Source organism: Stegostoma tigrinum, chromosome 22, assembly GCF_030684315.1.
Source record: "Stegostoma tigrinum isolate sSteTig4 chromosome 22, sSteTig4.hap1, whole genome shotgun sequence".
NCBI lineage: Eukaryota > Metazoa > Chordata > Chondrichthyes > Orectolobiformes > Stegostomatidae > Stegostoma > Stegostoma tigrinum.
In genome coordinates, this window is record NC_081375.1 from 2774548 (window position 1) to 2846636 (window position 72089).

General features: G+C 46.4%; 2 protein-coding genes across 6 annotated transcripts in view; both read left to right on the forward strand.

Annotated features, from left to right (window-relative positions):
* The first annotated feature begins 3592 nt into the window (after positions 1-3592).
* Positions 3593-38929, forward strand: LOC125463801 (phosphoribosyl pyrophosphate synthase-associated protein 1). 2 transcript variants are annotated; one of them, XM_048555523.1, is made up of 12 exons: positions 3593-3699; positions 5054-5155; positions 10703-10755; positions 12700-12766; positions 15666-15838; positions 17677-17792; positions 23243-23298; positions 25862-26007; positions 27146-27190; positions 31111-31181; positions 37643-37789; positions 38448-38929. In XM_048555523.1, exons 2-12 carry the CDS (start codon positions 5073-5075, stop codon positions 38604-38606), a joined length of 1116 nt encoding a protein of 371 aa, XP_048411480.1. In that variant the 5' UTR covers positions 3593-3699; positions 5054-5072; the 3' UTR covers positions 38607-38929. The 2 variants fall into 2 exon arrangements, with proteins under 2 accessions (XP_048411480.1, XP_048411481.1); XM_048555524.1 differs by lacking the exon at positions 27146-27190.
* Positions 38930-49107: 10178 nt separating this feature from the next.
* Positions 49108-72089, forward strand: part of LOC125463854 (glutamine-rich protein 2-like) — a 136680-nt gene continuing 113698 nt past the window's right edge. For all 4 annotated transcript variants that reach the window (XR_009447059.1, XM_059653566.1, XM_059653565.1 and 1 more), the window contains exon 1: positions 49108-49661. Coding sequence is in view for 3 of the 4 variants with exons in the window: in XM_059653566.1 (XP_059509549.1) it covers positions 49221-49661 (441 nt within the window). In the remaining variant the exon portion in view is untranslated. The remainder of the gene's footprint in view (positions 49662-72089) is intronic.

Genomic DNA, 72089 nt, shown 5'->3' on the forward strand with positions numbered 1-72089 from the left:
TGTAGACAGGTTATGGAAAGTTGTAGGAGCAACAGGGTGGTGGCGATGGGAGATTTTAATTTTCCAAACATTGACTGGGATTCACTTAGTGTTAAGGGTCAAGATGGAGCAGAATTTGTAAGGAGCATCCAGGATGGTTTTCTAGAGCAGTATGTATGTAGTCCAACTCGGGAAGGGGCCAAACTGGACCTGGTGTTGGGGAATGAGCCCGGCCAGATGGTTGAAATTAGACTAGGGGACTACTATGGAAATAGTGACCACAATCCACAATACGTTTTACAATACTCACGGACAAAGATGAGAGTAGTCCTAAAGGAAGAGTTCTAAACTGGGGGAAGGCCAACTATACCAAAATTCAGCAGGATCTGGGGAATGTAGATTGGGAGAAACTGTTTGAAGGTAAATCCACATTTGATATGTGGGAGGCTTTTAAGGAGAGGTTGATTAGTGTGCAGGAGAGACATGTTCCTGTGAAAATGAGGAATAGAAATGGCAAGATTAGGGAGCCATGGATGACAGGTGACATTGTGAGACTAGCCAAGAGGAAAAAGGAAGCATACATAAGGTCTAGGCGACTGAAGACAGATGAAGCTTTGGAAGAATATCAGGAATGTAGGACGAATCTGAAACCAGGAATTAAGAGGGTTAAAAGGGGACATGAAATATGTTTAGTAAACACAGTTAAGGAAAATCCCAAAGCCTTTTATTCATATATGAAGAGCAAGAGGGTAACTAGAGAAAGGATTGGCCCACTTAAGGACAAAGAAGGAAAGTTATGCATTGAGTCAGAGAAAATAGGTGACATTCTTAATGAGTATTTTGCATCGGTATTCACCAAGGAGAGGGACATGACAGATGTTGAGGTGAGGGATAGATGTTTTCTTACTCGAGGTCAAGTTGGCATAAGGAAGGAGGAAGTGTTAGGTATCCTAAAAGGCATTAAGGTGGACAAGTCCCCAGGTCCAGATGGGATTATCCCAGGTTATTGAGAGAAGCGAGAGAGGAAATAGCTGGGGCCTTAACAGATATCTTTGCAGCATCCTTAGACATGGGTGAGGTCCCAGAGGACTGGAGAATTGCTAATGTTGTCCCCTTGTTTAAGGGTAGCAGGGATAATCCAGGTAATTATCCACCGGTGAGCCTGACGTCAGTGGTAGAGAAGCTGCTGGAAAAGATACTGACGGATAGGATCTATTCCCATTTGGAAGAAAATGGGCTTATCAGTGATAGGCAACATGGTTTTGTACAGGGAAGGTCATGTCTTAACAACTTAATAGAATTCTTTCAGGACATGACAAAGTTGATTGAAGAGGGAAAGGCTGTAGATGTCATATACATGGACTTCAGTAAGGCGTTTGATAAGGTTCCCCATGGCAGGCTGATGGAGAAAGTGAATTCACATGGGGTCCAGGGTGTGCTAGCTAGATGGATAAAAAACTGGCTGGGCAACAGGAGATAGAGGGTGGTAGTAGATGGGGGTTTCTCAAATTGGAGACCTGTAACCAGTGGTGTTCCACAGGGATCTGTGCTGGGACCAGTGTTGTTTATGATATGTGTAAATGATCTGGAGGAAGGTGTAGGTGGTCTGATCAGCAAGTTTGCAGATGACACTAAGATTGGTGGAGTAGCAGATAGTGAAGGGGACTGTCAGAGATTACAGCAGAATGTAGATAGACTGGAGAGTTGGGCAGATAAATGGCAGATGGAGTTCAATCTGGGCAAATGTGAGGTGATGTACTTTGGAAGATCAAATTCAAGGGCGAACTCTACAGTATATGGAAAAGTCCTAGGGAAAATTGATGAACAGAGAGATCTGGGTGTTCAGGTCCATTGTTCCCTGAAGGTGGCAACACAGGTCAGTAGAGTGGTCAAGAAGGCATACGGCATCCTTTCCTTCATTGGACGGGGTATTGAGTACAAGAATTGGCAGGTCATGTTGCATTTGTATAGGACTTTGGTTCGGCCACATTTGGAGTACTGTGTACAGTTCTGGGTGCCACATTACCAAAAGGATGTGGATGCTTTGGAGAGGGTACAGAGGAGGTTCACCAGGATGTTGCCTGGTATGGAGGGTGCTAGCTATGAAGAGAGGTTGAGTAGATTGAGATTATTTTCATTAGAAAGACGGAGATTGAGGGGGGACCTGATTGAGGTCTACAAAATCATGAGGGGTATAGACAGGGTGGATAGCAAAAAGCTTTTTCCCAGAGTGGGGGACTCAATTACTAGGGGTCATGAGTTCAAAGTGAGAGGAGGAAAGTTAATGGGAGATATGCATGGAAAGTTCTTTACACAGAGGGTGGTGGGTGCCTGGAACACATTGCCCGCGAAGGTGGTAGACTCAGACACAATAGTGTCTTTTAAGATATTTCTGGACAGGTACATGGATGGGCAGGGAGCAAAGGGATATGGACCCTTAGAAAATAGGTGACAGGTTTGACAGAGGATCTTGATCGGCGCAGGCTTGGAGGGCCGAAGGGCCTGTTCCTGTGCTGTAATTTTCTTTGTTCTTTATAACACAGTGTAGGGTTGGATGAGCACAGCAGACCAGGCAGCTTCAGAGAAGCAGGAAAGTTGATGTTTTTGGTCATTTCAGATTATCTGTAGAAGGGTCCCGACCCAAAATGTCGACTTTCCTACTCCTCTGATGCTGCCTGGTCTGCTGTGTTCCTCCAGCTCCACACTGTGTTATCTATGGTACAGTGATGTACTGCTTCCGTGTTGTGCAATGAGAAAGTTTTATTATTCGTGTTACACGAATACTATTTTCTTATTCGTGTTGCAGAGTTCACTGTTTTACTGTTCCATGATGGCAGACTGGTGCATTTTTCACAACTGCAACAATGCACTGTGATGCATGTGTGTCCCTGTTGTATAGTTGCAGAGTGATGCATTATGACAGTTGGTGAGTGAAATGTGTGCAATATGATCCATTCCCTGCTGCATGACTGCAGATCGAAGCATGCTCTTTGCTTATATTTCCCTTTCTTTTTCACGGGATGATGATGTTGCTGGCCAGGCAGCATTTATTGTCCCAGAGGGCAATTCAGAGTCAACCACATTGCTGTGGATCTTGAGTCACATGTCGGCCAGACCAGGTAAGGATGGCAGTTTCCTTCCCTAAAGGACATTAGTGAACCAGATGGGTTTTTCTAACAATCGGCAACACATCCATGGTCATTGTTAGACTCTTAATCCCAGATAATTTTTATTGAATTCATATGCACCACCTCAAACTTCCACTCCTCCACCAACGATACACTGTTGCGGCAGTATCTGCCAAGGTGGGATTTGAACCCAGGTCCCCACAACATTGTGTGGGTGTCCAGGTTAAGAGTCTAGTGATAATGCCACTAGACATTCGCCTACCCATACGTTGGGGAATGAATGCTTTATTTGTAACTGATGCATTCCCCTACTGCATATTTGCAAGCTGTTGCATTCTCCTGTTGCACAGCAGCAAATGGGTCCATGGATCTGCTGCATGGCTGCACACTGATGCATTCTGCTGCTGAAAATGCAGTTGCAGGAACCAAAGCGGAAGTCCCGCCCTTTATACCGGCGCTGATTGGTCAGAACGGCTGTTCACTAGGAGCTGGGCGAAAGGTCGATACACGAGAAGAGACTTCCGGCGGGGACGGAGAGAGGCGCCGGAGCAGGAGCGGGATCTATACCAGGCCGACGTATACATTCTATAGGGTGAGGGGGATGTATATTGGGGGGGGGGGGTGGAATGCGGGGCGTGTTATTGGGTGAGAGGCTGATTTACAGAAATGTACAGAGACGAGGGGAGGGAGGCTGTGGGAAAGGGACATGTCCCCCCCTCACCACCCCCCCCCCTACACCACCCCCCCCCCTACACCACCCCCCCTACACCACCACCCCCCCTACACCACCACCCCAGCCTACCCCCCCTCACCACCCCACCCCCCCTACACCGCCACCCCAGCCTACCCCCCCTCACCACCCCACCCCCCCTACACCACCACCCCACCCCCCCTACACCACCACCCCCCCTACACCGCCACCCCACCCCCCCTACACCACCACCCCCCCTACACCGCCACCCCAGCCTACCCCCCCTCACCACCCCACCCCCCCTACACCACCACCCCCCCTACACCGCCACCCCAGCCTACCCCCCCTCACCACCCCACCTCCACCCCAGCCCACCACCCTCTTCCACCCCACACCTCCACCCCACCCCACCCCCCTCACCACCCCACCCCCCCCTTCCACCCTACACCGCCACCCCAGCCCACCCTCCTTCCACCCCACCCTACACCTTCACCCCCCCTCACCACCGTCCACCCCACCCCACCCCACCCTACACCTCCACTCCACCCCACCTCCCTCCTTCCACCCCACCCTACACCTTCACCCCCCCACCACTGTCCACCCCACCCCCCTACCCCATCTACACCCAACCCCCCCACCTCCACCACACCCCTGCCCTGCACCCCCCACACCCTCCAACACACACCGCTCCCACCACCCCCTCACCTGCCTCCACCACATGCCATCCCCCCCAAAACCCTGACCACCACCACCACCCTTCCCTCCCTGACCCTCTGCATCATTGACCCTGGTGTCTCCCTGCTCCTCTCCAAACCCTGAACCCCCACCTTCCCGACTCCACCGCTTCCCCAATGATCCCCAACCCTGATTTCCCCCCCCCCCGATCCCTTTCCCACTTTGCGCCACTGATCTTACCACCTTCCTGACCTTCTGCCCACCATCGCACCCTGTGCCTGACTCCCCTGCCCCTGCCTGTTGCCCTCTCTGCTCCCATGACACCATGTCCCTTGTCTCTGGTCATTTGAGCTTCAAGCTTTGGGCTTCCTGGCCCTTTGCCCCCTGCCTCCCTTTGTCTGTTCTCTCTCTCACTCCCCCATCCCTCTCCAGCTCTCCTGCTCTGCTGTGGTATTGTGCCATTCGTTGACATGTACTGAGATCAGGATTACAGTCAGTCAGTGTGGAATTTATTTCTGTTTTGCTTTTGTCGTCTTTGCTATCCCTGTCCCTGTCCCTGTCCCTGTCCCTGTCCCGGCAGGATTCTGGAATTCTCAAAGATGAATGTGGCCAAGGGTGGATATCGTGTATTCTCGGCTAATTCCAACGTAGCCTGCACAGAACTCGCCAAACGCATCACAGAGTAAGTGGAACACCTATGTTTTGTAATCAATAGTGTGTGGAATAATTTACTGCAGCCAAAGGGAGCTAGGCTTTCACTTGCCCTACATTTCAATTGTCAAGAATCTTTTGAGAATCTGTGGAGGTGATCACTTGCCAACTCTTCCACTGCAATCCATGTTCTCATTTTCCCACTCCTGAGAATATCCCTAGTCGATTTAATTATAAATATTCCCTTGACAATGCCTGTACTCTTTGGGAGATCTTAAATATGTCACCCTGACATATTTACTGGACTCTGACCAGTTAAGTTCTGATAGGTTGCTCAAGTAATCAGCTCTCCTAACTTTTCTTCCAACTAGACAGCCCTTATTTCTGTTGCTTATGAATAAGTCTTTCTTTCCTAAGTCATTTAATCTCAGCTAGATACCACTCGTGGTCTATTACCTTATTGAATGAAGGGTTTGAAACTAGTCAGTGGAATTTCAGTGTAGCTTTATGGAGGGCAATTTATGTTCCGGTGAAAAATCTCCTTGGCAAAATTTGAAGTTTGTATGTTTGTTTGACTCTTGAACAATATCCTGAGAGAGCTTCAATAATTATTGCAGGTTGAAGCAGTCTGTCTAGACTAGTGAATGTTAGCATGATGAGCCTCGCATTTACTCCTTCAAGAAGGTCATGTGAGCTGGCACCTTGACCTCTATTCTGTATGGTGTGAGTTTGGGATTTTGACCCAGGAACAGCGAAAGAATAATGAAAGCTTGGCAATTAGTACTGTCCCTCTTGTGAATCGTTGATGCTGCTACAACCGTATAGCAGTGGTGGAGGAATGGAAGTTTTGAGGTGGTGAAAGCGATGCTGACAAAGCTGTCACCCAGACAAGTAGGGAATATTCCATTCAGGTATATTTCAAGGGATTGCAAGGTAAGTCACTCACCATAGAATCTGATCTGTTCTTGTAGCTGCTGCATTTCTGTGGCAGCTCCAGCTCCGTTTCTGGGCAATAGTAATCTTTAGGATGTTGATTTGGAGATTTCAGTCCGAAGGAGATGGTTAGGTTGTGTTTTGTTGATGGCCATTGCCTGGCAAGGATATTATTTGCCACTTGTCAGCCTAAACCTGGACATTGTTGAGATCTTGTTGCATGTGAACATGGATTGCTTCAGTATCTGAGGAGTTGTGAATGGTGCTGAATATTGTGTAATCGTCAGTGAACATCCCCACATCAGACCTTTATGATGAAGGAAAGGTCATTGATGAAGCAGCTGAAGATGGTTGGGCCGAGGATACTACTCTGAGGAACTCTTGCAGAGATGTGCTGGAGCTGAAACGACTGAACTCCAACAACTACGAACATCTTCCTGCGTGCCAGGTATATAGCACAAGTGGAGAGATTTCCCCTAAACTTCCAACAGCCAAACTGTCGGTGAATTTGAGTTTTTCTCATCAAATTTGAAAAATGCTAGGCCAGCATTTATTGCCTATTCCTAGTTGCCCTCATGGTGCTGATCAGCTAGCTGCTTTCTAGCTGTTGCAGGTCTTGGTGGGGGCGGGGGAGGGTGTAGATAGCCTGACTTAACTTTCTGGCCATCCTCCAGGATGCTGATCACAGGGTGGGGCTGAATTCAGTGACGGTAGTACTGTCGACGCAGAAGCATTTGTGAAGAGACAATAAACTGTAGATGCTGGAATCCAAGGTAGACAAACTGGAGGCTGGAAAAACACAGCAAGCCAGGCAGCATTTGGAGGAAAGGAGAAATCAGCACTTTGGGAATTATCCTTCTTCAGGACTGAAGCATCTGTGAAGATGACAGCCATCCTAAGCATCTCTGACAGGCCCAGTTGGGGGCGAACACAAACAGTGGAACCAAATGCACCGACTGCACCCCACCCCCACCAGGGGCCTCTTCAGGTGGGCCCTGCAACACGGAGCCAGCATTAGACTTTTACTCATTTTAATCATGCTGGAACCCACGCTTCAGCATGGAATAAAGTCGTCATCAGTATTGAGAGTTTGTCTGAAAGGTAGTGCTTTGTTGTAGATGACTCTTGATGGCTATTGAGGAACACAATAAAAGCTCCCTCATCCTTTAGAACTGAAAGTAATTCTCCTCTGCATTGTCCTTGGAGTATTTGATGAGAACAGCAGGGGGTTAGATGTACAGTAAAGCTTCCTCTGCTCTCCCTAAAATGAAAATAAAACTCTCTCTACTCTTTTAAACCAAATTTAAATTTCCATCAACGCTGTTCCTGTCAAACACAGTCAGGATAAGTATAACATGGGGTTAGATACAGAATAAAGTTCCATCAATCTGAGGAATCCTCTGAAGTTACTATTTGACCAGGTAACGCCCTGAGTTAATAAATGTTTCCAAGTGGCTCCATGACCTTTATTCTTTGGGTGTAATTATACCCTGGTTGTTTTGTGATGCATAGAAAATGCATTAATCAGTTATTAGTTTCTCACTGATAGTAAACTGACAGTGCAATCTGTGCTTTCATTTTCACTGCTGATTTCATCATTTGTATTCCACAGCTGTTTTTAATGATTGTTACTAGGCTAGTAATTTAGTGGGATAACAAGTTGTAGAGCTTGATGAACGTAGGCCAAGCAGCATCAGAGGATCAGGAAAGCTGACGTTTTGGGCCTAGACCCTTTTTCCCTCGCCCGTTTCTGAAGAAGGCCCTAGGCCTGAAATGTCAGCCTTCCTGCTCCTCTAATGCTGCTTGGCCTGTTGTGTTCACCCAGCTCAACACCTTGTTATCCCAGATTCTCCAGCATCAGCAGTTCCTACTATCTTTAGTAATGTAGTGGCCTGGGTGAATCATCTAAAGAGATGAAATCTGACCTCACCATGCATTTCATGAGCTGGACTTTAATTAAAATAAGAAGGTAGTGCTGGAGAAACTCACTACTTTTTTTTGGGAATGGTTGTACCGGACTCTTTCAACTCTACCCCTCTTCACAGATGCTGTCAGACCTGTTGAGTTTCTCCAACACTTTTCTGTTTTTATTTCAGAATTCTAACACCTACAATACCTTATTTTTCTTTGAAGTTTAATTAAACTTGCAATGAAAATCTGGTGTCAGAAATCGTCACCATGCAACTGCCAAGTTGTTGTAGAAAGCAAGATAATACAATGTGAGGCTGGATGAACACAGCAGGCCAAGCAGCATCTCAGGAGCACAAAAGTTGACGTTTCGGGCCTAGACCCTTCATCAAAGAGGGGGATGGGGAGAGGGAACTGGAATAAATAAGGAGAGGGGGGGAGGCGGACCGAAGATGGAGAGTAAAGAAGATAGGTGGAGAGAGTGTAGGTGGGGAGGTAGGGAGGGGATAGGTCAGTCCAGGGAAGACGGACAGGTCAAGGAGGTGGGATGAGGTTAGTAGGTAGCTGGGGGTGCGGCTTGGGGTGGGAGGAAGGGATGGGTGAGAGGAAGAACCGGTTAGGGAGGCAGAGACAGGTTGGACTGGTTTTGGGATGCAGTGGGTGGGGGGGAAGAGCTGGGCTGGTTGTGTGGTGCAGTGGGGGGAGGGGACGAACTGGGCTGGTTTAGGGAGTTCGTCCCCTCCCCCCACTGCAAGCCCAGTTCGCCCCCTCCCCCCACTGCATCCCTAAACCAGCCCAGTTCGTCCCCTCCCCCCACTGCAAGCCCAGTTCGCCCCCTCCCCCCACTGCATCCCTAAACCAGCCCAGTTCGTCCCCCCCCCCCCAACCCACCCACTGCATCCCAAAACCAGTCCAACCTGTCTCTGCCTCCCTAACCGGTTCTTCCTCTCACCCATCCCTTCCTCCCACCCCAAGCCGCACCCCCAGCTACTTACTAACCTCATCCCACCTCCTTGACCTGTCCGTCTTCCCTGGACTGACCTATCCCCTCCCTACCTCCCCACCTACACCCTCTCCACCTATCTTCTTTACTCTCCATCTTCGGTCCGCCTCCCCCTCTCTCCCTATTTATTCCAGTTCCCTCTCCCCATCCCCCTCTCTGATGAAGGGTCTAGGCCCGAAACGTCAGCTTTTGTGCTCCTGAGATGCTGCTTGGCCTGCTGTGTTCATCCAGCCTCACATTTTATTATCTTGGAATTCTCCAGCATCTGCAGTTCCCATTATCTCTGTTGTAGAAAGCAGCCTGATTCATTGGTGTCCTTAAGCAAACTAATGTTTGTGTAACTCAAGACAGCAATGAGATTGACTTTAATGATGCTGTTGAAATGGCCCAGCACGCAACTTTGCTGTATTCCAGACAATTGTCCTCTGCCACTTTGTTAAAGGCAGTTATTGCAATAAATGTTGACCTTGCCACAATGGCAGTGTCTGTATCTGGTGAGTGTCACAGTTCACTGTAGTCATGAGGAAAATCATATTCTGTTATCCCCAGAGTCGCCTCAAAAGCTAAGAATTTTATGAAAGTACAGGGACTTCCCTAATTTGCCTGACCTCAATCGAGATATCACTGAAATTGTCCATTTCTACCTCCATTAAATTGATCAACTTCATCTTGTTTCAGATCACTGCCACTGAGACACTCATGTCATCATTAACTGTAAACGTTGTTTCATTAGTTCTGTTCCAATGCATTACTGGCTGGTCTCTCACGCTTTACCTTTGGTAAACTAGAGGGTGTCCAGAATTTTGTCTGTTTCATAACTCAGAGCAAGTTCTGTCTCCCTGTCACCCCTATGCATGCTGTGCTGGTGTCTTGTTCAAGCAGTGTCTTCAGTTTAAAGTGCCTATTCTTGCTTTCAAATCTCTCCATGCCTCTCCAAGTCTGTTATCTTAAATGCCCTGAATTATTCGTTGTACTCTAATTCTGTTCATCCCTAATTTTAATTGCTCCAATGTTGTGTCTTGAACTCTAGAATTCACTCCCTGCATCTGCCTGTCTTGCTACTTTGCTTCCCCCCCCCCACCCCCTACCAAGTCCCTCTTTCTAAACTCTCTGATCAAGCTTTTGATCATCTGTCCTCGTCTCCAAACATGGCTCAATATTCCACTTATTTCTGTAATGCTTCTGTGAAGCCTCATGGCATCATTTATTACTTTAAAGGCTGTTTCTAAGTACTGGTTGTTGAGAGATCCATTTACAATCTGTCCTTTCAAATTCTGCAGTGATACAGAATTACAGGATGTTGAATAAATGTTTTAAATTGCCCCTTTTAATTAGATACCAATTAATTGGTGTGTGTCTAGCTTCAAACAGCTAAAACTTTCAAAAGGAATATTGAGCTAACGGAAACTTCACACTTGTATGTCATAGTTTTTCCTGTGATTTTTATTGAACTTAGAACTGGTTCCGCACTTCTTTGAAGTCGAAGTTGTGCAGCTTGATCTTTTGTAGACCTGTGAATACTTAACTTTTGGTTAATAGTGGATTAACTTCTTAATTTGAAAGAAATCGGCAGCAGTTTCACAGGCTTGAGATCTTCAAACGTGTGGTACCAAGTACCACAGCTGTTAGTTGCTAGGAGCCACGGATGCAATTTGAAACTATGATGTTGTTCACCATTGAGCAGCACTAAAATTACAGTTATAAATCTTTAACCTCCTCTCTGTTTTTCTTTAGACGTCTTGGAGTTGAACTTGGCAAAGCTGTGGTTTACCAGGAGCCAAACCGGGGTAAGGGGCTGTGTTCCCTACTGTACACGGTGAAGTGAGGATATCTGTTCTGCTGTAGTGTTCAGTAAATATACATGACATCTGTAGATGTACCCTCCATATTATTTAGCTTCCTTGTTTCTCCTCTGCAGTCCCCACACCTCAAGCCTGTGAGAAATGGTTATTCATAGAATTCCTACGGTGTGGAAACAGGTACTTTGGCCCAGCAAGTCCACACCTACCTTCAGAGGATCCCACCCAGACCGATTCCCCAAACCTACCTAATCTAAACATTCCTGAACAGTACGGGCAATTTAGCCCGGCCAATCCACCTAACACGCACAACTTTGGACTGTGGGAGGAAACCGGAGACACCTGGAGGAATCCACACAGACCCGGGGAGAATGTGCAAACTCCACACAGACAGTTGCCTGAGGGTGGAATCGAACCCGGGTCCCTGGCGCTGTGAGGCAGCAGTGCCAACCACTGAGCCACTGTGCCGCCCCAAATTCTTTGAAAATAGTTTCCTCATTTTGTGACAGTCTGCAGGGGCCATTTTAACTAGGATTTTCCTACTGAAATTGTGGCCTACCTATGATGTACGAGATCTGCGGGGGCCGATGGAATCATTGTGAATCAAAATGGCTTTTAAAAAAAAAGTGTGGGAATACAAAGTTCAAAAGTTCAGAATGAGAATAAACATGTCTGTAAAGTATTCAAGTTATAGTCCTTTTCCGACAAGTGCCCCTGCCCGACGAGCATCAAACCTTGAGGCCATGCTGCCTCCACGCGTTGGCCTTTGTCCGTGCCTCACTCTGTTCCCCAGCCCGTGCTCGCCACCTGTTCCTTCCACCTCTGTTATCCAGGTATGAGAGGGTAGTTTTAAAAAGTTGGGGTGGGTGGGTGGGTGCTGTGGTTTTGGTTGCAGGGGGTTTGTGGAAGAACTACTGCTGCAAAGAGGGGAAAAAGGACAAGGAATCGGCAAGCAGAGGAGCTCCAACTAGAGCGTCTTAGTCTGCCCCCATCTTGCAACTTGCAATAAATGTTGCCCAGCCAGTGATGCCCATATCCCATGAGTGAATGAAAACTTATCAGTACAGAGGGAGAACAAAACTGAAATACTGAAAATAATGGAAATGTGAAATAACAAACTGCTGGAATGCAATTCTGGTGTCACTGATTGAAGGAGAGCCCTGGACTTGAAATATTAAACAGGCAAAGGCCATTCAGCCCAATGTGCTTGTGAAGGCTCTTTTAGAAGAACTCTCCAAAAGGGTGCTTGTTCCAAATTATAAATCTCATCTTCAAAAAGAAACGACTTCTCCTGTCACCTTTGGTTTTTATTTTGAGCACCTTCCGTCCAAGAAGCAATCCCCTGTTGGTTCGCAGACCAAACATTTTATGATTTTAAAATATGCATCGAGCCTACACATCGGGAAGCACAGACAGTAACAAAGAGCAAACCAGAATGCCACAAACTCAATTTGAGGCAAAAAAGAGGACGGTACATCATCTTCAAATTCTGCATGTAACTGAAATCCCTTCCCTCTGTATGTTACTCGTAAATCTCCTCTGAACTGACGTGAAGTTCCGAACTGAAAATTATTGAGGTTTTAAGTGGGGTTTTCCAAAGTTTTCCTGCAGACTCCTTGCTTTGTACACGAAGCTTCTATTAATAAAGCTCACTACCTCTCATACATTTTCACAACCTTCCTTCGAAGATTTCTCTATATATACCACCAGATCTTTCTTTCTTTCTACGTTCCCTGAAGTGTTAACCATTGGAGGCAGTGGAATGATTTGTGCAATTAGTGCTCAGACACATTATACCAAGTGTGAGGATGGAGAGAATGCTGCAGCTGAGTTATATTCATGTATTTTGTATGTAGACTGACACAGCATTGAACTTCAGTTCCAGGTGAACCAAAGTTTTTCTTATTTCTCTGTGTGTTGCATTACCTTCAGAAACCCGTGTGGAGATAAAAGAATCGGTTCGTGGGCAGGATATTTTCATCATACAGACCATCTCCAGGTTAGTGTCGGCTGCCTGAGTGATCAGCACTGTTCTGTGATGGAGACTGTCACTGGAGGGGGACTGGGTGGGCAGCCAGTGGACAATGCAATCCTCCTGTTGTATTTCAAAATGTGACCGATTTGCACCGGGTGGTTGGATACACATTGGTGCCTGGGCTACATGTTAACATGAGGAAAACAGGAGCCCTATATCACTTGCAGCTCTGTATGATATAGAAGCAAGCAGGCTTTGGCAACTCAACATTCCCGTATTCTGAGATAATGGGAATTGCAGATGCTGGAGATTCCAAGATAATAAAATGTGAGGCTGGATGAACACAGCAGGCCAAGCAGCATCTCAGGAGCACACTCCTGAGATGCTGCTTGGCCTGCTGTGTTCATCCAGCCTCACATATTCTGTATTCCATTGGAATTGCTTGTTCTGTCTGCTTCCTCGTTTTGTAAATTACTCAGGACATTTGAGTGCATTTGGGTTAGTAGGGTCAGTAATGGTAAGTTTCTCCAGAGGGCACCACTGTGAGTAGTGGCTGGAGTGAGGAAGTGATCGAGGAATAGCTTAGTGTCACTATCAAATGGGCATAGAGTACAAGAGCAAAGAAGTGATGTTGAACTTGTACAAGACATTTGTTAGACCACGGCTGGAGTACTGTGCACAGCTGTTGGGGGGGACACCACGTTACAGGAAAGAAGTGAAAATGTTAGAAAGCGTGCAGATTCACAATAGTGGCTCGAGATGAGAAACTTCAGATATGAGGACAGATCGAAGAAGTTGGGACGGTTCTCTTTGGAGAGAGGAATGATGAGCGGAGATCTAGTAGAGGTTTTCAAAAACATGAATGAGCTGAGCAGAGTCAATCCAGAGAAGCTGTTCCTGCTCTCAAAAGAATTTTTTAAAAATGAGGGGGGCATGGATTTGAAGTGATAGAATTATAAAAAATAGGAGCAGGAGTAGGCCATTTGGCTGTTAGAGCCTGCTTCACCATTCAGTATGATCATGGCTGATCATCAAACTCAGTATCCAAATCCAAACCCCAACCTCCAGACCTCTACATGAATCCCTCGCCAGCCCCTGCCCCCCAATGTCACTAGCTCTCTTTAGCTAAAATAGCTATATCTACCTCCTCAAACACTTTCTGTGGGAGTGAATTCCACAGGCTCAGCACTCTCCCGGTGGAAAAAAATGCTCCTAATCTCAGTTCTAAAAGATTTGCATCTTATCCTTTTAAACTATCACCCCTGGTTGTGACCTCCCGAGCGTCAGCAAGGTGGTTAAGAACGCAAATAACACACTTGCCTTCATTACCCAGTCCTTTGAGTTTAAGCTTTGGGACATTATATTGAGACGGTGGTTGGTGAGGCCTCTTCTGTAGTAGCTGGAGAGGGTTCAGAAGAGTTTTCCCAGGATGTTGCTAGAAATGGTGGATTTAAGTTATGAGGAGAAGCTGGAACTTTTTTTCTCCAGCGCATAAAAGGTTGAGAGGTGACTCAGTCTTAAATTGGTGCCCCTTTATTCTGAGACTATGCCATCTGGTCTTACACTGTTTCAACTGTTTCTGTGTTGTATGATTCTTAATTTATTAAGATTATTCCAAGGAAGTCTCACCCAGAGTGGATATGAGGGAACCAGTAGTTGTGTTGTATTTGGACTTCCAGAAGGCATTCTCCAAGGTACCCCTCAACAGATTAAGTTACAAGATGAGAGTCCATGGTGTTTGAGGTAGCACATTGGCATAACTAGAGAACTGGCCAATGGACAGGAAACAGAGTAGGGAAAAGGAATTCTTTTTCAGTTTGGCAACCTGTGACCACTGGGGTTCCTTGGGTTCAGTGCTGGGACTACAGCTGTTTACAAAATATATAAATAACTTGGAGAAGGAGGTCAGTGTACTGTAGCCAGATTTGCAGATGATGTAAAAGCAGGTCGAAAGTCAGCTTTTAGATGGATACAAACAGTTTATAGACAGTTATTGATAAGTTAAATGGTCAAAAAGTTAACACTGAAGTGTAATATGGGGAAGATGTGAAGGCCTTCATTTTGGAAGGAAGAACAAAAACAGTAAATGGAAGAAAGCTGCAGAAAGCTGTTCCACAAAGGCACTTGGACTGGTGCACAGAATACAGAAAGCTAGGACATGGGCAGCAGGCAATCAGGAAGGTTAACGAGTTGTTGGCCCTTATTTCAGGTGGTTGGGGCATAAGAGAAGGAAGCCTACCCCAACTGTACAAGGTGATGGTGAGACCACATCTGGAGTACTGTGAGCAGTTTTGGTCCTGTTATTTAAGGAAAGATATTATCTCATTGGAGGCAGTTCAAACAGTGTTCACCAGGATGTTCCCTAGTATGGAGGGATTGTCTTATGACAAAGGCTAATTAGGCTGACTGTATTTGAAGTTTAGAACAATGAGCAGTGATCTCATTGAGGCATATAAGATTCTCAAAAGGCTTGATAGGGTGAATGCCGAGAGGATGTTTCCATTCAGGGGACTGTGTAGGACCAGACGGCATAGTCTCAGAATAAAAGGGCACCAATTTAAGACTGAGGTAAAGATCAGTTTCTTCTCTGAGTGTTAAGTCTTTGGAATTCCTTGCTGCAGAGAGCTGTAGGGGCAGAGTGCTTTTGTATATTTAAGTCTCTGAAATGATTCTCCAACTGACCAAGAATCTGAGGGTTACAAGCAAGTAGAAGGAAAGTGGACATGAGGAATGTCAGATCCTTTTGGTGGAACAGGCTCGAGGGGCTGAATAACCTTCTTTCTACTTATGGTCTTACCTGCGTGTACGTTTGCCTTTTGGAAATGGTTAAATGTGATTATAACATGGGCTGGGCTGTTAGCTGAGTGAACTTAGTATGATTGCTGAAAGAAGGTGAGCAGGCTAATGGTCCATTCTTTTGCAGAGATGTTAATACGGCTGTAATGGAACTACTGATCATGGCCTATGCCTGCAAAACCTCATGTGCTCGGAACATCATTGGTGTTATTCCGTACTTCCCCTACAGCAAGCAATGCAAGATGAGGAAAAGGGGCTCGATTGTGTGCAAACTGCTTGCGTGTATGCTTGCTAAAGCAGGTGAGCAGTGTAGGGGAGGGGCAGAATTTGTGGGGCTCTTGGTATGTTACTACTTGTGGCCAACTTTGTAGTTTACTCAGCAAAGTAATAAATTCTTTAAAGTGATGATAACAAAAGAGATGGGACTGATAGTAACTGCTGGGAATATTTGCCAATCCCTTTCTCGTCTTTTTCCATTAAATGTAGTTGTGTTTATCTCCTCATTGAGCACAAGGGAAAGCCAATGCCAGGTCAAAGGGCCTGCCTGATTAACCCCAAGCCTTGGACTATGTTGAAGCGGGTTCAGTTTTCCTGAATTTTTTTTCAGGAAGGCTGGAGAACCTCCAAAGGTATGACAGCACTGTAGTGTGAAAAACAGAGTTAATATTTTGAGTCGAGTGATCCTTTGTCAGAACTCAAAATGAAGAGTCACTGAACTCGACATTAATTCTGCTGAATTAGTTGAAGTTGTTTTCGTTTCAGACTTCCAACATTCACAATTATTTTCTTTAATTTCAGTGTTTAAGGCTGTTAATTTGTTGGCAGCTTTAGACAGAGTGAGCATGGATTTAGGAAAGGGAAGTCATGCATGGCAAAAGTACGGGCATTTTTTTGAGGATTAGCTAACAGTTGATAAGGCAGAACCAGTGGATATGGTTAATTTGGATTTCAGAGGGCTTTCAACAGTCTCAAGTTGGAGATTAACGTGTTAAATTAAAGCACATGGAAGATAGAGAGAAATCTGGCTGACAGACCAAAAAAAATTAGCAAAGTAAAAGGGCTTTTTCCAAATGGCAGGCACCAATTAATGCTCTGTCCTCAGCTAATCACAGTTATATATTACTGATATCAATGGCGGATCTAAATGTAATATCTCCAAATTTGCAGATGACGCAAAGCTGAGTACGGGGGTGGGGTGAGCTGTGAGGAGGATGCAGAGATGCTTCAGTATGATTTGGACGGACTGAGTGAGTGCGCAAATGCATGACAGATGCAATATAATGTGGATAAATGTGAGGTTATCCACTTTGGGAGCAAACGCAGCAAAGCAGTTTATTACTTGACTTTAAATTACAAAAGGGGAGTGAGCAATGAGACTTGGGTATCCTCGTGCACCAGTTACTGAAGGTCAGTGTACAGGTGCAGCAGGTAGTGAAGAATGTAAATGGGATGTTGGCCTTCATAGTGAGAGGTTTCGTGTACAGGAGTGATTACACAGGGCCTTAGTGAGACCATACCTGGAATATTGTGTACAGTTTTGATCCCCTTATCTGAGGAAGAATGTTCTTGCTGGAGAGAGTGCAGCAAAGGTTTACCAGACTGATCCCTCAGAAGGCAGGGCTGACATATGAGCAGAGACTGGATCAGTTAGGATTATGTTCACTGGAGTTTAGAAGAATGAAAAGGGATTTCATTGAAACCTATAAAATTGTAACAGGACTAGACAAGGTTGATGCAGGAAGGATGTTTCCAATGAGTGGAGAGTCCAGAGCCAGGGGTCACAGTATAGGGATATAGGGTAGGCCATTTAGGACTGAGATGAGAAGAAATCTTCACCCAGAGAGTGGTCAACCTCTGAAGTTTGCTACTACAGTAAATAGTCAAGACCAAAACATTGTATGATTTCAAGAAGGAGTTGGATGTAAATCTTGGGCTGAAGGGATCAACGGTTACGGGGTGGGGGCGTGGGGGGCGGTGCGGGGGAAGCAGGGGACTGATTTGGATGATCAACCATGATTGTAATGAATGCGGAGCAGGCTCTAAGAGCCGAATAGCCGCCTCATCCTATATGCCCCTGTTTCTGGCCTTGGTTTGGAATTAGCTTTGAGCCTTTGATGAAACATGTGCTGTGTCCTCAGGTTTGACCCACATCATCACAATGGACTTGCATCAGAAGGAGATCCAGGGCTTCTTCAATATTCCTGTTGATAATCTTCGAGCATCACCGTTTCTGCTGCAGTACATCCAGGACGAGGTGAGGATGTGAAACTGTGCCACCCAGTGGGCTTCATGGGGGATGTTCTCTAGATTCATAGCTGCTAATGAACTGTTTCAGTCTTGATTAAACATGAAATAATTTGGTATTTGCAGTGTCACCATTTTCCTAATTGTGTCTTCATCTTTACTAGGAAAATTCAGACCCTAATCCAAGTGTCCCACTGTTTGTCATTGCTTTGATACAATAATTCACTCTGTTTTAATTTTAAAATTTCAGAAATCACACAACACCAGGTAATGGCCCAGCAGGTTTATTTGGAATCCTGCAAGCTTTCAGAGCGCAGCCCCTTCGTCAGGTGCAGTGAGAGAGCAGGGCACACAGTCACATGGTTTATAGGCAGAGACATCAAGGGCCGATAGATCAAAAGATCATACAGTTGGTGTGAGTGACGTCAGATGATAAGTCTCTGTAGGTGACCAAGAGCATTAGAGACGGTGTGTAAAGTGTTTGTGAAGGAAAAGTCAGTGACAATCAGGCAGAGCAATAGGAATATACAAAGGGCGACATCTGAGATCAGACACTGAATTGTAGGTGTGAGGCTTTGTTCAGAATCTGTCTGAGTTTTAACCTGGAGTCGGGCTGGTTTTATTATGAAAGAAGGAATTTATCAGATGCCACGCTGACTGTGACTACAAATTGTGGATTTATTGAACAGATTAGAATGTATCTGCAAATAAGCAAACATCTTGGATGAAATGATGCACCCTATTTGGCGTGATGGTGTGTGTATAGAGACTAATCAAAACTGTACAAACTAAGCTAGAAAGTTCATAACAATTTACAAGGTGATGCTGTCAAAATGGGACAGTGAGGAAGATTTTACAGATACAGAAGTGTGTGGTGGGGGTCATAATGGAGCACAAACCCAAGATCATTGTTGAGGCCACCTTCATGTGTATTTTTAAAAGATTCAGCATTATCTTTCAACCACTTTGCAAAAACATAGAAACGTAACTTTCTTTCAAACTTACATTTTAGATAATTTATCATTAATATGTGCTCTCTGTTGATACCCCAACCAGAAAAAAATTGATTTTTCCCTATTTCAGACTACAAAACAATCACTTTCTTAAAACCTGTGCTAAATTTCCCATTTGCTTTCTTTGCTCAAATGCACAATTGTCTTAGTTCATAACTTTAATTCACCATGAGGTGATTAGAATGTGAAATTAATTTTCTTGGGATGTCTCTTTCGAAATGAGGCACCCAGAACACTGGCTAACCTCTGCCTTGTACAAGGTGTAGAGCTGGATGAACGTAGCAGGCTGAGCAGGACAGCTGATGTTTCAGGCTTAGACCCTTCTTCAGAAATGGGAGGGGAACGGGGTTCTGAAATAAATAGGGAGAGAGGGGGAGGCGGATAGAAGATGGATAGAGGAGACAGACCAGACAAAGAGGTAGGGGTGGAGCCAGTAAAGGTGAGTGTAAGTGAGGAGGTACGGAGGGGAGAGGTCAGTCCAGGGAGGACAGACAGGTCAAGGGGGCAAAATGAGGTTAGTAGGTAGGAGATGGGGGTGGGGCTGAGGTGGGAGGAGGGGATAGGTGACAGGAAGAACAGGTTAGGGAGGCAGGGACAAGCTGGGCTAGTTTTTGGATGCAGTTACGGGAGGCGAGATTTTGAAGCTTGTGAAATCCGCATTAATACCATTGGACTGCAGGGTTCCCAAGTGGAGTATGAGTTGCTGTTCCTGCAACCTTCCGATATCATCATTGTGGCACTGCAGGAGGCCCGGGAGGGGGAGTTGAAATGGTTCGCGACTGGGAGTTGGTGCAAACCGAGCGTAGGTGTTCTGCAAAGTGGTCCCCAAGCCTCTGCTTCGTTTTCCCCGATGTAGAGGGGGCCACAATGGAAACAGCAGATGCAGTATACCGCATTAACAGATGTGCAGGTGAACATCTGCTTGATGTGGAAAGTCTTCTCCCGCCCCCTTGACCTGTCCGTTCTCCCTGGACTGATCTTTCCCCTCCCTACCTCCCCACCTACACTCACCTTTACTGGCTCCATCCCTGCTTCTTTGACCTGTCTGTCTCCTCTCCATCTATCTTCACCTCTATCCATCTTCTATCTGCCTCCCCCTCTCTCCCTATTTATTTCTAAGCCCACGCCCCGTCCCCCATTTCTGAAGAAGGGTCGAAGCCTGTAACGTCAGCTTTCCTGCCCCTCTGATGCTGCTCGGCCTGCTGTGTTCATCCAGCTCTACACCTTGTTACCTCAGATTCTCCAGCTTCTGCAGTTTCTACTATCACTGCCTTGTACAGATTGATCATGATTTAATTACCACTGTATCCTGGTCTCTGTCAAAACTAATCTGTACGCTTGATCATGGAATATAAATCAGCCTACCTTCCCTGCTTTTGGTGCCAAAAATTATGTCTAGGTGTGTACTCGAAGTCTAAATTGACCACTGCTCTTTTGCTCCAGGGGAAAAAAATTACCATTTAAAGAGAGATCTCGTGGAGCATAATGTGGGAAAATGTGAAGCTGTTTGTTTCCAGAGGGAGAGCAAAGAACAGGTTATTTAAATGGAGAGGAAGCGGCAGCACAAAGGGACATGTGCACAGAAAGCTAGCACACAGGTAACAGGCCATCAGGAAGGGCAATGGAATGTTAGCCCTTATTTCAAGGGGATTGGAGTATGAGGGCAAGGAGGACTTACTACAGCTCTACAAGGTGCTGGAAACACCACATCTGGAATACCACGAGCAGTTTTGATTCTTTTGTTTAAGAAAATATAACATTTCATTGGAGGCTGTTCAGAGAAGGTTCACCCAGGGTGATCCCTGGTATGGAGCGATTAGCCTTTCCTCCATAAGCCAAACAAGTTGAGGCTCTACTCACTGGAGTTTAGAAGCGTGTGAGGCCATTTCATTGAAACACATGTAATTCTTAAGGGGCTTGACAGAATAAATGCTTAGAGGAAGTTTCCCCTCATGAGAGAGTTTCTTACCAGAGGTCACAGTCTCAGAATAAAGGGTTGCTCATTTAAGATTGCGATGAGGAATTCCTTGCCACAGAGAGCTGTGTGGTGGAGTCCTTGTCTATATTTAAAGTTGAGATTCTTGATCAGTAAAGGAATAGAGGATCATGGAGAAGAGGCAGGAAAATCAACGTGAGAAATGTTGCATCAGCTATGAGCCTATTGAATGTCACAGCAAGCTGAAAGGGCTGAATGGCCACCTCCTTTTCCTACCTCTTATGGATTTTACAACGCTGGTTTCTAGCTAAAATCGTACCATCTGCTAACTTGTCGAATGATTGCTGTGTTGGCGGGCCTCAGTTTTAGTGAAAATTCATATCAAACTGGAAGATGATGGAATCAGCTCTGAAGAAGATTCCTGAAAGACGAAATGCAACCAGGCCGAACCACCCAGTGCCTGGCTGATGGAGTAGAAGGGTTCAAAATATTCTGGTGGAAACCATGGTATGAGAGGGTAAGATTGATGTACTGGGCTGCAATTCCAAACAAACACAATTAAATCCCATGCCAATTCTCAAATATAAAATACAAAACTGGCTGAGTAATAGGAAGCACTGTAACAACAATGATATTTTCATGCTCAGTGAAGTTTTGTATTTCCCCAGGTGACACTATTGGAACGCTTGCTTTTCCTGATGTACATCAAGGTCCAGATCATTAATATATAAGGGACAATTTCAAAGTTTGCAGGTGACGTGAAACTTGACAGAATTGTAAGCTATGAGGAGAACAGTCGAGGTTGGTTGGCTCACCGAGCTGGTTTGTTGTTCCGCAGACGTTTCGTTACCATGCTTGTTAACATCCTCAGTGCAGCCTCCAATGAAGTGTTGGTGTGTTTTCCCACCTGGTTTTTAAACTCTCTGGGGTCCATTGAGATGAATTGCCTCACTTCCAGTTTTCTTTTGTAGTGGAATAGTTCCATGTATTTATTAATAGCACGCTTCGTAGAGTGCCAGGCTTCTAGAAATTCTCATGCCTGTCTCTGCCTAGCCTGTCCCAGGATCTTGGTGTTGTCCCAGTCGAGGTGATGGTTCTCCTTGTCCATGAGGATTGAGATGAGTGAGAATTGGTCGTGTCTTTTTGTAGCCAGTTGGTGTTCATGTTCTCTTGTTGTTAGTTTCCTTCTTGTTTGTCTGATGTCGTGTTTCCTGCAGTCTCTGCAGCAGGTCTTGTAGATGACATTGGTCCTGTCCATGGCGGGAAGTGGCCTTTAGCTCGGGTGAGAAGTTGTCATAGGGTTGACATGGGCTTGTGTGCCACACTGCCCAGTGGTCGTAGGAGTCTTGTGGTGAATTCTGACGTGTTCCTGATGTAGGGTAGTGTGATGAGTGCGTTGTACCGAACATATTGAACTTGACCCCGTATACATTCCGGTCTTTACCCCAGGGTGGGGGAGTCCAAAACTAGAGGGTGTAGGTTTAATACGAGGGTAAAGATGTAAAGGGACCGAAGGAGCAACATTTTCATGCAAAGGGTGGTGCGTGTATGGAACGAGTTGCCAGAGGAAGTGGTGGAGGCTGGCACAACTACAACATTTAGAAGGCATCTGGATGGGGACATGGATAAGAAGGGTTTAAAGTGGTATGGTCCAAATGCTGGCAAATGGGACTGGATTAATTTAGGATACCCGGTTGGCATAGACAATTTGGACCGAAGAGTCTGCATTTGTGTTATATATCTCTATGACAATAACTCTATATAATAGGGGCAGACAGCGCAAGGGCAAGGATGTGATGTTGGACCCTGCGCAAGGCACCTGTCAGACCTCTGGAGTTTTGTGAACAGTTCTGGGCAACACATCAGAGGAAAAATTTGAATGTATTGGAGAGTGTGCGGGAGCAGTTTAGAGGAATGGTCCCAGGGATGAAAAAGTTAAGCTATGAGAGAATGAAATGGCCAGTTGAGACAGCAATGTATAATTTAGAACAAATGCAAGTATATCCTGTTCTTGCTCATTGTTTGATTATAATTAATATTTCTTGTGTAAAATTGGACTATTGCAAGAATATAAAGTTTTCTAGTTTTCTCTGGGTTAATGAAGAATCTTTAGAGCACTGAAGGAGGCCACTCAACCCATTCAGTCCAGCATCTCTGGTCCTTGTGATTTTTTTTTATATATTCACCCTTTAACCGTCTTTCCCAACAGGCACTTATTTACTTTGATCTAACAAGTGTAGTGATCTTGCTGTTTAACTACATTTCTGGGGTAAAATAAGACTCCTACTGCTATTTCTGGTGGCAGGATTTAGGCTTTTATGAGCTACTGTTTTAACTAGAAATATTATGAGAGATCCAGTATTTTAAGTCCAAGCCTGATCTCTCCAATCTGTCACGGCTTTTAATACTGGTTGGAAACAATCTTTAAAACTGGCCCAGATAGATGATGAAGCAAGTTTAATAATTCTCTCAAACTCCAGAATTTTCAAAGTTTGTTTGTTTCTTTCACAGATCCACGATTACAGAAATGCAATTATTGTTGCCAAGTCACCAGCAGCTGCCAAGAGGTAAAAATGGTTCATTCTAAAGAAGGGTCTCAGCCTGAAACGTCAGCTTTCCTGCTCCTGAGATGCTGCTTGGTCTGCTGTGTTCATCCAGCTCCACACTTTGTTATCTCTTATTTTGTTGTATGCTGGTTTAAATTGTAAAATCACAGAATACTCACCATTCTCCTCAGATTATCTTCCCTATTTCTAGAAGTGTCTTAATTTGCAGCTCTCCTGAGATTTTTGATCTTTTGATCATCTCCTTATGTAGCTCAGAGTCAAAGTTTGTTGATAACATTCCTGCAAGATACCTTAGAACATTTCGAACCTTCACATTCCCACGAGGTCTAATCCATGTCAGTAGGCAGAATCAAATGTCACTTGTTGTGGAATAATCTGTGCTTGACTGTTACAAGTTGTTGGCTAATGCAGCACAAATTAATGTTAAAAATTGATTTTCGGCAATAACAACTTGCAGAATGTTGGTGAGAGAATGAGGTAGTGATTCCATTGGACATCTGGGATAGTTGGTCATCACCTAGTATTTTGGTGCTGAGTCTGTCATTTGACACTTAGCAACCAGTGTTGTGATCTAACCAGAACACTTTACAAGTTTGATTTATCATTGATTCTTGTTTTTATTGCTTAAGAAATCAATTGTTCTTCTGTCCCTTTGGGATTATTACTTTCCAAGGTGCACATGGTCTCCTCATTATTGTTGCCAAAATGTATGTGAATTTCCATTGACTAAACAGGTCACTTGACAAGACTTCATATTTTAACTTTTTGACTATAATGAACAACCTCAGCAACATTCTCTGAAGATGAGAGCATAAATTGTCTGCAAACTAAACTACAGAAAAGAGGCTGCCCATTTAACTTCTAGCATGATTGAAGATCTCCTGCTATAGTTATACTTTATTAATACTATCCCTTGAGTAGATATCTTTAGCCTTAATCCTGCTGGCTTGCTTTCTATTTCCTTCACCAACTAGGTAACTTTGTAATCTCAGAACTGGTTTTCATTGAGGTTTACGCAAGAAATTCATCTCCTTAGCCCAAGTTCAGTGAATCTTCCAAGTTGTTTTTAAATACTTACAAACTCAGTTTCTTCAAATTTGACCCCAAGTCCCTGCCCACATTCTTCCTGGTGAAGAATAGAGGTCAATGTTTTCTCTGTCAGGAACAAGATGAGCTTTTTGTCCCTTCCTCTGTGCCTTAAATGACTGCAGACTGATTTGTGTGTGAGTTTCAGGGATATCTTAAAATCCCATAAAATCCAAGGCTAATGCCTTGGACTTTTCCTTTCTCAAAACTCGTCTCTGTGGAAATGTGAATCACATGAATCCTTTATCCAGATAGAACTGTTGATTTGCTGCCATTTTCTTCATACCAAACTTCATTCTGCCTTGAAATTGCAGACCATTCAAAGTAAACAATTTATGAATTTGATATTACTGAAATCTCTGTCTGAACAGAAAGTGATGGAGAAACCCAGCATTTTTGTTTTAAGATTTCCAGCATCCTCGGTGTTTTGTTTTTGGGACTAACCATTTGCCCAATCAGCACAGCTGCTTTCACTGTTGCCAACGGCTGTGAATAACTTGCACCTTCTCAGTCGGACTTCTGGCTTTGGTCCGCATAACGTCAAGCTACATGTGCTTGTTGTCAGGTCGAATGCAGAGGAGGTCACCAGTCCCCTTCGTTCCTCCTTTTTTTTTGCCTTACGTTTAGAGACCATTTCAAAATATAATAATCTTGCACATTTTTTAGCTATAATTTTTGGTGATTATAGATTATAATTAAAATTGGCATCTTGGTAATTATACAGCCATTCTACAAGTTTATTGGTGGTTTCCGGTATTTTGTTGAACGCCCATGCACGCGCACAAACACCCCATTTGTGGTTGCTGTAAGATTTGAAATTGGTGTTCTGATTCATGAGTTCCAATTGTTAGGGTGAAGTAAGTAGTGAAGAGCCTTAGCCCCTACACTGTATCATGTGGGACACCGTGCTTCCCCACATTTACCCCTCTGACTATCCATGAACCTTTCTCTTTTCTGTCTTACCACATAGTCTCCGCTCTATTACATGACCTTGATTCCATATAGTTCCATTTTGACCAGTTGGTCTTGATGGCTTAGATTCTGAAATGGCCATTTCCAGCAGATATTGAGTAAATGGATTTGTAGCAGAACTCGTGAAGTGTCCAATCATCCTGATAGGAACTGACTTGGTGCACCTTGGCAGCCTGATTATTGTGTTCCTCAGTTATGTTTAAAGGACTTGATTGCATTTTGTGGGATGATGCCAGGATTAGAGATAATAGAGTGGCTGCATCTTGGATGCTACTGATTCTTCACACACCCCTCAGCTATTGGCTTTGTCAGCAGATTGTTATAAAATATACCACCCTACTTGTAACATCATCGCTTAATCAATTCTCAACTTAGCCCCTGCACCAGTTCAGAGTGGCTTCCATTATTAAAGTCAGAAGGGATGCGCCTGAAGCCATATACATCTTGCAGAAGAGAAGTGTGCTTATTGTTTAACATACTGCTGTCTGACACCCTTGTCTTTCAGAGCACAGTCTTATGCAGAGCGATTACGATTGGGACTGGCAGTAATACATGGAGAAGCTCAGTATGCAGAATACGATATGGTGGATGGTCGTCACTCACCTCCAGCTGTGAAGAACACGACAATACATTCTGGCTTAGAGTTACCATGTAAGAAATATACTGGATGCAATTTCTCAAGGTTGTTGCTGTTTCAAATTCTGATACAACTTCAAACATGCTGAGTACAAAGACTGAATCTAACCCCTTGGTAGTTGTATTCACGCTGTGGGTGATAATGGGAGCTGTGCATATTGATAGCCTGCGCTTACATTCAAAATGCAATCATTTGATTTTCTTCATTGACGTTGGTGATATTGCTTGGAAACTTTGGCACAGAAAATTACATTTCCAATCTCTGCATAATCTTTCATAACAGGCAGGGATGCATTGACTAACCATTGTTGCTGTTTTATTGCTCTTACAAAAATTAATTCGAGAAAATTTGTTTTTACTATCTCTCAGCTGTTGTCAAATATGGTTCAATACACAACTTCTTTCCTCTTGTTCCAACCATTTTCCCCCCAAAAGGATTTTGATTCTTCTGCTTCCTGAATGTCCTACCTCTCATGCTCTTTGTATTATATGTTTGTGCAAGAGAACCAGCACAGGCTCACACCCTTAACACTCTGCACGCTCTCTCAACCACTCACTCACTCTCTCAGCACAAACACACAGCACTGCCTTGTATATGTTTGCAGCTTCCATTTATCTTCCTGGGCTAGGTTTCTAAATGGCTTGAATCTAAGGAAGAATATAGTTGTCATGCTGTAATTGCTGCCCTGCCTCCTCCCCTTTAACCTTAAAAATCCAAAGAAGAGTGAACTGGAGTCTTCCAGGACTTTTAAGACTTTAAGCCATTAGAGAGACTCATGTATTGGTGACTCCAATAATTTATGATGCCCTGAAGCTGATTTGTTGGTTGTTTGTGGCAATTGGCAGCTGACATTGACTGCTGCTGACTTCACATTCACCAAAGTCATCGTTTACATTCCAGGAGATTAGCAGAAAATTTGGTCTCCATCAACAGACGCATGTGAACCTGCCGGGTTTTAATCTCAGTTTGTTTGGTTGAAATTACAAAGTGTTATTGGGAGTGGAATTTAATAGCACTCTCATCATCTGGCATATGGCAGGTTTCTGTCTGTTTGAGATCATTGCTTTTAGTGCGTCAGGTTATGTTGTACTGTAACTTTTTCTGTTTTGTTTTATTAATTTATGTTCTGCCTTTGTGCATTTGTGCTTTTAGCTATACATAGGCTGCAAGTTCCGTTTCCTGGCATTGAGCTTCCAAGTACGAGAGTATAATTCTTCCGTTTTACTTTTTGGCGAGGCCTGAATCTGAGATACACAGGGCTGTTTGTGATTTCCAGCTTATTAACTGCATGTGTGAATGGGCAAGCGACTTGTGAAGAGGCCTTAAGTGTCAGACTGGACAACAAGTGAAGCAGAATTTATGTACTTTTTCTAAATGTATGGAAGGACCATAGCGTTGAGTGTCCTGTTATTCAAATAAGGAATCTTATTTTTTTAATTCAAAAACTCACTACCCTTACAGCAGTGTCGACATACACAAGTTTTTGTAAGTGCAACTACAGAATATTTGAAAATTGAAAATGTTGGGAACGTGCAATAGTTGTGAGCATAAGTGGGGAGTGTAGGTGGGGCAGAGTGATGAAATAAACATTTCTGTTTTGGGGCATTAGTGTCAGACTGGTGACAGACTACCTATCTGAAAGGAACTAGGCATGAGGCTTGCGCTTTGCAAGTGGATGAAGAACATCTTGCCCCTTAAGGCCCTGCATCTTTGATTTGTACAGCCATTCGGCTCCTGCTCATTGCTGCAGTGATTGTAGCCAGCTTTACAATCCCATGTTAAGTTGCTTGCATATTCTTTTAGCCTTTGGACAAACTACCTTTTCAAGAGGTATTGATTGTTCCCAATAGGATGGGGTCAAAGGTTTTTGGAAAATATTTCAAACTTGTTGGAATTTGTATCCTTTTACAGAAATGTAAAGGTTGAAAACCCTGGCTGTAGTAACAGCTTAGCCAGAGCATTGCGTTCATTTTGTTATTGCAGTTTAACATTCAGTGCCTGGCAGTAAACCTGCTTGATCCATGGCAGTGCATTTGAAACTGCAGCGTGGGGACTCTAATACTTGAATTTCCATACACAGGGGACACTATGAGGTTGTCAGATTTTGTCTTGTTTTTTTGATTCGCTGGAATGATGTTTCTGGTGATGAATGATCTGAAGCTAATCTACCAATAGCAGCTTTCTTTCCTTTGGGCAGCTCAGGTCTATTGACAGGCCAGATGGGGAAGTGGTGGTTGGGTGGGGATGTTAGGTGTGTGCCAGTGGCTTTGAAATAGGAGCATTTGAAACCTCTGAAGTAATGGATGAGTGTTTGCTCTGCTCTGTGGTCTTTTACACACATTTTGTTCTGCTTTCCTGCTATTGTGATTAGCCATCTATTGCATGTTTCAAATACTGTGCAGGACTGGACCATTCTACTTCCACAGCTGTGAAACTTCACCTGTAGTACCTGAGAAGGAAAATTTATGAAGGACACAGGGATTCAGCTTTGGAAAAGGATGGGGAGTAGTTCAGGCACCGATGCCTGTCGAACTTTTTCCCATGCTGCACAGTTTCAAAACTCATTATTACAAACCTGGTGTGAGCTTTGATCTGCCAGTTGTGTGTGGGTTTGTAGCAATGAGGCTTGACCATTGCATATGCCACACCCAGCAAACACTGGAGCAGTCCCTGAGAGTGATTTGCCGAGTGTTGTATGTTTGGCTTTTGTTAGGCGGTGAGAGCTTTTGGGAAATTGGATTTGGTTTCTTTGAATTTGTGCTGGATAAACAATGAATGAGGTGGCTGGGGAATAATCGGGGACGACCCAAACATTCACTTATCATTGTTTTGAAATTACCTTCCAGCTTCTCTCCATTCTCATTCTCATTGGGTGGTATTAGATTGAAGGAATCTTAACTCTTCCACTTGTTTAATGCATGCAGTGGATTAGCTCTGTCGTCATACCAGAGTTAAACAAAATGCACATTCTACAACAGGGCTCATTGTGGCACCATCTGGATCTTGCATTCGAGTCTTGAGCCATTTCTGTTGATGTAAAGGAAGTGGAGCTCTGTTACTGTGTACTTTTCCTTTCTGAAATTGAATGTTCTTTTGCTGCATAAAGCAGTGTTATAATAAAAACAGACCGAGTAGACTGTAGTATGTAGAAGAGGTCACACATCAAGGTGGTGATTCAGTTCTGTTTGCTGCAGTTTAACAAAGATGTGGAGGTGTTATTGATGCCCAAATCTAAAAGGAAAACTAGGGAAACAGTAGGACCTCTTTAGGATCATAATGATAATTTATACATGGAGCCAGAGGGCGTAAGTAGGATTCTAAATGAATATTGTATGTCAGTATTCAATAGGGAGGAGGATAATGTGGCTGTAGAAATCAGGGAGAAGGAATGTGATAAACAGAGGGGAGGTTCTGTGTGATCTCAGGCTTAAAAGTAGGTGACTCTCCAGGGCTGGATGGAGCATATTGCAGACTGTTGAGGGAGGAGGGGGGACCTAACAGAAGCATGGGCAATAATTCTCAGTTCCTCTCTGGCCACAGGAGGGGTGCCAGAAAACTGGAGGACAGCCAGTGGGGGACCATTATTCAAGAAGGGAGGGAGCAGAAAATTACAGGTCCGGCCGTATAACCTCAGTAACGGAGAAACTACTGGGAGCAACTGTCAGGGCAGAGTTACATCTGCATTTGGAGGGACAAGGATTAATTATGAACCTTCAGTCTGTTTTTGAGGGGAAGTCATGTCTGACCAACTTGAATAAATTTCTCGAAGAGATGACCAGGTGTGTAGATTTTTTTAAAAATTCATTCACTGAAAGAGGACATCACTGGCCAGGCCAGCATTTATTGCCCATGCCTAATTGCCCAGAGGGCAGTTCAGCATCAACCATATTGCTTTGGGTCTGGAGTCACACGTAGGCCAGACCAGTAAGGATGGCAGTTTCCGTCTCTAAAGGACATCAGCGAACCGGATGAGTTTTTCTGACAACTGACAAAGGTTTCACGGTGGTCACGAGACCTTAGTTCTAGTTTTATTTAAAATTGAATTCAAATTCCACCATCTGCCGTGGACCGCATAGTCCCCAGTCCCTTAAAGTAGCAGGACAGGCAGGTAAAGTGGTTAAGGAGGCATTATGGGCTACTTGCCTTTATTAGCTAAGGTACAGAGTTTAAGAGCAGGGAGGTGATGATGGAACTGTATTAACAGGCTGGTTAGACCACAGCAAAAGTATTGTGTGCAGTTCTGGAATCCACACCATAGGAGGGATGTGATTGAACTGGGGATGGTTCAAAGGTAATTTCCCCGGATGTTGCCTGGGCTGAAGGGTTTGAGTTGTGAAGAGAAATTGGACAGGCTGGAGCTCTTGAACTTAGAGCAGAGGGGATTGAGAGGGGACATTGAAAGAATCTTTCTACCTAAGAAACTTTGTCTCATGGTGGAGAGATCCATGATGGGGTTATAGATTTGAAGTAAGAGGCAGGTAGTTTAGAGATGATGCTAGGGAAAATTTTTGTCTCCCTGATGGTGGTGGGAATCTAGAACGATTTAAGTATTTAAACGTGCCCTTGCAGTGCCAAGAAATACAAGACAATGGGCCAAGTGCTGGAAAATGGGATTAGAATGGTTAGGTTATCTCAGATTCTCCAGCATCGGCAGTTTCTACTATCCCTTGGAGTGGTTAGTTGTTTGCTTTTGACCAGAAAGGACTTGATGGCCTGAAGGTCCATTTTTCTGTGCTGTGTAACCCCGTGACTGAGATTTGAACTGCATGGGGAGGTTTTAGGGCTTGGAGTTGTTTACAGTAAAGGGAAACTTGGTAGTTGTCCAGTGTTCATGAGTATTAAGTGAATTGAGACAGGAGCCTCTGATGTGCTCAGGATTAGGGTTATGCATAGTTGCAAAGCATCCCACCTTCCTTTACTAATGTGTGGTTCCGTTACATGTCACAGCCTTGCCTATATACCACATTGTGCATTAACTTCTGAGAGAAATGATGAAATGGTGTCTGAAAGATGCTACTTCTGTGGAATGTGCCTTTTGTTTCACTCCTGAATTAAATGGGAGCTGGTTTTGTCTAAAACTACCTGATGTAAATATCCTGTCTCTTTGCATTGTGTAGTGATGATGCCAAAAGAAAAGCCGCCCATCACAGTGGTTGGAGACGTTGGTGGAAGAATAGCCATCATTGTGGTAAGAATAGACTTGTACGAGTTTCTTGTTTGTCATTGGCATTTAGGGACAGATCTGATTTGACTGGTGGGCCTCTGATTGTGAACCAAGTTGGTAGTTTCTCCATTAAACTGTTTAAGATGCCTTTTCACGCTCATCTCTACAAGATACAAGATTCCGAGCAATCTCTGGACAAATTCTTGCCTGTATGTTTCTGCAGAATGAGTGTTGCTGGCTAGGCCAGCCTATGTTGTCCATCTCTGACAAAGAGTGTGTTGGTGTGTTGTTGCTGCAGTCTTTGAGGATTGTTGTTTGGAAGAGATTCAACTCCAGGATTTTGGACCAGCAACACTGCAGGAATGGTGATATATTTCCAAGTCAGGATGGTGTGCAGCAAGGAGTTGAACTTACCAGTAGTGGTGTTCCCATGCATCTGCTACCCTTATCCTTCTAAGTATAATGATCATTGGTTTCACAGGTTCTGTCTAAGGAGCCTTGGTGAGTTGTCAATCCATTTTATAGCTGATACACACTGCTGCCACTGTGGTCCCAGTGTTGGAGGAGAGTACATGTTGCTTTTGCTTTTTGAAACTTCACCAAATTGGTAGCTCAGTTGTGAGTACTGCTAGTGGCCTCCAGGCTTAAAGATTAAATACTTGGAAGTAAGATTGCTCGCTGAGCTGAAATTTGGTTTTCAGACGTTTCATCACTTTTTTTATTTGAAAAAATATTCTTTATTCATAGAATGTACAAAAAATAAAGCATTCATACACCTACCCAGTCATGCAAGCTGTTCTGGGTTACCCAGTGGGTACGTACACCAACTAAAGGAAAAACAAAACAAAGGCGGGAAAAAAAACAAAGCAAAGAAAACACCCCGGCAGTCTCCCCGCACAGTCCCAGTTGGCCCCCGACCAGTTGGGGAAGGCGCCAGCTGGGCCCAGTTACCAGTTAGGGCCCTTTTTTCTATTCTTGTCGAGGTTGTTTATACGGTAGTCTTTCCCCACCGTGCCTTGGCAGCAGCTGCCCCAAGCTTTAGCGCGTCCCTCAGCAAGTAGTCCTGGACCTTGGAGTGCGCCAGTCTGCAACATTCAGTCAGGGTCAGTTCTTTCAGCTGGCAGACCAGCAAGTTGCGGGCAGACCAAAGAGCATCTTTCACAGCATTGATGGTCTTCCAGGTACAGTTGATGTTGGTCTTGGTGTGTGCCCTGGGAAACAGCCCATAGAGCATGGAGTCCTGGTGTCACAGAACTGCTTGGGATGAACCTCCACAAATGCCACTGCATCCTCCTCCAGACCTCCTGCGCACAGGCACACTCCAGAAGGAGGTGATCGACAGTCTCATCCCCCCCCGCAGCCGCCTCGAGGGCAGCGTGCGGTGGTGCAGAGATTCCGGGCATACATAAAGGATCTCACTGGCAGAGCCCCTCTCACCGCCAGCCAAGCAATGTCCTTGTGCTTGTTTGAAAGTTCTGGCGATGAGGCATTCTGCCAAACTACTTTGGCAGTCTGTGTGGGGAACCACGTGATGGGATCCACCCTCTCCTTTTCCCGAAGGGTCTCGAGGATACTACGTGCTGACCACTGCCTGACGGCCTTGTGGTCAAAGGTGTTTCCCTTCAAAAATTTCTCCACGAAGGACAGGTGGTACGGAACGGTCCAACTACTCGGAGCGGTCTGTGGCAACGAGGCCAGGCCCAGCCTTCGCGACACCAGGGACAGGATTGAACCTCAGTAAAGTAGTGACACTTGCTGTTTGCATATACTGAGGATCTACGCACAGCTTGATGCAGCTGCACACAAAGGTAGCCGTCAGGGCGAGGGTGGCGTTCGGTACGCCCTTTCCCCCATTTTCCAGGTCTTTGTACACGGTGTCCCTGCGGACCCGGTCCGCCCTCGACCCCCAAATGAAGTGGAAGATGGCCCAGGTGACTGCAGCGGCGCAGGTCCAGGGAATAGGCCAGGCCTGCGCCACATATAACAGTACCGAAAGCCCCTCGCACCTGACAACCAGGTTCTTACCCGTGATGGAGAGGGACCGGAGCGTCCACCTGCCCAGCTTCTGCTTCAGTTTGGTGATACGCTCCTCCCAAGTCATAAGGCTTGCCCCGGCTCCACCGAACCAAACACCCAGCACCTTCAGGTAGTCTGTCCTGATGGTGAAGGGGACGAAGGAGCGGTCGTCCCAGGTCCCGAAGAACATGGCCATGCTCTTACCCCTATTGACTTTGGCACCCGAGGCCAGTTCAAACTGGCCACAGATGTCCAACAGCCTACTCGCCGACCGATCGGTGCAGAAGACGGTGACGTCGTCCATGTAGAGAGAGGTCTTGACCTGCAGGCGTCTGTTGCCTGGCATAGTCACGCCCTTCAGGCTCACGTTCTTCCTGATGGATGCGGCGAAGGGCTCCATACAGCACATGAACAAGGCAGGAGACAGCAGGCAGCCCTGCCTGATTCCAGATCTGACGGGAAAACTGTCCGATTCCCACCCGTTGATTGAGACTGCGCTAATGATGTTGGTGTAGAGCAGCCGGATCCAATTGCAGATGCCCTCCCCGAACCCCAGTTTGGAGAGGACGTCCCTCATGTAAGCATGAGGGTCCCTGTCGAAGGCCTTCTCCTGGTCCAGGCTGACGAGGCAGGTGTCCACCCGCCTGTCCTGTACGTAGGCGATCGTATCCCTGATGAGCGCGAGGCTCTCTGCGATCTTTGTGCCCGCCACAGCACAAGTTTGGTCAGGGTGAATCACCGACTCCAGGACAGACCTGACCCGGTTGGCTATGACCTTGTCCAGGATTTTGTAGTCCACGTTCAATAATGAAATGGGACGCCAATTCTTAATTTCTTCCCTCTCCCCCTTCCTCTTGTAAATGAGGGTGATGATGCCCTTCCTTATGGACTTGCGCATTTCCCCTGCCCGAAGCACACTGTCATACACCTCCAGCAGGTCCTGGCCGACCAGGTTCCACAGAGCGGAATACAACTCGACTGGTAAGCCATCGCTCCCAGGAGCCTTATTCCTCTCCAAGGACTTGAGAGCTCTGGTCAGCTCGTCCAGGGATATCGGCCGGTCCAGCCGCTCCCTTGTGCCGTGTTCTAAGACCTCCATGATAGACGACAGGAACGACTCGGATCTGCTGATCCTCAAAATGTCGGGCCAAGACGACGTCACCAAGCCATTGTCCTCCTTCAGCCGGCTAAGCATGGTGCTCTCTTTGTGCACCTTCTGAAAGAAAAAACGCGAGCACATCTCATCCTGCTCCACGGAGCGGACCCTGGACTGGAAGATTATCCTGGAGGCCTCCGTGGCGAAGAGTGAGGCTTGCTGGCCCCTCATCTCGCGGAGGTCCTCCGTGACATCAACCCCCATCGACTGCAGAAGGACCAGGTTCTGCATTCTTTTCTGGAATCGCGACAGCTTTCCCCACCTCTTGATGTTCTCCTTCACTGTCTCCCACCAGTCACCCGGAGACTCAGAGGGGTTTCACGGTTCTCCAACCAGCATACTCCCTCTTAAGCTCCTCGACATTTTCTGGGGTCAACAGAGTCGTGTTGAGCTTCCACGTCCCTTTGCCGGCCGGCTGGTCATCCTGTAAGTGACAGTCGGCCAACAGGAGGCAGTGGTCAGAGAAGAACACTGGCTTGACGCCAGTGGACCTGACCGAGAACGCCCGTGACACAAACAGGAAGTTTATCCTTGAGCGGATAGAGCCGTCTGGCCATGACCAGGTGTATCTCCGCTGTGCTCCGTCTGCAGGGGTGCCGAAGACGTCAAGCAGCTTGGCGGCCTTCGCCGTGCCCATCAGGAATCTGGACGTGACATCCAGTTTACTCCCCCCACCCGCTGTCCTCACGCCGGATCTTCCATCTGCGTCAATGATGCAGTTGAAGCCTCCGCCTAGGATGACCGGCCTGGACGCAGACAGCAGGGGTGGAAGCCGCTGCAGGACGGCCAGCCGCTCATTCTGTACCGCTGGGGCGTACACGTTGATCGGCCTCGGGAGCGTTCCTATAGGTGATGTCAGCCACTAGGAGGTGCCACCCCCACCCCACCCAAAACTTGAGAGATGGTGAAGTTGCGGCCCCGCAGCAGAATAGCCAGGCCCGAGGAGCGACAATAGTTACCCCCCAACCAGATCGAATGCCCACAGGTCCAGGCGCCCAACCATTTCCCATACCTTCTGAGGTGTGGTATCCCGCACTCCTGCAGAAACAGGAGGCCTTGATGGTGGTCAGGTAGGCCAACGTGGACGCACATCTTGCGGTGGACTTGATGCTGTGCACATTAATGCTCGCAACTTGTACCCCCATTGTGGGCAGTGACCGCAGTACCCTCCCCGAGTCCAAGGTCCAGCCCCTCCATCTGACCTTTCATGTCCATTGCCCGGGCGAACTGCTGTACACTCTCCGTGCTCAGGAAACCGTCCGTGCTGCCTTCCGGGGGTACAGAGGCAGGAGAGTCTGGCTCTGGGTCAGGCTGGGGACATGCTGTTTCCTGTTTCCCACCTGAAGGTTCTGGGGGGGGCCCTCCAGGGCCCCAGCGGCGCATGGCTGGGTGTCGGAGGGAGCGTCAGGACGCCTCCCGTCACCTGGAAGTGGGGTGCTGCTTTCCTTCTCCCTTGAGATCTTTAGCTTCTGCTTTGGGCAGCCCTCCTCCGAATCCCCCTCGTCAGAAGAGCTCTTATAGCCACCCTGTAGCAGCCTCTTCCCACCTGATGGTTGTGGTGCTGTGGCCCGCCGGCACGCCTTCCTCCTCGCCTTCCACCTCGCCTTCCATACAGTCGTCCACTCCCCTGGGTCACTTGTCGCCTCCTCCATCGACTCCGGGTTGTCGGGGGTGGGGGGGTGGTGGGGGAGCGGAGCCTGCAGGGGCGCTTTGCTGGCCTTGGGTCCCTCCTGCACGACATGGCCCTCCTGCACGTTAGAGAGGATCCTTGCAGGGGCTTGATGCCTTCCTGTCCTCCGGGGGGGGCTTACCCCACATTGCCCCTGCCAGCAACCTGGGCGTAGGTGGTCCCCTGCTGCGGACATGCCCTATAGAGGTGGCCTGCTTCCCCGCAAGGGTTGCAGCTTTTTTTCTTTTGGGCAATCCTTTGCAAGGTGTTCCTTCTCCCTGCAGTTCCTGCAGATGGTGGCTTTGCAGTCGGCCACCACGTGACCTGACCTACCACAGGCATGGTAGACTTTAGGTTGCCCTGCATAGGTCAGGTAGCCCTTGCTCCCGCCGATCGCGAAGCTGGACGATGTTCCCATCCGCACCCGCCCTCAGCGTCACCCTGACCTGCCTGTTACTGGCCCAGATCCCGAAGAGGTCCATGATGTTGGTTAGGTCCCCTTCCACCTTCACGTACCTTCCAAGGAAGGTCAGGACATCAGCTGCTGGCACATGCGGGCTGTACATGTGTACAGTCACCATACGGCTCCTCTGCGCCGGCATCACAAACAGCGGGACAGCGGTCAATACAGAGAGGGGGCCCTCACCTCCTTTCTCCTTGAAAACCTCCAGGAAGCGCTCGCAAAGCTTGGCACTCCTGAAGGATACATCGTAGAAACCTCTTCCAGGGAAATCCTGCAGGCAGTAAATGTCCGCAGCAGCGAACCCACAACAGTCCAACAGGACCCTCTTCACGAAGAAGGTGCCGTCCACAGGTGCACCTTCATCCACCTTCACGGAAACGCGGATGGTGTTCCAGGCCCGGGGCACGAGCACTTGCCGCAGCTATCGTTGCAGGTTGGCTGCTCCCCTGAACCAGCGTTAGGCCGAAGCCAGCATTAAGATCCACCAGTTGCAAGGGTGCACAGCCGACCGGACGTTTTCCTTCCACCTCCAACACAGTCGCCCTCTCCTCTTCTCGGTCCACGAAAGAGTGGGTCTTTATTTTGTTCCGTTTGTAAGCTGGTTCACTGAGCTGGCAGGTTCATTTTCAGACATTTCATCATCAGTGAGCCTCCGGTGAAGCGCTGGTGTTATGTCCTGCTTTCTATTTATCTGTTTAGGTTTCCTTGGGTTGGTGATGTCATTTCCTGTTCTTTTTCTCAGGGGATGGTAGATTGGCTCCAAATCAGTGTGTTTGTTGGAGTTCCGGTTGGAATGCCATGCTTCTAGGAATTCTCGTGCGTGTGTCTGTTTGGTTTGTCCTAGGATGGATGTGTTGTCCCAATCAAAGTGGTTCCCAATCAACACAGGAAATGACATCACCAACCCAAGGAAACCTAAACAGATAAATAGAAAGCGGGACATAACACCAGCGCTTCACTGGAGGCTCACTGATGATGATTCTGGAAATGTAGTAAATGGCCAATTAAAAACTGATCCTGGTTAGTGCTGGTAGAATAAATGATAACTTTTTATGAAGTGAAGCTGTGGTAATGTATCCCTGGAATATGGAATCGAACTGTTTACTGATGTTATACTGAATACAACTGTTTCTCTTCATTTCCTCCACCCCTCACCCCTGCAACACCCTGCTTCTGAACAGGATGATATTATCGATGACGTTGATGGTTTTGTGGCAGCTGCTGAGATTCTGAAAGAGCGAGGAGCGTATAAAATATATGTCATGGCTACTCATGGTCTTCTTTCTGCTGATGCCCCTTGTTTGATCGAGGAGTCGGCCATTAATGAGGTATGGACTTTATTATCTTTGGATTCTTCTTCAAGTCAGATACAATTTGTTCTAGGCAGTGAATGAGGAGTAAGGAAGCTCTGTACTTAGTCCCTGTGTGTTATACTAGGTGTGTAGCTGTAGATGTGAACCAGTTCTGGGTTGTGCCTGGAGATCCATAGAGTGAAGAGTTAGCTAGCAGCTTGTGGGCGATGACAGGCTGTTCTTTTTAATGGCAAAAAGTTGCAGGGCACTTAACAAGTACAACCAGACCATAGTTAATAGGGAACTAAAGAAGTTTTGAGGAGGGAGGAGCTAAGTTTTCTCAGATGTTAATACTTAAGATCTTTTCAATTTATGGTTGAGCCTCCTGCTGCACGTTTTTTAAAAATTAATTACTCTTAAGATCCATCTTTTAGTGCAAGTTGTATGTTCTGTTATATTCATTGAGCACGAAATTCCTGGATGTGTTTTCATGCTGGCTTTTTTTTTGTTCCCTTCTCCACACCACTGCCTTTTTTTTTGGTTCAATTGTATCGAAATACTCATCTATCTGCTTTCAGTTCTGAAAGCGCAGGACAAAATACAAGCCACCCCACTCTCCCAAAACTCTGTTTTCACCACTTTGCAGTATACAGTCTCAAACATAAATATTACTTAACTCTTCTTTCTCCTGAAGGTGGTTGTAACAAATACCATTCCTCATGAAGTGCAAAAACTACAGTGTCCCAAGATCAAAACTGTCGATGTCAGTATGATACTGTCTGAAGCCATCCGTCGTATCCACAACGGTGAATCCATGTCGTACCTGTTCCGCAACATCACAGTTGATGACTAGCTTTTTCCCGAGTCCCCTCTCCGAAGCTGTAAAGTATGTAGCAGACAGGTAATGCAAGTGCATTATAGTACTGCCTGAAACAGCTGTAATTGCTGAGGGCACAGTCCGTTCTGCGCCCACAGAGCCTGGGTATTTGTCTGTTTAAAAATATTTTCGTGCAAGGGCACAAGGGACATCCTGCATTCAAATCAACATTTTACATATTTACTGCATTGTCATTTCATTCTGTAGATAAAGACTGTACAGTCTATTGAAAATTCCTGCTTGATGACTGTTTTAATGCTGTATATTATCAATAAACTCCAGGCAATTTGGTAACTCAATTTCCTGTATAAACTGCTTAGACAAATTGTGTCAGAGAGATGAAATGAAATGCTAATAGTGGAGTATCTGCTGACTCTATGTTCAGAAGTTTCCTTTTGGTTATTCAGGTATATACACTTGCAGATCGTGTTGCCTGGGAGACAGGGCAGTAACGGTCTGCTTCCAAATTGATCACCAAACTATTACGAAAACAAAAAGAACTGTGCATGCTGTAAATCAGAAACAAACTAAAAGTTCAGCAGATCTGGCAGCATCTGTATAGAGAAATCAGTTAGTGTTTTGGGTTGAGCGACCATTCCTCAGAACGTTTATCAGACCCCTCTCAGGAAGGGTCATTTCAACCCAAATGTTAACTCTGATTCTCTTCACCTGCTGCCAAGCCTTTCCAGCAATTTCTGTTCTTGTTTCTGATTTGCAGTTCTTTTGGTCTTTATTTAGTATTTAACTCACTGCCACTTCTAGGCACGCCCACCTTGAAGTTCTGCTCCATTGAACTAAGATTACCTAAGAATTATCTGGTTGCAATTTGGCTCTGCACCACACCCAGACCCCTGTCCTTGTAACCCTGGATTACCCATGGTTAACCTGCATAGCCTACACATCCCTAGAACACTCTTGGGTAATTTAGTACAGCCAGTCCACCTAGCCTGCACGCCTTTTAGGCTGTGGGACGAAACCAGAGCACCCAGTGGTAACCCACACAGACATGGGGAAGATGTACAAACTCCATGCAGTTATCTGTGGCTGGAATTGAACCCGAGTCCCTGACACTGTGAGACAGCAGTGCTAACCACCGAGCCGCTGTGATGCCTGTAGTCATCAGTTGTTTCGAATTTGGTCCTTGTTGGTGAGAGATGTTGTTGCAGCGCTAATGTCACTGGACTTGTAATCCAGGAGCCCAGGCTACTGTGCTAAGGGTGCTTGTTATGCAGTGATAGTGTCCCTATTTGTGATTCAGGTCCCAGCTGCTCCATCTCTGAAAGGTTGAATAAAAACTATCTATCCTGCAGGTAGTTTTCTTCTCGGTTCGTCCCAGGTATTTTACAGAACGTTTTTTTGGGAGTTCAGAGGATAAATTCCAGGAAACACTCACCAAGAATGCTCCCCTGCCTCTGATGCGGAAATGAAGGCTTGTTGCAGGAAAATATCAATGAAGGGCTTTATTCCGGAACAGACATCTTTTACTTTTGGGAATTTCAGCGTTGGGTTAATCTATTTATATTGCGCTCTCATGATGCAAATGGTTCTCTTGCTCAGTGTAAACTCACTTTGTTTTGTGCATTTGTTCCAGGGGCCATCTGTCTTTAACCTACTGGAATGAGGTGATACACTTTCATATCAGATTGTTGATTGTTAAACAATTCCTTAAACTAGCCAAGTCATTTGTATTATTATATACCTCAAAACTATCAATGCCAGGAGTCAGTGCAAGTTCTTAGATCTTTGGGTTCATGTATGCAGGCTTATCAGTGCGAGGTGATGGTACAGGTTAGCTATGATCTAATAGAATTACAGGTAGCTTTGAGGGACTGAATGATAGCCACTTCTTTCTACATATCTTTCCATGAATGACACTGCAGCTGCTGACAGCCTTGGACTTAGCTAATAGAAACTCAAATTAGACTGTTATTAGCCATCCAGTCCTCCACTTATTCAGACTTAAACCCTACTTGAACCATGTATGAATCTTGAACTCTGTAAGAATCCCAAAATATGCAGTGGAGGGCACCTAGTTCGAAGAGCATGGCAGAGAAACATTGGTAACATAGGAAGCAGTGATGTGATGTTAATGTTTCAAACAAATTTTGATTGTAGGAGAAAGTAAGGACAACAGTGCATGAGGAGAACTTTGCACTAGGATGGTTGGGATGTTGAGGTTTGCACTGTTGCGGAGAGGACTGAGGATGATGCCAGGTATTATAAGGGAAAGTGCAGGTGGGAGGGTGCTGTGCACCAAGTAGGACATTGGGGGCAACTGAGGATGGGGCCTAATGAAGGGATGGGAAGGAGACAGGAGAGTAAAGATAATGTGGGCAATGAGAGAAGTTGTTGCAGGGGCTGGGCAGGTAAAATGTCAGAAAGAGCTGAGGTCCTATGTAGTGCAGGAGTGCTCTGCCCTTTTTGAAGGGTGAGATGAGTTGCATGCATTTGGGGAAGATATAAGGAGGAAAAACTGACATTGAAACTGCCTGTAACCTGCAATGAAGTGAAAACAAAATGTAATTTGTGACTGCTATGATGATGCATCTTTATTAGTGCTTGGAGAGTATAAGGCCATTCATTTATTAGGTTATGCATAGTTTATTGATAACAATCTTCTGGCTTAGTTATGTGATTTAATATCTGACAAGAATCTTTTCCATAGAATAGTGGTTGTTCTCTATTTGGCCAGAGTTTGAACTTTCTAAATCATATTCTCAATTGTACCAGAAATTTATTATAATAACAGAATACAATGAGTAAACAACTGTCCCTTCCCTCTTAATCTAAATCAAAGTGCTGGAAAATCTCAATAGGTCTGGCAGCATCTTGAGAGAAAAACAGTTAATGCTTTGAGTTCAGTGACCTTTCGTCCTTCTTTCTTACAGCTAGCCTTCGGTTGATCCAGATAACTAATAGATTAATCATAGATGTTCCCTTTTCGGGATGATTGAGGATGGGGCAGATAGTCCTGCTGCTGTGTTGAACCATCAATAGGATTGATCAGGTAAATCTGATCCTTGGCTATGCTGAATGGATGATTCCTGGTCATTATCTTGTACAAGTCACTTCATGTATAGTTTCTTTGCTGGAATGATGTTGGGTTGGCTTTCTTCCACTGCATCTCAATTGTTGTTTCATTATGTATTCCCTATTCTTGTCATCCACATGCATAATGAAACATTTTTGGGTTTGTCAGCACTAGGACTATTTGCTAAATGTTGCCGGAGGCCTGTTGTCTTAGCAGCGGTCAGGTCAGTCGACGTTACTTTCATGGATCAATGACTGTCTCCTGGTGAGAGGTTTCTGATATATTTGACGTAATGAGCTCTGTGAATTATTGAACACCAGTATTGCAGGAATATCTCCTAAAGGGACTTCAAGATCTGTTCGTTCACTCCTGATGCACTGTTGTGTATAGTTCTCAGCTTGAATCCTCTCTGATGGATTTTAGAATTTCCACAGTGGTCAGTTGCTGTATTTTCTCCTTTTTGCAGTTGACCACCGAACTCATGGGATGGTCTGCCTCCGTCTTGCTGACTGCATCTTCGTGGGATTCATCTCTTTAAGGAGCTACTGATGAATGACGTGGCTTCCAAATACCTCCGTACATGGTGGGTCAAGCTGGCAAATAGAAAATAGGAGTAGGAGTGTAGGCCATTCAGCCTGCTGGACTGGGGGTTGGTGATGCTTCCAAACTCAGGAGGTCAACTTTTTTAAGAAAAGTAGAATGAGTGTTGGTGTTTGAATGGGAAGGATTCATACCTCGGAGACCTGTCACCATTTTACATCTTTGAAGTGCGGGGAGGAATGGACTCCTGGTTGACGTCTCGTATCTTTCTTAGATGCGTCAAAGCATTCGACATGCGATACAGCTTACTCTCATACAGTGGCTGTTCTGGTGTGTGTTGAGAACAGACCTCTTCCACAAATTGCTCATCCGTTAACTGGCTGTTCAGATTTGATGATGCTAAATTAACTTTGTTTCAGCAGCATATTTTTGTTCTGAATCTGTTGGCTTACCACTACTTGCAATGGATAAACCAATAGTTTCATAGCTCAGGCTGTCCTAGAACATAGAACAAATTAGAGCAGAACAGGCCCTTCGGCCCTCGATGTTGTGCTGACCTGTGAACTAATCTAAGCCCCTCCCCCTACACTATCCCACCTTTACCCATATGCTTATCCAAGGACTGTTTAAATGCCCCTAACGTGGCTGAGTTAACTACATTGGCAGGCAGGGCATTCCACGCCCTTACCACTCTCTGAGTAAAGAACCTGCCTTTGACATCTGTCTTAAATCTATCTCCCCTCAATTTGTAACTATGCCCCCTTGTACAAGCTGAAGTCATCATCCTCGGAAAAAGACTCTCACTGTACACTCTATCTAATCCTCTGGTCATCTTGTATGTCTCTATTAAATCCCCTCTTGGCCTCCTTCTCTCCAATGAGAACAGACCCAAGACCCTCAGCCTTTGTTCATAGGGCCTGCGCTCCAAACCAGTCAACATCCTGGTAAATCGCCTCTGCAACTTTTCCAATGCTTCCACATCCTTCCTGTAATGGGGCGACCAGAACTGCACACAGTATTCCAAATGAGGCCGCACTAGCGTTTTGTACAGTTGCAGCATGACATCATGGCTCCGGAACAAACCTAACACACCGTAAGCCTTGATAACAACGTGTGAACCTGGATGAACACAGCAGGCCAAGCAGCATCTTAGGAGCACAAAGCTGACGTTTTTGCCTAGACCCTTCATCAAAAGCTGAAGGGTCTGATGAAGAGTCTAGACCTGAAACGTCAGCTTTTGTGCTCCTAAGATGCTGCTTGGCCTGCTGTGTTCATCCACCTACACACTTCGTTATCTCGGATTCTCCAGCATCTGCAGTGCCCGTTATCTCTGAACACCGTAAGCCGCCTTAACAGCACCATCAACCTGGGTGGCAACTTCCAGGGATCTATGTACATGGACACCAAGATCCCTCTGCACAGCAACACTACCAAGAATCTTTCCATTGACCCGGTATTCTGCCTTCCTACTATTCCTCCCAAAGTGAATCACCTCACATTTATCTGTATTGAACTCCATTTGCCACCTTTCAGCCCAATTCTGCAATTTATCCAAGTCTCCCTACAACCTGCAACATTCTTCCACAATGTCCACCACTCCGCCGACTTTAGTGTCATCTGCAAACTTACTAACCCATCCACCAATGCCTGCGTCCAAGTCATTTATAAAAATGACAAACAACAGTGGTCCCAAAACAGATCCTTGAGGCACACCACTACTGACATGACTCCAGGTTGAATATTTTCCATCAGCCACCACTCGTTGCCTTCTTACAGAAAGCCAGTTTCTAATCCAAACTGTTAAATCTCCCTCAATCCTGTGCCTCTGTATTTTCTCCAATAGCCGACCATGTGGAACCTTATCGAAGGCTTTACTGGAGTCCATGTACACCACGTCAACTGCCCTACCCTCATCCACATGCTTGGTCACCTTCTCAAAAAACTCAATGAGGTTTGTGAGACAAGACCTTGACGAATCCGTGCTGACTGTCTCCAATCAAATTGTTGCTTGCTAGATGATTATAAATCCTATCTCTTATAATCCTTTCCAAAATTTTTCCTACAACAGACGTAAGGCTCACAGGCCTATAATTACCTGGGTCATCTCTACTGCCCTTGAACAAGGGCTCAACATTTGCAATCCTCCAGTCCTCTGGTACCAAACCTGTAGACAATGAAGACTCATGTTTGCATTTGTGCACGTTAATGATCTGTTTCACCAAGGTTTGCCAGTTGTTAGTGTTTTGAGGCAGTAAAATTAATTAGGGCACGATACATTTGTTCCGCACTATTTGTGTAGTTACTTGTCAATATAATATAGGTTTCAGTTTTTACTCAGTAAGAATCTGAATATTTCCTTTATGGCCAGACTGTTCGTGCATCTAAAGTGTAAAATTTTGTGATTATTTTAGGATTATAATACTGTGAAATGTGAATTTGGAATAATTGAGCATGGCAGGCTAATGCTGTTTTTGATTTTGATAACAGAATGCTATTTGTATTCTGAGTGAAGATAAATCTGCCTACTAGACTCTGGGAGCATAATGTACTGAGTGTGCAGCAGAATGCATTTCATTCATTTTCACCTCATCTAATGATCTGAGTAGAATGGTAGAATTTCTGTTCAATTTCTGTTGTGTATATGGGCTAATTCAGTCAGCTGCTGCCAACCATCACCTGGTTTGTGATGGGAGAATGTAACCGGTGTCCTGTTCAGCTTCATACTTGAAAGACATTATTTGCACACTCTCTAACCTGAAGTTTTGGTGAGCTGCTTGCTGCTAGGTTAAGTATAAACAAAACCCTCTATTATCGACTTTTTAAGTGTGCATTTTATTTCTTTTGTCTAATCTGAACTTAAACCCTTACTATTGCACCCAGCTTCCCCTAGTATGCTTCTTCCAAGATGTGACATGATGAACATCTTAGTGTTAGTATCTGATGTTACACAAGTCCCACTCTTCTTCTTTGCATGTAAAATTGTTACAACCACCAGAAGTTCATCATCTTGCCTGGCTGGAGTAGATTTGAACTCTAAATCTCTGCAGTAATGAAAGAACTTTCTTTGCTGTCCAAAAGGTGCAACTTGCTACTTTCCTGCTTGCTACCAGATATATGGAGAGGATCAAATTGCATGTACAAGGAACAGATGAGGTTTAAGGATGTAGCTGGGAAGTACAGTAAAAAGACTTATGACTCACCTGGAAAAGTGTGCTGAAGCTCAAGCCCACTACTCCTTGGGTTATCATAAGATAATGATTTTAATCAATTATGCAATGTTACTAATTTACCTGCTTGGTATCAGTTTGATAGAAAACACTGACCAGGATTCCTGTACGATGCAAAGAAAAAAAACTTCTTATCACACAGAATTTCTAGCCACAAGTAAATAAAACTAAGATAATCAACATTATAATAGCACAATTCCACAAAGCTCCTTTTACACAAATGCCTGAAACATTGTGGGTGGAGCAAAATATTCTTACAACGGTCTCAGCACCAGCCATTGCTTCTGTTTTTAGTCCTCCTTTCTGGGTTCTTTCATTTCCTCATAGGAACCAATGGGGTGATTAATGCACTAATTCTCAAGTCTGAGTTACTGGTTCAGGGCAACAGCTGACAGCACCTGATGGGGGAACGATAACTGACTTTCTTCAGCCTCTAATGAATCTCACTGCAGAGAATGAGAGACACAGAATCTGCTTCTTTCTCTCTGTATTGTAAACACTTCAGTTGTTCAGCTGCCTAGGAGCCAACCAGAGAATTGTTGACAGGCTGATGACTGATGATACTGTTGGATGTATCTTTTTCTGTGCAAATACCCAGGGCAATGGTGTCTTATCTCTTCTCTAGTACTGTTGGCAAAGAACTGTGTGAGCGCAACTCATGATAAGTACTAGCAACTGGGCAGTAGTTGCTTCCACAGTGCTTGGTTTTAAAACAGTCGCTTTTCCGTTTTAGTCTGCAATGAGATAATTGGCCTTCGTCCTTATGGAATCATGGTTATAAGGTGATCAACATTGGGAACCAATATTCGAGGATACTTTTCCATTTTGGCTCTTCTATATGGTTAGGTAGGTGATGTCATCCTGTGCATTGATGTGATAAAGCCACAGGAAGAAAGGATTGTGGCTCAGGAAATCTGATGTAGAATCAGCTTGGGGAGGGAACTATGCAATAAGATGACGTAAAACACTTTGACAACCTACCAGCTGTACCTAACAATAATTGTAGAATTCTACAAAGTGTAACTCAGTAAATGGAGAAGAGGAGATATCAGTAGTTGTGGTTAAGTAAAATTCTTGCAGATTGCAAACTGTTGTTAAACGGGTCTTGGTTCATGAGCTCATGGAATGTATGAGTGTTTAGTGGAGTGTGTCAGAACCAGTTACGATGTGGGTATTTTTAGATCTGGAATGAGACAAGGTTAATTAATGTTATAGTGAAAGATTATTAATGCAATGTGATCATACCATGGGAATTTTATTTGTGTGGAAGTTTGGGTCGAAAACCAGAAAATATAAACTTCACTTAAGTTGAGGGTTGACTGAGAAAATGAGCTTTAGGTTAATAGATATTAGGATAAATAAGCAATGGCAAATATTTAAGGAATTATTTATAATTTTCAAAAAAATACTCTTTAGCCACCCCTTAGTCCTCAGTGATAGTGCCTTGAATCTTTTACAGATGTTAAATTCCATATTCAATTAAGAAGTGGTTTATATTGGTGGCAAAAATAATAAACCTGAGGATTTGTAAAGATAGAGGAGGGTAAAATAGTTTAGAGGAATATAGCCTCTCATAGAACTGGGATTATTTCAATGAGAGAACCCTGTTGTAGCTTGTGGGTGCACAGTCTATTCTGCTGTACTTCAAATGTCTGGAAGGATGCATAGGCACACCACCATCTGCACATTCCCCTCCAAACGTGTCACTATTCTGACTTGGAAATTTATTGCTGTTTCTTCACTGTCACTGGATCAAAACATTGGACCTCTTCCAGCACCAAATGTCCCTACGCTAAATGCCTGCCATGCTTCAAGAAGCCAACTCAGCCCCACCAACACATTCCTGAGGACTGCTGAGTACAGGGACTAATAGCTGACCTATTTATTGACTCCTCCAACCTATGAATGCATAAATGAAACCTTGGAGAGTGATTGTTTCATTATGAGAAGTCTGAGATTACAAATCTGTCAAAGTTGTTATACCTCCCACAGACTAGTGTCCTGGAGTTGAAATGTGGAATTTAACTTAGTTAGTTAAATTGGATTGGTTGTGGATGTTGCTTTCCAGACCAACAATTATTGTCTATTTGACACACAAATACCAGGCAATGACTATCTCAGCACCATGCCTTCACATTCAATTGTGTTGCATCAGTGAAACTTGCACCATCATCGTCCTGGGGGATACTATTTACCAGACACTAACTGGTTACAAGATCAGTATACTGCAGCAAGTAATTTGCCTCCTATCTCCCCAAATCCTGTCCACATCTACAAGTCAGTACTCCCCATTTGAGTGCAGCTGCAACAATACGCAACAAAAGAAAACTTGACTCTATCCAGTACAAAGCAGCCTCCTTGATTGACAATCCATCCACACCCTCCTGACACTTAGCAGCAGTATGCTCTACTATCTACAAGATGCACAGCAGAAATTTGTCAAAGGTTCTTAACACCTTTTCAAACTTGCGATCATTTCCACCTAAGAGGACAAGGGCGGAAGATACGTGGGAACGTCACACTCTGCAAGTTCCTTTCCAAACCACTCATCATCCTGACTTGGAAATATATTCCGTTCCTTCAGAATTGCTGGGTGAAAATCCTGGAATTCCCTCTGTCATGCGATTGTAGGTCAACTGATTGCACACGGACTGCTTGATTCAAGAAGACAGTTCATTACCACACTCTCGAGACGCAACTCGGGATGGGCAATAAATTCTGCCCCAGCCAGGACGCCTATGTCTTACGAATGAATAAAAATTCTTAATTGCCTGGGGGACCTTCGTGAACCAGAGGGGTTGTTGCAACAATTGACTGGTTACAGGAATAACACTGCAAGTTTTTGTTGCCAATCACTGCTTTCTCCCAGAGATGGCAGGAACTGCAGATGCTGGAGAATCCGAGATAACAAGGTGTAGAGCTGGATGAACACAGCAACCCAAGCAGCATCAGAGGAGAAGGAAGGCTGACGCTTCGGGCCCAGACTCTTCTTTCTGAGAGAGATGTCTAGGCTCGAAACGTCAGCTTTCCTGCTCCTCTGATGCTGCTTGGGCTGCTGTGTTCATCCAGCTCTACACCTTGTTATCTCAGTGCTTTCTCCCACAGAGCTTACTGGTGTATGTCCGCAGCACTTAAACGTTCGCTCTGCCTGATTCCAACTGATGAAGGGTCTAGGCCCGAAACGTCAGCTTTTGTGCTCCTGAGATGCTGCTTGCCCTGCTGTGTTCATCCAGCTCCACACTTTGTTATCTTGGACTCTCCAGCATCTGCAGTTCCCGTTATCTCCAACTGAATTGTTAGTTGGAAATTCCAGAACTGATTTTGCTTCAGTACCTTACTGACTGAATCTGCAACACAGGAGTTGTTATTCATCATCCTTCTGGTCTCTCCACCTCCTCATCCATCATCCACTCCCACTAGCCCTCACTCCCCTCTATACCCTATGCACTGTTGCTCCTTTACTGATTCCTGTCTTTCTCTCTCTGCCTCCGTGTCTGCCTCACAGTCTCCTTCCGCGTCCTGTGTTGCCGCGTAACAGCCAGTGGTTTGTTGTTATTGGTCAGGGCAGTGTAACTGACAGTTTGCCTGTCCAATGGGATGCTTGATGCCCGTGGATTGGCCGCTCCCTTTTAGTAACAATGTTCCCTGGTGACGGTTGCTATGGAAGGGGCGTGTCCCCGGGGGTGGGGCGGTGGCTCCGGCTCCGGCCCTGGTCCGGGCTCCGGCCACTGGCCGCTCATTCGGAGCCGCAGCGGGCAGTAGTGTCCGGAGAGCGGCCCTCCCGGCGGCGACATGTCGGTCACCATCAGCCTGTTCGATTTGGCCAATTTGTCCATCAGCCACCCCGAGCCCGGGATGGTCAACTTCCTAGCGCTACACTCCCTGCTGCATGCCATCCTCAAGACCCTGGGCATCCAGCATGTCCAGACTGAGGAGCCCGAGCTCTTCAAACTGCTGGACAGTACAGGCAGAGCCCCGCTGGCCAGCAGCCCCTCTCCCCTACAGGAGCAGCCACTGAGGCCAGAGCCCCGTGGGGCCAGGAGCCGGGGACCATACCTGCAGCTGGAGGAGAAGCTGCGGGACGTGGAGCAACAAGTGCAGGAACTGAGAAGGTTGCCCACTGGCATGGAGCTGTTGGAGAGCAGCAAGAAACACGGCAAGTCGGTGCACGACATGTGGAACCTGCTGCAGCTTCGCAAGAACACCGAGACCAACAAAGAAGGGGTTGACAAGGTAATGCCGGACTCTGGAAGATCAAGAATCTTTTTGGGGTATTAAATGACAGACCCCCTAGCAGTGCGCGGAATGGTAGCTCCTTCTCCCCTGGCTTCTTGGAGCTGAATGTGGGTTGTAGATAACGGATTGGGAAACAGGGAGTTAAAAGTAGGGAACTGTGGAAAAACTCTAACACAGTCAGTAAGCAATTGCAGTCTTGACCAGAAACGTAGTTGGGGAAGGTACAAAAAAACAATACTGTTCGCCCCCTGACTGGATTTAGAAATTTGGCATGGTAGGCATTGCTGTATGCAGAAACTGTTCAACTAGGCACAAGTGCCCATGAAAGACTGCAACACAGAGAGGCTACTGATTTATTTTCATTTTGGGGGAAACTTTGACTCACATAAGAATAACTCTATGTATTGTACTGCAGAAACAGTAAAGTTCACTTTAAAGAAAGATTCCAGTTTGACGACCAGCGACAGACCCTTTAGAATTCAGCACTGTCTTTGCTTGGCTGAATAGTGAACTTAGCAAATGTGCACAACTCATAAAACAGAGAACAGTACAGGCCCTTCAGCCCATGATATTATGCTGAACTTTTATCCTAAACCTAAGGTCTATCTGACCTCCACCCCTACCTTATATATCATCCATATCCATAACTCAGACATTAATCCAACATAGAACAAGTGTTCGTATGGAGCTAGCTCAACAGGTAATATTGATGCCCCAGGAAAAGAATTCAGTTGAAGCTGCACAAGTTTATTTCCTCAAAGGGCTGGTGGAGAGGACAGTGATGACATTGTCTTTTTTTTTAAATGATAGAATGATGGTATTTTACAGAAGGAGACCATTCAGTCTTTCACACAAGTACTGGCTCCCAAAAGAACTGCCCAACTCATCCCATTCTCTAGTCTTATCGCCATAAAACCTCTAAGTTCATCCCTTTTCAATAAATGTCCAGCTCTCTTTTGAAACCTCCTTTGGAATCACCACTCTCCTCGGCACCACATTCCAAATCCTAACAACTCTCCGAGTAAAGAAGTTTCTCCTCATCGCAGTTCGAACTTTCTTGCTGACAATCCTAAAACTGTGACCCGTATCCACTGATATACCCAGTAGTGGAAACATTAATTACCCTGTCAAAATTGTTCAAAATTGTTGAACACCTCCATAAGGTCACCTGTTAATCTACTCTGCTCCAAGGAGAGGCATCCCACTTACTCTCATCTTTCCTTGTATCTAGAATCCCTTATTCCTGGAATCATTCTATGACAATAGGATTTAGAAATAGATGGTTTACACCTAAGATCATTAGTTGAAAAACATGAGGATAATTTTCCACTGATGACTTTTGTCTTGTACTGTATTAGGCTGAGAAATGCAAGGGGAATTTGAAGAGTCTGTCTAGGAGCTGGATGCTACATTCCAGTCTTAGGAAGCTACATTTCTTTAACATGGAGGTGCCGATGTCAGACTGGGGCAGACAAAGTCAGAAGTCACACGACATCGGGTTATAGTCCCAACAGGTTTATATGAAATCACCACGAGCTTTCAGAGTCAGGTGAAATGACAAAGGGGCAGCACTTCAAAAGCTTGTCATTCCAAAGAAACAAAGAAACCTACAGCACAGGAACAGGCCCTTCGGCCCTCCAAGCCTGCGCCGATCAAGATCCTCTGTCTAACCTGTCATCTATTTTCTAACGGTCTGTGTCCATTTGCTCCCTGCTCATCCATGTACCTGTCCAAATATATCTTAAAAGACGCTAACATGTCTGCGTCTACCACCTCCGCTGGCAACGTGTTCCAGGCACCCACCACCCTCTGTGTAAAGAACTTTCCACGCATATCTCCCTTAAACTTTCCTCCTCTCATACAAACCTGTTCGACTATAACCTGATGTCGTGTGACTTCTGACTTTGCATTCCTTCAGGAAGAGTTCACCCAAAGTGAAGACTTGATTTCTGTTGACAAAACTTGTGGGAGTTGAGGAGTTCACGGCATGGGTATAGACAGGTCCAGTTTCACTTTCAGTGAATGTGGGACTTCGCTGTGTTAAATATTGAAACAGACCAGACTTTCACTGCCCGCTATCAGATGTATTGTTAAAAACAGCAGTGTTGATATCAACTCCTATCTGGCTGAAGTGGTGTCAGTCAAACAATCTAATTATCACAGGAGTCTGTACATGGTGCCTGTGCTTAATATATGGGATAATAGTGCTATTGCCTATCAATTAGCAAACAGGTCATTTTAGCGAGTTTTGAGAAGATTTGTAGCTCAGGTTGAGGTTCTGGATGTGAGTTTGCTCGCTGAGCTGGAAGGTTAGTTTTCAGACGTTTTGTTACCATTCCAGGTAACATCATCAGTGAGCCTCCGACGAAGCGCTGGTGTTATGTCCCGCTTTCTATTGATCTGGTTAGGTTTCCTTGGGTTGGTGATGTCATTTCCTGTTCTTTTTCTCAGGGGATGGTAGATTGGCTCCAAATCAATGTGTTTGTTGATGGAGTTCCGGTTGGAATGCCATGCTTCTAGGAATTCCTAGAAGGGTTAAACCACCAGCAGTTGTCTCTCTGTAACGAGAGAGAGAGCAGCCCTATGGTCTTGTAAGACTCTTGTGACTTTACGTTTACATATTAGAATGAACTAGCATCATGAAAGGGTAATAAAGCCTGCAATATAGATGAGTAAAGACACCAACAAAACACAACTATGGAGCAAGGAGAATGCTAGAATGATGTGCTCCAATGGTTTATAACAATGGGCTTTGTTAGTTCAGCATCAACAAGAGAAGGTCATACAGGAAACAGCAACGGCGCAATGGGCTTATAAACTAAACAAACATATCGTGTTTTGTTCTCCAAGGCCAGATGGAAACAAACATTTCACAATTTGTCACGAATCCTAGGACTTGATCCAGGCAGAGATAGTTCTGCATTGTTGAGGTGATGCATTTTGGACAAAACATTGAACAGAGAATGAGCTCAGATGGATACAAAATATCTTGTGATATTATTGAAGGAAGAGCATGCTGTTCTACACAGTTAATCCCCAAAATTTATCCTTAAACAGCAAAATATTCACTAGTCCTAGCTACAATGTGACCTTACATCACAGACATTCACTGCTTATTTTGCCTATAAAGAGGTGATCACACTCCAGTCACCCATTTTTGGCCTCCTTTATCACCATATTGACAGCATTCTTTGTGAAGTTCAATACACTGCTATTACAATGCCCTCTGCCTCCACTAGAAGATCTCATGCTCTCTGATCGGCCTCACTCTTCCATTGACACCACTTGTGATGTGTATGCTTGTAAAGTACATCGGTGTTGCCCTTTATATTACTTGCACCCCTCTTTGCATCGCCTATTCCTTTCTTCTGTCCCTTCTACGCCCCCACTCCTCCCATATTTCAATAATTCAGCTTTGTCCCTTAATTAGGGAGTTCCAGGTTTGTATGCACTTTCTTCCTCCACTCAACTCAGGAGAATTAAATATCAGAAAGAGCAAAGCAATTGTCTTTGGAACACCCTACAAACACTGTTTGCCAGGCACTGACTCCAAATCTATCCCTAACCACTTTCTATTGAACCAAATTGTTCATTTGGTTTGACTCTAAAATGACCCCATGTTCCCTCGATAACATGGGCTTGTCTCAAAATTGGAAGATGTGTCTCAGATTAGTTGGGCAACATCTGGATGGTCATATTCACAAAATCATTTCTCCATGGATCAAGTCCCAGACAACATCTCTGCCTATGCCCAGAAGAAGTAGGCCATTCAGTCCATCCAACCTGCTCTGCCGTTAAATGAGATTGTGGCTGATCTGATAATCTTCAATTCCACTTTCCTGACTTCTCCCCATTTCCCTTGATTCCCCATTTCTGATTAAAAAGAAATCTGTCTCAGACTTGAATGCACTTAATGATGCAGTCTGGATAGTTCTCTGTGGTAAACAGTTCCACAGATTCACTACCCTCGGAGGAAATTCCTCTTCATCTGTCTTAAACAGGGCAATCCCTTACTCAGATTATGTCCTGTGGTCCTGGGCTTTCCTACAACCGAGAAATAACTTTTCCGCATCTACCTTGTCAAGGTCCCTGAGAATCTTGTTTGTTTCAATAAGGTCATCCCTCGTTCTAAATTCCAAAGAGTACAGGCCCAATCGACTCACCCTGTCCTCATAAGACAGTCCCTCCATACCCTCGATCAGCCTAGTCAACCTTCTGTGGACTGTATGCATGACGTTCCTTAGACAAGGGGCCCAAAACAGTTAACAGTATTGCAGCTGACTAGTCTTAGTGTAGTTTTAATAAGCCCTTCTTATTTTAGTACTCCTTTCCTTTTAATTAAGGCCATCATTCCCTTTGCTTTCCCCATTATCCACCGAACTTGGATATTCTTTTGTGATTCATACATGAGAACACTGAAATCCCTCTGTCTTTCTCCAGTTAGCTAATTAACTCTTACTTTTCCCGCCCAAAAGCATAATCTTACATTTTCCCACAATATATTTGTCCCACGACATTTCTTCAGCCAGAGTGGTGGGCTTGTGGAATTCATTGCCACGGAGCGCAGTGGAGGCCAGGACATTAGATGCCTTCCAGGCAGAGATCGACAAATTCTTGATCTCACAAGGAATCAAGGGCTACGGGGAGAGTGCAGGGAAGTGGAGTTGAAATGCCCATCAGCCATGATTTACATGGCGGCGTGGACTTGATGGGCCGAATGGCCTTACTTCCACTCCTATGTCTTATGGTCTTCTATTCCATCTGTCAAACTTTTACCCACTCACTTAACCTGTGTATATTCCCCCTAGAAACTGAATCATCCTCAGCACCTGCCTTCCCAACCACATCAGCTGCAAGCCTGCCTATTGGAAATTCACCTTCCTCATCCAGGTCATTATTATTTATTGTAAATAGTTAAAGTGCCAGAACTGATTCATGTGACATTCCATTAGTTCTAGGTTGCCATCCTGAAAATGCCCCCTGTGCTCCAGCCCTATTAGTTAGCCAGCCCTCTATCCATGCTAACTGCCGTCACCATTGACTTTCGTCCCAAGTAGTTGAAGATGTAGTACCTTATCAAAGGCTTATGTAAGTCCACATATGATAGCCACCACTTCCCATTTATCCATCCTGTTTGTTACCACCTCAGCAAATTCTGGTAAATGTACTAAGTGCTATTTTCCCTTCATGAAGCCGTGCTGACTCTGCTTGATCATATAATAAAATGTGAGGCTGGATGAACACAGCAGGCCAAGCAGCATCTCAGGAGCACCTGAGATGCTGCTTGGCCTGCTGTGTTCATCCAGCCTCACATTTTATTATCTTGGAATTCTCCAGCATCTGCAGTTCCCATTATCTCTGCTTGATCATATTATGTATTTCTAGGTGCTCTTTTAGATTCTTTATAACAGACTAAAAATTTTCTTCAGTTACACAGACATTAAGCTAACTGTTCAATAGCTTCCTATTTTTTGTATCCTTTAGCAGAGCTACAGGAATTAAGCACAGAATAGGCTGTTAGTGGTGACCTTCTGTGCCAATGGTCACCATTGGTTCTTGTGATGTTAATCTTATATCATTCTCTTGTTCTTGACTCTTCTCCTGGAGGGACCTTCATTTATTCCCAGATTCTACCCTACCACACTAATGGAGCTGGCCAAGATTTTATCCTCTCTCATGGATGGAGGTCTTCATATTCACGGTTTCTCTGGTCCATCCTATGGGCTAGTTTTGGGGTCATGGTGTTGTAACTGAAACAAACTGTTCAGAGACCCATATCAAATGTCCTGGTGACATAGGAGTTGATGAGATTTAAATTCAATTAATGAAACTGGCATTGAAAGCTCATTTCATGGTCATCATTACCAAGATGATCAATTACTGTAAAAAAAAACTAAATGTTCTCTTGAGACAGAAATCTGTCACCCTTACCTTCCCATAAGGCCATAAAATATAGGAACAGCCTTAGGCCATTCAGCCAGAGCTTGCTCCACCATTCGACCATGGCTGATATTTCTCAATCCATTCCCTGCCTTCTGCCCATAATCCTTGATCCCCTTATTAATCAGGAACCTATCTATCAATCTCAGTCTTAAATACAGTTAATGACTTGGCCTCCACAGTCCTCTACAGTAATGTGTTCCACAGATTTACCACCTTCTGGCTGAAGAAATTCATCCTCATCTCAGTTCTAAAGAGTTGTCCCTTCTCCCTGAGGCTGTGCCCTCGGGCCCCAGTCTCTCCTTCTCCACGTCCACTCTATCCTGGCCTCTCGGTATTCTGTAAATCTCAATGAGATCCCCACTCATCCTTCTAAACTCCATCAAGTACAGACCCGGAGTCCTCAACTGTTCCTCAAATGACAAGCCCTTCATCTCTGGGATTATTTTTATTAGCTCCCTCAGGACCCCCTCTGATCCCAGCACATCCTACTCCAGATACAGGACCTGAAAAACTATGCACAATATTCTGGATGCAGTCTTACCAGAGCCATATACAGCCTCAGCAGTATATCTCTGCTGTTGTATTCTAGTCCTCTTGAAGTGAATGCTAACATTGCGTTTGCCTCCCTAACTACCAACTGAACCTGCATGTTAACCTTAACAGAATCCTGAGCTAGGACTCCCAAGTCCCTTTCTGCTTCAGAATTCTGAAGACTTTCTCCACTTAGAAAATATTCTATTATCTGACCAAAGTGCAAAGCCTCACGCTTTCCCACATTGTATTCCATCTGACACTTCGTTGTCCACTCTCCTAGCTTCACTGAGTCCTTCTGCAGCCCCGCCCCCGCTAACTGAACCCTACCTGTCCCTCCACTTATATTTGTGTCATCTGCAAACTTAACAACAATGCCCACGGTTCCTTTGTCCAGACCCAAAGCAACATGTTGACTCTTAACTGCCCTCTGAAATGATCCAGTTTGAGCAAGTACTAATAAGTAACATCAGCTGACCTTGCCAAAAACATCTTAAAAGTATTTCAAAGAAATTCGAAACATTTTTGCTTTTGGCAGTGATTCCACTCTGAATTCAATTTCTTGTAAACTCAACCAACATTCTCAACCCACGATCAGCTCCCTGTGTTAAACTCTCACATTTCTGTATTTCCCTGGGTTCCCTAATTCTCATACCCACTGGTTGGCAGCTGCTTGAATTGTGGTTTTTCTAAATGAATTACTGTCACCTTTTTAACTTCTTTGTTGAAATAAGTTACTTCCACCATAAGTGTCTTTTGACATGTAATTATTTTCAATGTGATCCTAATTAAATGATAGAGTTTTTAGCAACCAAATCTAAAGCTTGAAGAAAAGCCCCTATCCTCATCCAAGAAATCCCAACCAACCCCACCCCACAACCTCGTCTTATCCGGATCCATCCTCGTTATTCTATTATATAAGAAATTGGAGCTGCTTACTCAGTCTCTTCAAGCCCACTCTGATACTCGGGGACATAGTGTCTGATTTTCCATTCTGACGCCACCTTTCTGTGTTATTCCTGTATCCCTTTATGTTTTGAATCTGAATAAACCTGTCGATCTCTGACTTGAACATACTCAATGACTGAACTTGCACAGCTCTCTGGGACAATAAATTTCAAAGACTTACCATCTTCTGAGTGAAGAAACTTCTCCCGGTCTCAGTCTGAAGTAGCTGTCTCTTTAATCTGAGACTTTGTCCATTAGTTCGCAATCTCCCCATGCAGGGGAAACATTCTTTCTGAATCACCCTGTCATCCTTGTCAAAATTTTGTGTTTCAACAAGATCGCCTCTCATTTCCAAAATTCCAGGAGATTATCAGCCCAGTCTATTTTCTATTTCCACATAGCTAGTCCCTCCATCCCACAGTAGCTCAGTGGCTAGCACTGCTGCCTCACAGCACCAGGACTCGAGTTCAATTCCTCCCTCGGGCAACTATCTGTGTGGAGTTTGCACATTCTCCCCTGTGCCTGTGTGGGTTTCCTCCGGATGCTCTGGTTTCCTCCCATAGCCCAAAGGCGTGCAGGTTGGGGTGGATTGGCCATGCTAAATTGTTCATAATGCCCAGGGATATGCAGGCTATGTGGATTAGCCAGGGGAAAATGCAGGGTTACGGGATTGGGGTAGAGTGAGTCTGGGTGGTATGCCTTTTCAGGGTGTTGGTGTGGACTTGATGGGCCAAATGGCCTGCTTCCACATTGTAGGGATCCAATGATTCTAAGTGAACCTTTGTTGTGCTCCATCTTTGGCTCTTGTGAAATCAGAGTCAAACAGCACAGAAACAGACCCTTCAGTCCAACTCACCCATGCTCACCAAGTTTCCTAAACTGAACTAGTCCCACTTGCCTGCACATGGCCCGTATCCCTGTAAACATTTCCTATTCATGTACATGTCTGAATATATTTTAAATGTTGTAATTATACCTGCATCTACCATTCCTCGGGTGGTACATTCCAGATACGTGCCACACACTGTGAACAGCTCTGGTTCCTTTTAGAGCTCTCTCCTCTCACCTTAAAAGTATGCCCCTAGTTTTGAAATCCCCTGCCCTGGGGGAAAAGGCCTTTTCTATTCACCCTAGCCATTTCCCTCATGATTTTATAAGCCTCTATAAAGTTACACTTTTAACCTCCTGCACCCCAGTGAAAAAAGTCTCAGTTTATCTAGTCTATCCTTATAACTCAAACCCTCCAGTCCTGGTAATGTTCTGTAAATCTTATCTGAGTCTCTTCTAGTAGAATAATTCCTTCGTACAGCAGAGCAACCAGAACTGTACACAGTTCTCCAAAAGTGGCCTCACCAAAGTCCTGTACAACTCAACGTCAACATGATGTCCCAACTCCTATACTCAGTGGTCTGAACAATGAAGGCAAATGTGCCAAAGGCCTTCTTAACCCTCCTGCCTATCTGTGATGCAATTCCTAAAGAGCTTTCCACCTGAACCTCTAGGTCTCTCTGTTCTACAACACCACCCAGGACCCTACCGTTAACTGTCTAAGTCCTGCCCCTGTTTGTTTTACCAAAATGCAATAACCTCACATTTATCTAAATTAAACTCCATCTGCAGCTCGGTGGCCTGTTGACCCAATTGATCAAGATCCTTTGTAATGTTAGATAACCATCTTCGCTGTTCACTATGCCACCAATCTTGATGTCATCCACAAACTTACTAACTATATCTCCTATATTCTAATCCAAATCATTTATATAAATGACAAACAAAAGTGAACCCAGCACTGATCCCAGTGGAAGACCGCTAGTCACAGGCCTCCAGTCCAGCGATTAACCCTCCATCGCTGTTTCTACCATCAAGTTAATTCTGTATCCAATTGGCAAGCTCAGCCTGAATCCCATCTGGCCCAACTTTACTAATTAGTCTAGTGTATGGAACCTTGATAAAGGATTTACTAAAGTCCATGTAGACAATGTCTCCCCCTCTGTCCTCATCAATCTTTTTGGTTACATCCTCAAAAAACCAACCCAAACACAGAGCCATGCTGACTGGCCTCTCCAAATGCATGTAAACCTTATCTCTCAGCTTCACCTCCAGTACCTACCTACCAGTGGTGTAATAATCGCAGCTCCATAGCTACCAGCCTTCTCCTTACAGCCTTTTTTAAATAAAGGCATGACAGTAGCCACCCTGCAGTCCTCCAGCGCCTCACACATGGCTGTAGATGATACGAATATCTATGCCATCCCTGGCATTTTTTCCCTAATTTCCCACAATGTCCTGGGATACACCTACCCAGGTCTCTGAGATTTATTGACCTTTATCTTTTTTAAGACCTGCCGGACTTCCTCTTGTGTAATGTGGACTGTCCTCAAGACACCAATGTTTATTTCCCCGAGTTCCCTAACTTCCATGTCTTTCTCCACAGTTAATACTGAAGTGAAATTTTTGTTTAGTATATCTCTCATCTGTGGCTCCACGCGATAGATGATCTCATTGATCTTTAAGGACCCTGTTGTCTCCCTTGTTGCTCTTTTGCTCTCAATGTACTTGTATAATCTCTTTGGATTATCTTTAACCCTATCTGCCAAGGCTGAAGTTCATTTTTCCCCAATTTGTTCAGGGGATGTGAGTGTGACTGGCCAAGCCAGCATTTGTTAAACATTCATTCATGATTGCCCAAAGGACAGATAAGAGTCGCCCCCATTGGTATGGGTCTGGAGTCGCACATAGGCCAGACATGTAAAACAGACTCCCTTCCCTTTTCTGATGAAGGGTCTAGGCCCGAAACGTCAGCTTTTGTGCTCCTGAGATGCTGCTTGGCCTGCTGTGTTCATCCAGCTCCACACTTTGTTATCTTAGATTCTCCAGCATCTGCAGTTCCCATTTTTCCCTTCCCTAAAGGACAGGGCTGCTGTTAGACTAGGTTTTTATTTGGGAATTTTTTTTTGATTGAATTCACATTTCACTGTTGGCCTTGGTAGGATTTGTACCCCTGTTCCCAGAACATTGCCCTGGAGTTCTGGGTCATTGGCATTACCGCATTACCTTCACCAGCTGTTTTACCCAATATTTGTGGGTATGGTCTCACAAACCTCCATTATCATTTCAAAAGATATCTTTACTGCAGTACCCAAATCCTTTTGGAATAAAAACTGCACACCATTTCATCCCTAATTGCTTTTTGTACTTTCATATTGACTTTCAGCGAGTCATATACAGGGATACCAGGGTCCCTTTGAAGTTTAACCCTTCCCAGTCTCTCACCATATAAGATTCTCTAATTATTTTCCCAACAAGGTCAATAACCTTTAATTTCTGCACTTTGTATTCCATCTCTCAGTTTTTTGCCCAATCACTTCCCTTCAAAGTGTTTGAGCCTGCAGACAACTCCCACTCCCACCTGGTTTTGTGTTATTGGCTACCTTGGGTTATGTACAGTAAGTGATAACTTTAATCCCCACATCTAATCGTTCTTACAGATTGTGAATAGCTGAGGCCCAAACATGTTCACATTTGTGAGCCTGGTTTACCTGTCTTTCTAACATGTTGATATTTATCATGTGTCTCCTGCTTTAATGTTTTTTTCCCCACAGGAATTTTAACTGTCAACCCCTGAATGCTATCACCTTATTTGTGATCAAAGCCCTGTTTTCAAGACAGCAGTGTTTAGTGACCAGAGTGTACAGTGTGTGGCTATCACTCCAGTATAGTAAACAATGACTGTTTCTCAGACAACATGTTAAACTGACCCTTTCTGCCTCTGCAGATTGATGGAAAAATTTCTGGGGATATTTTGAAATAGAGCCCAGCGTTGTTTTTGTAACCTGGCAACATCCATCCCTGAGCCAACACCACCACCATTAACTGGTTACTTATCTCATTTGTTATTTAGAGACCTTGCTGTGTTCAGCTTGGCTGCTGCTTTTGGCTACAGGATGACAGTGTCTATACCAGAGATTGTTTAGTTGGCCCTCTGAGAATCTGCATCCTGTGAACATCCATGATCAGATCACCTGATCTCTTTCTTTATTGGCCTCATTTTTAAACCTGGAGGATGGTTATAGCCATGACCTGACCCTGACCCTGACCCTAACCCTATCGCTGGGCCTGGGCCTGAGCCTCGGCTGTTTGAACCACAATTTGGAAGAAGTTTGTAGCCTCTGTACATAGGACAATGACCTTGCACATGCACCCACCTCCTCCCCTCCCCCCCAACACCCCCGCAACACATGCCCACCCCCCCGACATACACCCCCACACCCACTCACATACACACCCCACACACACACAAACCCACACCCGCCTCCCCAACCCCCCCCCACACACACACACACCCACCCCACAACACCCCACACATACACGCGCCCCCCCCCCATACACACACACACATGCACATCCACCGCCCCCCCCCCACACACACACACACACACACCCCACGCTCACACACACACCTCACGCTCACACACACACCCACACTCACACACACACACACTCACACACACACACACTCACACACACACACACACACACACACACACACACCCACGCACACACACCCCCACATGCGTGCTCCCACCACACACACACACACACACAGAGACACGCTTCCACTACATCCCCCCACACACACACACGCGCCCACTACACCCCCCCCCACACACACACGTACACACACACATACACGTTCCCACCACACACACACACCCCTTCCACACACACAGCCCCGCCCCACACACACACACACACCCACGTCGCCCACCCACACACACCTCCCCCCATCCAAGCACACACACACACCCACACCCACCTCCTCCCCCCACAAACACACATACACAAGACCGACACACTAGCACGCACTCGTGCTCACACACAGACACACACACACACACACACAGACAGACGTACAGTCACTCACACAGTCTCAGGCACACACGGGCACATGCATACACGCTTTCTTCCACATTCTCTCAAACACGCACATTCACTCACCCACCCACACAGGCATTCACTCACCCACACAGGCAATCACTCACCCACACAGACATTCACTCACCCACACAGGCAATCACTCACCCACACAGGCAATCACTCACCCACACAGGCATTCACTCACCCACACAGACAATCACTCACCCACACAGGCAATCACTCACCCACACAGGCATTCACTCACCCACACAGGCAATCACTCACCCACACAGACATTCACTCACCCACACAGGCAATCACTCACCCACACAGGCATTCACTCACCCACACAGACAATCACTCACCCACACAGGCAATCACTCACCCACACAGGCATTCACTCACCCACACAGGCAATCACTCACCCACACAGACATTCACTCACCCACACAGACATTCACTCACCCACACAGGCAATCACTCACCCACATAGGCATTCACTCACCCACACAGGCAATCACTCACCCACACAGGCAATCACTCACCCACACAGGCAATCACTCACCCACACAGACATTCACTCACCCACACAGGCAATCACTCACCCACACAGGCATTCACTCACCCACACAGGCATTCACTCACCCACACAGACATTCACTCACCCACACAGGCAATCACTCACCCACATAGGCATTCACTCACCCACACAGGCAATCACTCACCCACACAGGCAATCACTCACCCACACAGGCAATCACTCACCCACATAGGCATTCACTCACCCACACAGGCATTCACTCATCCACACAGACATTCACTCATTCACTCACACACACTCATTCTCGCCCGCACACTGTCTCTCTCTTTGTCTCGCCCACACGCTGTCTCTGTCCATCTCGCCTGCACGCTCGCTGTCTCTCTCTCTCTCTCTCTGCCCCGCCCGCACACTCGCTATCTGTCTCGCACGCTTGCTGTCTGTCTGTCTTGCCCACACGCTTGCTGTCTGTCTGTCTCACACGCTTGCTGTCTGTCTGTCTCACACGCTTGCTGTCTGTCTGTCTTGCCCACACGCTTGCTGACTGTCTGTCTCACACGCTTGCTATCTGTCTGTCTTGCCCATACGCTCTCTCTCTCTGTCTTGCCCGAACGCTGTCTCTCTCTGTCTCACCCGCACGCTGTCTGTCTCTCTCTCTGTCTCACTCGCATGCTGTCTGTCTCTCTCTCTGTGTCGCTCGCACGCTGTCTCTCTATCTCGCACGCACACTGTCTGTCTCTCTCTCTCTCTGTGTCGCCTGCACGCTCAATCACTCTCTCTCTGTCTCGCCCGCACGCTGTCTCTCTCTCTCTCTCTCTCTGTCTCTGTCCTGCCTGCACGCTGTCTCTCTCTCTCTCTCTCTCTCTCTCTCTCTGTGTCTCGCCTGCACGCTCTCTCTCTCTCTCTCTGTGTCTCGCCTGCACGCTGTCTCTCTCTCTCTCTCTCTCTGTGTCTCGCCTGCACGCTGTCTCTCTCTCTCTCTGTCTCTGTCCTGCCTGCACGCTGTCTCTGTCTCTCTCTCTCTCTCTCTCTCTCTCTCTCTCTCTCTCTCTCTGTCTCGCCTGCACGCTGTCTTTCTCTCTCACTGTCTCGTCCGCACGCTGTCTCCCTCTCTCTCTCTGTCTCGCCTGCACGCTGTCTTTCTCTCTCTCTGTCTCGCCCGCATGCTGTCTCTCTCTCTCTCTCTCTCTCTGTCTCACCTGCACGCTGTCTCTTTCTCTCTCTGTCTCACCTGCACGCTGTCTCTCCCTCTCTGTCTCGCCCGCACACTGTCTCTCTCTCTCTCTCTCTCTGTCTCTGTCCTGCCTGCACGCTGTCTCTCTCTCTCTCTCTCTCTCTTTGTCCCGCCTGCACGCTGCCTCTCTCTCTCTCTCTGTCCCGCCCGCACGCTGTCTCTCTCTCTCTCCCTCTCTGTCTCGCCCGCACGCTGTCTCTCCCTCTCTGTCTCGCCCGTACGCTGTCTCTCTCTCTCTCTCTCTTTGTCCCGCCTGCACGCTGTCTCTCTCTCTCTGTCCCACCCGCACGCTGTCTCTTTCTCTCTCTGTCCCGCCCGCACGCTGTCTCTCTCTCTCTCTGTCCCACCCGCACGCTGCCTCTGTCTCTCTGTCCTACCCGCACGCTGTCTCTCTCTCCCTGTCCCGCCCGCACGCTGTCTCTCTCTCTCTCTCTCTCTGTGTCTCACCTGCACGCTGTCTCTCTCTCTCTCTCTCTCTGTCCTGCCTGCACGTTGTCTCTGTCTCTGTCTGTCTCTCTCTCTCTCTCTCTCTGTCTCGCCTGCACACTGTCTTTCTCTCTCTCTGTCTCGTCTGCGCGCTGTCTCTCTCTCTCTCACTGTCTCGTCTGCGCGCTGTCTCTCTCTCTCCCTGTCTCGTCTGCGCTCTCTCTCTCTCTCTCTCTGTCTCGCCTGTACGCTGTCTCGCCCGCACTCTGTAACTCTCTCTCTCTCTCTCTCTCTCTTTGTCCCGCCCGCACGTTGTCTCTCTCTCTCTGTCTTGCCCGCACGTTGTCTCTCTCTCTCTGTCTTGCCCGCACGCTGTCTCTCCCTCTCTGTCTGGCCGCACGCTGTCTCTCTCTCTCTCTCTGTCTCGCCCGCATGCTGTCTCTCTCTCTCTCTCTCTCTCTCTCTGTCTCTCTCTCACTCTGTCCCGCCCGCACGCTGTCTCTCTCTCTCTCTGTCTCGTCTGCGCACTGTCTCTCTCTCTCTCTCTGTCCCGCCCGCACGCTGCCTCTGTCTCTCTGTCTCACCTGCACGCTGTCTCTCTCTCTCTCTCTCTCTCTCTCTCTCTCTCTCTCTCTCTCTCTCTCTCTCTCTCTCTGTCTCACCTGCATGCTGTCTCTCTCTCTCTCCCTCTCTGTCTCGCCTGCACGCTGTCTCTCCCTCTCTGTCTGGCCTGCACGCTGTCTCTCTCTCTCTGTCCCACCCGCACGCTTTCTCTCTCTCTCTGTCCCACCCGCACGCTGTCTCTCTCTTTCTCTGTCCGGCCCGCACGCTGCCTCTGTCTCTCTGTCCCGCCCGCACGCTGTCTCTCTCTCTCTCTGTTCCACCGGCACACTGTCTCTCTCTCTCTCTGTCTCGTACGCACGCTGTACCTCTCTCTCTCTCGCCCGCACACTGACACTCTCTGTCTCACCTGCACGCTGTCTCTCTCTCTCTCTCTCTCTCACCTGCACACTGTCTCTCTCTTTCTCACCTGCACGCTGTCTCTCTCTCTCTCTCTCTCTCTCACCTGCATGCTGTCTCTCTATCTCTCTCTCTCTCTCTCTGTCTCAACTGCATGCTGTCTCTCTCTGTCTCACCTACATGCTGTCTCTCTCTCTCTCTCTGTGTGTCCCGCCCGCACGCTGTCTCTCTCTCTCTCTCTATGTCTCACCCGCTCGCTGTCTCGCTGTCTGTCTCGCCCGCACGCTGTACCTCTCTCTCTCTCTCACCCGCACACTGACACTCTCTGTCTCACCTGCACGCTGTCTCTCTCTCTCTCACACCTGCACGCTGTCTCTCTCTGTCTCGACTGCACGCTGTCTCTCTCTCTCTCTCTGTCTCACCTGCACGCTGTCTCTCTCTCTCTCGCTGTCACTCTCTCTCTCTCCCTCTCTCTCTCTGTCTCGCCCACATGCTGTCTCTCTCTCCCGCCCGCACGCTGTCTCTCTCTCTGTCTTGCCCACACGCTGTCTCTCCCTCTGTCTCGCCCGCACACTGTCTCTCTCTCTTTCTGTCTCACCTGCACACTGACACTCTCTGTCTCTATCTGTCTCACCTGCACGCTGTCTCTCTCTCTCTCTCTCTCTCTCTCTCTCTCACCTGCATGCTGTCTCTCTCTGTCTCTCTCTGTCTCACCTGCATGCTGTCTCTCTCTCTCTCTGTGTCTCGCCCGCACGCTGTGTCTCTCTCTGTCTTGCCCGCATGCTGTCTCTCTCTCTCTCTGTGTCCCGCCTGCACGCTGCCTCTGTCTCTCTGTCTCTCTCTCCCGCCCGCACGCTGTCTCTCTCTCTCTCTCTCTCTGTCTCGCCTGCACGCTGTCTCTCCCTCTCTGTCTCGCCCGCACGCTGTCTCTCTCTCTGTCTTGCCCGCATGCTGTCTCTCTCTCTCTCTCTCTCTCTGTCCCGCCCGCACGCTGTCTCTCTCTCCCTCCCGCACGCTGTCTCTCTCTCTCTCCCTCTCTGTCTCGCCTGCACGCTGTCTCTCCCTCTCTGTCTCGCCCGCACGCTGTCTCTCTCTCTGTCTTGCCCGCATGCTGTCTCTCTCTCTCTCTCTCTCTGTCCCGCCCGCACGCTGTCTCTCTCTCTCTCTGTCCTGCCCGCACGCTGTCTCTCTCTCTCTGTCTCGCCCATATGCTGTCTCTCTCTTGTATGCCAGCACATGCTCTCTCTCTCTCGCCCGCATGCGCGCCCTCTCCCTCACTCTCTCGCCTGCATGCGCGCTCTCTCTCTCACCAGCATGCACGCTCTCTCTCTCACTCTCTCAACCGCTCGTGCGCTCTCTCTCTCGCGCTTGTGCGCTCTCTCTCTCTCGCCCACTCGTGCGCGCTCTCTCTCTCGCCCACTCGTGCGCGCTCTCTCTCTCGCCCACTCGTGCGCGCTCTCTCTCTCGCCCACTCGTGCGCGCTCTCTCTCTCGCCCACTCGTGCGCTCTCTCTCTCTCTCTCTCTCGCCCGCTCGTGCGCTCTCTCTCTCTCTCTCTCGCCCGCTCGTGCGCTCTCTCTCTCTTGCCCGCTCGTGCGCTCTCTCTCTCTTGCCCGCTCGTGTGCTCTCTCTCTCTCTCTCTCTCGCCCGCTCGTGCGCACTCTCTCTCTTGCCCGCGCGCACTCTCTCTCTTGCCCGCTCGTGTGCTCTCTCTCTCTCTCTCTTGCCTGCTCGTGCGCTCTCTCTCTCTCTCTCGCCTGCTCGTGCGCTCTCTCTCTCTCTCTCTCGCCTGCTCGTGCGCTCTCTCTCTCTCGCCTGCTCGTGCGCGCTCTCTCTCTCTCTCTCTTGCCTGCTCGTGCATGCTCTCTCTGTCGCCCGCTCGTGCGCTCTCTCTCTCTCTCTCTCTCACCCTCTTGTGCGCTCGCTCTCTCTCTCTCGCCCACCCGTGCGCACTTTCTCTCTCTCGCCCGCTCGTGCGCTCTCTCTCTCTCTCTCGCCCGCTCGTGCGCTCTCTCTCTCTCTCTCTCTCACCCACTTGTGCGCTCGCTCTCTCTCTCTCGCCCACCCGTGCGCTCTTTCTCTCTCTCGCCCGCTCGTGCGCTCTCTCTCTCTCTCGCCCGCTCGTGCGCTCTCTCTCTCTTTCTCTCTCTCGCCCGCTCGTGTGCTCTCTCTCTCTCTCTCTCTCTCTCTTGCCCGCTGGTGCGCCCGCTCTCCCTCTCGCCCGCCCACACGCCTGCTCTCCCTCTCGCCCGCCTGCGCGCCCGCTGTCCCTCTCGCCCGCCCACGCGCCCGCTCTCCCTCTTGCCCGCCCGCGCACCTTCTCTCTTTTTCTCGCCTGCACGCACTCACACTCTCTCTCGCTCGCCCACCTGCACGCTCTCTCTCTCTCTCTCTCGCCTGGATGCTTTTTCTCACGTGCCAGCACACACAAACTCTCGCCCACATGTACAGGACATTGATGAGGCCGCACTTGGAGTATTGTGTTCAGTCTTGGTCACCTTGCTGTAGGAAGGATGTCATTAAACTGGAAAGAGTGCAGAGGAGATTTACAAGGATGTTACCAGGACTCAAGGGACTGAGAGGTTACAGGGAGAGGTTGGACAATCTAGGACTTTTTTCTTTAGAGCATAGGAGACTGAGGAAGGATCTTATAGAAGTGTATAAGATCATGAGAGGCATGGACAGGATGAATGCACTCAGTCTTTTTCCCAGGTTTGGGGAATTGAGAACTCGAGGGCATCAGTTTAAGGTTAGAGGGGAAAGAATACATGGGAAGCTGAGGGTTTTTACACAGAGAGTGGTACACATGTGGAATGAGCTGCCGGGGAAGTGGGTGAGGCGGGGACATTATCAACATTTAAAAGACATTTGGGCACATACATGGACAGGAAAGGTTTAGAAGGATATGGAGCATGTGCAGGGAAGTGGGGTTAGTGTGGGTGGACATTTTGGTCGGCATGGACCAGTTTGGGCCGAAGGGCCTGTCTCCGTGCTCTAGGACTCTGTGACTAACATACACCGACATTCAATCTTTCACACACACATTCTTTCTCTCTCACACAGTCTCTCGCTCTCTCGTATGCAGGCACATGCTCTTGCACATACAAACTCTCTCGTGCACACCCATACACTCTCAATCTCTCTCATGTGCACACCCACTCACACAGACACACACTCAGTCTCTCTCAGACATGCACTGTCTCACATACTGACACTCTCATTCTCTCTCACACATACGCAATACTCTCATGCATATGCACAATCTCTCACACAAACACACACATACACAATCTCATATACATGCATTCGCACTCTCTCATGTGCACATCCTCTCACACTCTCACATGATGTCTGATGCGTGTACTCATGCAGTCACTGACAAATGGCCATACACTCACTCACTTGCACACTCTGTCTCTCATTAAATGTTTCCCACCTTCTGAGCTATCAGTGATCTTTCCTTTTGTAATTCACCATCCACCCTTTCATTTCATTTCTGTCAAGTGTTGAACTTTTCCTGGTCCTGATGGACAGCCCAGTATTTATTGCTTGCCGTGCTGAGTGTTTCAGCATTTTATCGATCGTAGAATCCCCACAGCATGGAAACATAGAAAAACATAGAACATAGAAAAGTACAGCACGATGTTGTGCTATGGACTAATCCTAATCCAAAAATAAAATAACCTAACCTACATTCCCCTCAATTCACTGCTGTCCATGTGCATGTCCAGCAGTTGCTTAAATATCACTAATGACTCCGCTTCCACGACTGCCACTGGTAAACTATTCCATGCGCTCACATCTCTCTGAGTGAAGAACCTCCCTCTGACGTCTCCTCTATACCTTCCTCCTAATAGGGCGACCAGAACTGGACACAATTTTCCAAGTGTGGTCTCACCAGGGTTTTGTAGAGGTGCAGTATAACCTCACGACTCTCAAACTCAATCCCCCTGTTAATGAAAGCCAAAGCACCATATGCTTTCTTAACAACCTTATCCACCTGGGTGGCAACTTTGAGGGAGCTATACACTTGAACACCAAGATCCCGCTGTTCCTCCACACTGCCAAGAATCCTGCCTTTAATCCTATATTCAGCATTTAAGTTTGACCTTCCAAAAAGCATCACATCGCATTCATCCAGGTGAACTCCATCTGCCATTTCTCAGCCCAGCTCTGCATTCTGTCAATGTCTCGCTGAAGCCTGCAATAGCCCTCGATACTATCAACGGCACCTCCAACCTTTGTGTCATCAGCAAACATACTAACCCACCCCTCAACATCCTCATCCAAGTCATTTATAAAAACTACAAAGAGCAGGGGCCCAAGAACAGAGCCCTGCGGGACACCACTCAGCACTGACCTCCAGGCAGAATACTTACCATCTACAACCACTCTCTGCCTCCTGTCAGCCAACCAATTCTGAATCCAGACAACCAAATCACCCTGTATCCCATACCTCCTGACCTTATGAATGAGCCTGCCGTGGGCAACCTTATCAAATGCCTTGCTGAAGTCCATGTACACCACATCCACGGCTCGACCCTCATCAACCTGTCTCGTGACTTCCTCAAAGAACTCAATAAGATTTGTAAGGCATGACCTGCCCCTCTCAAAGCCATGCTGACTCCCTTTAATCACGCTATGCTTTTCCAAATAGTCATAAATCCTATCCCTCAGAATTCTTTCCAAAACCTTGCTGACCACAGACGTAAGACTGACTGGCCTGTAATTTCCAGGGATTTCCCTATTCTCTTTCTTGAAAAGAGGAACAACATTTGCCTCCCTCCAATCTTCCGGCACAACTCCTGTGGAGAGTGAGGAAGCAAAGATCTTCCCCAGCAGCTTAGCAACCTCCTTTCTTGCTTCCCGGAGCAACCGAGGATAAATCTGGTCCGGCCCTGGGGACTTATCAATCTTAATGTTTGCCAAAATTTCCAGCACATCAACGTCCTCAATCTTGATCTGTTCAAGCCTGTTTCCCTGCTCCTCAAAGTTCTCATTCACAACAAGGTCCCTTTCCTTAGTGAAAACTGAAGCAAAAAAAACTCATTTAGGGCTTCCCCTATCTGCCCAGACTCCACGCACAAGTTCCCTACGCTATCCCTGATCGGCCCTACCTTCTCCCTGATCATTCTCTTATTCCTCACGTATGAGTGAAATGCCTTCGGGTTCTCCCTTATCCTTCCTGCCAAGCCTTTTTCGTGCCCCCTCCTGGCCCTCCTCAGTCCACTTTTGAGCTCCTTCCGAGCAAGCCTGTAATCCTCTAAAGCTGTGCTAGACCCTTGCTTCCTCCACCTTACGTACGCTGCCTTTTTCTTTTTGACGAGTAGCACCTCTGTTCCCGTCATCCAAGGCTCCTTAATCTTACCCCTTCTTACCTGTCTCAGAGGAACAAATTTATGCATCACTCGCAACAACTGCTCCTTAAACCGCCTCCACATTCCTGCTGTGCCCTTTCTGTGGAACAATTGCTCCCAATCTGTACTTCCAACTCCTGCCTGATAGCATCATACTTTCCTTCACCCCAGTTAAATGTCTTCCCCGGTAACTGCTCCTTTCCCTTTCCGTGGCTATGGTAAATGTGAGCCTGTTGTGGTCACTGTCACCAAAGTGCTCTCCCACCACGAGATCTGACACCTGTCCTGGCTCATCGCCGAGCACCAAATCCAAAATGGCCTCCCGCCTCGTTGGCATGTCCACATACTGAGTAAGGAAACCCTCCTGAACACACCTGACAAAAACGGCTCCATCCAAACCATCTGCACGAAGGAGGTTTCAATCTATGTTGGGAAAGTTGAAGTCACCCATAATAACAACCCTGATACGTTTGCACTTTTCAACAATCTGCCGGCCAATGAGTTCTTCGATCTCCCTACTGCTATTTGGGGTCTGTAGAAAACCCCCAGAGAAGTGACTGCTCCCTTGCTGTTCCTAACTTCCACCCACACTGACTCATTCGATAAATCTTCCTCGGCAACCTCAGCCCATACCATCTCAGTAGACGAGTCCTCATCAAAAGTTCTTTCAGCCGCCGTTATACTGTCCTTGACCAACAAAGCCACACCTCGCCCTCTTTTACCACCTTCCCTGACCTTAATGAAAGATCTAAACCCTGGAACCTGCAACATCCATTCCTGACCCTGCTCTATCCATGTCTCCGAAATGGCCACAACATCGAAGTCAAAGGTACCTATCCAAGCTGCAAGCTCACCTGCATTATTCCGGACAGGCCCTTCAGCCCAACAAGTCCACACCGACCCTCAGAGCATCCCTATAACCCACCTAATCTACATACCCCTGAACACTACGGGCAATTTAGCATGGCCAGTCCACCTAACCAGCACGTCTCTAGACTGTGGGAGGAAACCGGAGCACCCGGAGGAAACCCATGCAGACACGGGGAGAATGTGCAAACTCCACACAGACACTCTCCCGAGGGCTGGAACCGAACCTGGGCACTGACGCTGTGAGGCAGCAGTGCTAATCCCTGAGCCACTGTGTTCTGTTTTATTCTTCTTGTTTCAGGTTTCTGCCATCCAGAGCACTTCACTTAAACTGGTCAACAGCTGAAATGCACCACATATGTAACTATTTGAATCCTCAGCAATAACAGTGAACATTCTGGGATGGAAAAGATATTGCGTCTAAATGAAATTGCAGTGCAGCTGGTGGGGGTTGTTTTGGGAGGGAAGTGTAAGAAATCTTTGTCACTAACTAGGTTGTGAATTGAAAGGGTACATTTTTGGGGCTGTGGGCATGTTAGGGGTACTGTTTACTGCCATTGACAAGATGGTAGTGAGGCAGCAAGGTGACTCACTGCAGAGAAGGTGTTGGAGGGAGTGAATATTTAAGGTAATGGATGGGGTTTTCTGGTCAGGTGGAGTGATTCTAACTGGTCATTGCCAAACTTCTTAACTGTTTTTGGTATG

What these genes read in the sequence shown, in the direction of transcription:
- LOC125463801 (XM_048555523.1), top strand. Translation starts at nt 5,073, where the DNA reads ATGAATGTGGCCAAGGGTGGATATCGTGTATTCTCGGCTAATTCCAAC. An exon ending in TTACCAGGAGCCAAACCGGG is followed by an intron (nt 10,756 to 12,699) that starts GTAAGGGGCTGT and finishes CATTACCTTCAG; the next exon opens with AAACCCGTGTGGAGATAAAA. An exon ending in TCACCAGCAGCTGCCAAGAG is followed by an intron (nt 23,299 to 25,861) that starts GTAAAAATGGTT and finishes CTTGTCTTTCAG; the next exon opens with AGCACAGTCTTATGCAGAGC.